The 72,089-nt window shown below is 30.5% G+C and overlaps 4 protein-coding genes and 1 pseudogene across 4 annotated transcripts; all 5 read left to right on the forward strand.

Moving 5' to 3' along the window:
* Positions 1-4,695: 4,695 nt before the first annotated feature.
* LOC130802234 (receptor-like protein kinase FERONIA) lies at positions 4,696-6,151 on the forward strand. The gene has a single exon (XM_057666165.1). The coding sequence runs from the start codon at positions 4,744-4,746 to the stop codon at positions 5,974-5,976; it is 1,233 nt and encodes a 410-aa protein (XP_057522148.1). The 5' UTR covers positions 4,696-4,743; the 3' UTR covers positions 5,977-6,151.
* A 4,933-nt stretch (positions 6,152-11,084) lies between these two features.
* Positions 11,085-12,337, forward strand: LOC130803303 (PR5-like receptor kinase; annotated as a pseudogene).
* A 7,768-nt stretch (positions 12,338-20,105) lies between these two features.
* Positions 20,106-22,197, forward strand: LOC130802235 (PR5-like receptor kinase). The gene is made up of 2 exons (XM_057666166.1): positions 20,106-20,151; positions 20,873-22,197. The coding sequence occupies exons 1-2, from the start codon at positions 20,130-20,132 to the stop codon at positions 21,988-21,990; spliced, it is 1,140 nt and encodes a 379-aa protein (XP_057522149.1). The 5' UTR covers positions 20,106-20,129; the 3' UTR covers positions 21,991-22,197.
* A 3,750-nt stretch (positions 22,198-25,947) lies between these two features.
* Positions 25,948-27,522, forward strand: LOC130802236 (E3 ubiquitin-protein ligase SGR9, amyloplastic). The gene has a single exon (XM_057666167.1). It carries the CDS (start codon positions 25,984-25,986, stop codon positions 26,812-26,814), a length of 831 nt encoding a protein of 276 aa, XP_057522150.1. The 5' UTR covers positions 25,948-25,983; the 3' UTR covers positions 26,815-27,522.
* Positions 27,523-56,092: 28,570 nt separating this feature from the next.
* LOC130803263 (transcription factor MYB1-like) lies at positions 56,093-64,945 on the forward strand. Its single transcript, XM_057667464.1, has 3 exons — positions 56,093-56,575; positions 57,090-57,219; positions 64,361-64,945. The coding sequence occupies exons 1-3, from the start codon at positions 56,398-56,400 to the stop codon at positions 64,773-64,775; spliced, it is 723 nt and encodes a 240-aa protein (XP_057523447.1). The 5' UTR covers positions 56,093-56,397; the 3' UTR covers positions 64,776-64,945.
* The last annotated feature ends 7,144 nt before the right edge of the window (positions 64,946-72,089 follow it).

The following is a 72,089-nucleotide window of genomic DNA, read 5'->3' on the forward strand; positions in this document are numbered from 1 at the left end:
CTCGACAAGTGTAAAAAAAGGTAAATGGGACAAGTAGGCTGAATCTGAGGGAGTATATAAAAAAAGTCATGATCATTATAACGGAGATCCAATACTAAAGTCTACCCTCTATCATGATCATTATAAGTGATAGTAGCCCTAAAATTTACAATCAAGGTTAGAATTTTTTGAGAGAAAAAAAAGAGAGAACAGAGCAAGATTAACAATTTATAAAAGTCTAGTTTTTTTCTACTTTGCCACATACATACATAACAAAATTCTTTTTTACTCTTCTCAAATGGAATTATAAAATTTTATGTCAAATTTTAATTAATAACTCTGATTAATTTATATAAAAAAACATATTCATATGTTAATATTGATAAATTCGTCTCGATATATATTTTTAAATATTATTTATTATAACTTTTAAAAATTTACAATTAAAGTTATTTAGCTTTTATATTTACATTAAAATCTTAAAAACAAAAATTATAAGAATAAAAGAAAATGTAGCGATAAAAGTAAGAATACTTTTGGGAGAGACTTGTATACTAAGTAGACAAATTGGACCAAGTCAATTGGTGAGTGGCAAAATGAGACATGAGACTTAGACTTCAGAGTGATATATGGAATTTAAAGGGTGACAATATTATTAAATGTCACAACTCACAAGTAGGGATGGCAATGGGTCGGACTCGGCTCGGATTATACATACTCCGACTCTGCTCCGGATTTTAGTCGAACTTTTTTTTTCAGTCCACCTCCACTCGGAGTCGGATTATGCATACTCCAAGTTTGCCCCGACTCGGACTCTCGGACCTCCAACGGAGTCGGATACGGAGTCGGATTATTATCAAACTTTATCGTTGTGATATTGTATTAATGATTTAAAGCATACGAAGTTAACAAATATATTTTTCAAATACAATTTAACAAAAACATATGTAGTTTGAATTCAAGTTTAACATGAGAAATATTCCTAATACTACAATTTAACAAAATTTTCTCGCATTTTGATTTGGCGTATTTTATTTCTCTTGATCTGATTTGTCGTATTTTGATTGATTGATCTAAATAAAAATACCAAGTAGTTTTTCAAAATCGAAAATTACAGTTAGTATGAGAGAGAGCTTGAATTAGTCACGTCCAGAGTTTTTAAAGGAAACAAAATATTGGGTTAAAAGTCAAATTCAAAGTCGGATTTCCTTCAGGGTCGGAGTCGGGTCGGAGTGTCGGATTTTTAGTAAGGTCCAACTCCGGTCCGTCTCTAACTCGAATTCGGATCGTGAAGTCGGAGTTGGAGTCGGATAACCTTTTACTCGGACTCGAATCGGATTACTTTCCTCGAATCGAGTCGGACTAAGGTCGAATTCGGACTGAATTGCCATCCCTACTCACAAGAGTCAAGATCAACCCTTAAAGTTGGGAAACTTTATCTTTATTTTAGATTATAATCTATTGGGGCACTCAAGTAAAATAAGAACAAATTTCATAAAGTTGTTGAATTTTCTTCTATGCTAAAAACCATTTTGATAAATTGATTGATCATAGGTTTTGTTTTTTATTGGAAGATGGCAAATAAGGAGTCCAAGGTTGGACCTGCCTAGGCTATGAACTAATTTATTTAAATAAAAATCTATTTGTTTTGAATTGTTTGAAGTATTATAACCTTTTTTTATTCTAATGTAATAATACCTCATATGGTTTTTCACATTTTTTATACATCATTTTAATTTTTAATGTGTCGAAAAGTGTTTGTTAAAAATGATAAAAAGTTAATGATCATAAAATATACATTGAGACGAATCAAACGAGATCACATACACTTATTAATATATTGAGAATAATAGCTACTCTTGTGAAAGACCGGCTCTCGGTGAAACAATCTCAAAACAAGAAGCTTACTTATTAAAAATTGTAAATTGAGTTATTCAACTCATGATTGAAGAACGTCTCACAATAAGACCGTGTCACACAACAATTTGTGTGAGAATAAAATATAAACTAGAATAATTGGTAAATAGTATGAAAAAAAATAAATAAATCATCTGATAAGAATAGAAAGGAGTAAAAAAAAAATGACAATTAAGTTGGATCCATGTATATATACAGATGAGCTTTGCACACCTTATACTAGTATAATGAGTCATCAAAAAACGACTAAATTTACTTAAAGGCTAATAAGCAAAAAACATACGTCCTCCATCTCTTTTGAGTGCCTATTTGATTATACACACTATTCAATGTATTATTTTAATTCATAATGTCTAAAATTATGGATAATAAAAATTATAAAAAATTGATATTAATAAAATTTACATTAAGACTAATCAAGTAAGATTCAACATGAAAATTTTTTATTAATATATTAAAAATAAAAATACAAGTTAAGGGTAATTTTTAATTTTTAATTTTTAATGTAAAACATATAGAGTTAGGAGTCATATAATATACCCCAAACCAATCCTTGATTTGGCCTATGTGCATGATTTTGTATTTACAAGACTAGGTTTTTACACAATGTAAATATCTATGGGGAAATAAATATTAAACTAAAAGAGAGTATTATTAGAGCATAAAATAAAAAAATATATAATTGTCCTCAATGGTAATAAATGGTTATAAAGTTATGGATGGAGAAAGACAAATTGAAAACTTAATCCTTTTATTTTGAGGGTAAAACATATCGAATATTTGTCCCCAAAATAAAATGATAATCTTTCATTACCCTCGTATCATATTATCATCTTTTTTATTTTCATAATTTGATTTTTCTTCTCTTCTTAAATATTTACACAGATGCGAGTTAAAAATTTAGCTTCAAACACTTTTTTAATGGTGACCCTTAGCTTGATGTTAACTTTATAAACAATAGATGTAATCTAAGTGTTATTGCAAAAGCTAAATTCTCCAAAAGGTTGCTTATCAATTAGTGAGAGAAGAATCGAACAATTAAAGTTTGGCTGAGGTAGAATGGCATAAACCCTACCGTATGTCATTAGGATCATTAGTATTCAAATTATTATATTGTTAACAATATTAGTTTTAGTATATAGTACTTCCTCCGTTTCATTATAGTTGCTATATTTGACTTTTTATATAATTTAATGTGTTATTTTGATCATTTATATGTTGAACTATACACATCTAAAAAATATAAAAAAATTAATATTCTGAAACTATGCGATTAAACGATTCAAACAAGATCTCACTTGATAATATTTTTTTTTACACATTAGCCGCAATACATAAAATAAACTTGAATGATGAATAGTGTCAAAAACCGTTATTTAACTAGTATTTCAGAACGGAGGAAGTATTATTGTAATTAGCATCAACATATTATTGATGTTAGTAACAATATTAAGAAAAAATAACCGTGAATAATATGAATTTTTACTGATTTTCCTGCAATAGTACGAACTTTTGATTAATCCTAAATAATACCAACTTTAATATGAATTTCCCTAGAGCATCTTTAACCTATTATTAACCTACAATTGTAGGTTAAGTTGCTCAAAAAAAAAAATACAAAAAATAAAATAAAAATTACCAAAAAAATGAAAAAAAAAAAAAGTAAAGAACATGAATTCCTAATCCTCACCGTACCTCTTCCCTATCCCTAGCCCAACCTCCAGCCCCCATCCCCCACAGGCCAGAACTACCACCGTTCTCCGCTCACTGTCACTCCCATTCTCCACCCACTTCCAGCCACCACCATCTTCATCAAAATCCACCTCCAAATCCAACTCCCCATCCTTTGCGCAGCCCCTATCCCCCTTTATTCTCAACCACCATCAAACCCTTCCCTTTACTCCACTACAACCAATCGGCCTCCCATAAACAGCGCCCTATGCAGCCTTCCTCACCTCCTTTCCCCTGACGCGACCTCCATAAACAACCACCATAACCACCCACCCTAAATGTGAACCACCACCATAACCAACCCAAATTCAAACAAACATAATCTTTAATCTACCTTTTCACTACCAAATTCGACCATCAAAATTGACCAACAAAATATTAATTATGTGTCTTTAATTACTAAATATATTATTATAAACTCCTAACTATTAAATATTAAAGTATCGTTTTTTGAATTTTTAGGATGAGGTCGGGGCACAAGCTCCTCTTGTCCATTATAGGGACGGCCCTGCTTTGTGACAAAAAAAAGTAATGACACTAGGGCTAAGTAACAAAAGGTGACTTGAGAGTGATCGATCAAATTGAATAGGCGTCATTACTAAATATCAAGAGTCAATATCAACGCTTAAATTTGACCAACTTTTTATTAATTTTCTATTTCATAATCTATAATGGCCCTCAAGTAAATAAGAACAATTTTCATTAAGTTATGTTGAATTTTCTTCTATGCTAAAAAACTATTTTGTTTAATTCATTGATCATAATGCTTTATAAAATCTTAGGTTAATTATTGGAAGATGGCAAACAACGGAATCTAATTCGTGACTGTTTAGGTTCTGACAAAATTAATTAATTTAAAATTTATTAATATTAAATTTTATAACATATCACAAATAAATATGAGTTATGACAGTTGAGTTAATTCCGCACACAAATATCTAAAATTCGACCCAAGGCTACTAAATTTAATTAAAGGTTAAGCATAAATATATTTCATCATTTAATACCGATTATCGGAAGAATCCTTGGTGCTATTCTAGTAGTCGCACTCATATCATCAATATATTTCATAATCATTTTTTGAAGAAAAAAGGAGAAACAAAAATTCTGAAAACAATGAGCAAAGAAGATACTAGCAAGCTTAAGTGGATTTCGCCGTTGGATGATTTTGGATCTAATGCAACTACCGCTAGTGTAATTTCTTCTCTGCCATCCGATCTTTGTCGACGTTTCTCATTTTCGCAAGTTAGGGTTGCTACGAACGATTTCGACGACGATTCGATCATAGGAACCAGTGGGTTCGGTAAAGTTTACAAGGGTTCAATAGATGATGGAGCCACTATTGTGGCCATAAAACGTCTTACAACAACATCGAAGCAAGGCGCTCGCGAGGTTGAAACAGAAATCGAGATGCTATCGAGACTACGTCACGTACATTTGGTGTCCTTAATCGGATATTGTGACGAACACGGTGAAATGATCATAGTTTACGAGTATATGCCACGTGGCACTCTTCGAGATCACTTGTTGTACAAGAATCCCGAGAGAAGCGAGAACCATACACCATTGTCGTGGATGCAACGACTTATGATTTGTCTTGGATCAGCTCGCGGTTTGCACTATCTTCACGCGGGTGCTAAACAATTGATTATTCATCGAGATGTCAAGTCTACGAATATTCGTCTTGATGATAAGTGGACGGCTAAAGTCTCAGACTTTGGCCTTTCAAAGGTACGACCCACTCCTGGTGATATGGGTCCTACCCATGTTAGTACCGCTGTTAAAGGAAGTGTTGGATATTTAGATCCAGAGTACTATCGACGTCAACAATTGACAGAGAAATCAGATGTATACTCCTTCGGAGTTTTGTTGTTCGAGGTTTTATGTGCTCGATTTGCGATGAACCCTAATCTACCCAAGCAACAAGTGAACTTAGCCGTGTGCGCTCGTTATAACTACAAAAATAAAACCCTCCACACAATTGTCGATCCAAATCTAACAGGGCAAATTGCACCCGAATGTCTAAGAAAATTTGGAGAAGTGGCAGAAATGTGTATACGAGAACATGGAAGTGATCGTCCTTCGATGGGGGACGTAGTTTGGGGCATTGAATTTGCCTTACAACTACAAGAAACCGCGGAGAATATTATGCAAAACAATTTAAGTGATGATCCTCAAGGAGAAATTTCAGATTCTACGATAAGTTTTAAACTTGATGGGGCAAATGCATTAGGTTCAATGTATATTGATGATGAACCGACCACATTAAATGATGATTTTTCTGATACTAAGATGGTTGAAATGGGCAAAAAAAAGTTATTGGATAGTAGAACTGCTACATTTAATTGATCTGAATCACCCATAATTGATATGAAGTCTGGTTTGATTTTTCCTGAGATTATCGACCCAAAAGCCAGATGACTCGTACAAATTGTTGTATGAGATGATTTCTCTATAAAATGTGTTTCATACGACATGAGAATATAAGATTTTTATTTCTCTCTAAAAGAAATAAGAAAATAAATTTTTTTTGTAAATTTTTTTTGAGGATAATAAATAAAACTGTTAATTTGTTAATTAGTATTATATTTTGAATATTTCAAGGTACGGTTGTGTTTTTAATATGAATAATCATATCATAAAAATATAAGATGCATAAGTGCCGTGTTAGTCCATTTAATTTTTTAGTTTTTTTTTAAGAAAATCTAATAATTTATTGATTAAAATATCATACGACATCTACAACAGAGTAACAATCGATCAAATACATAATAATTTTAATCAAACAAAATTTTACTCCCTCCTACTCTTCCTACTTGTCCCAATTACTTTTTGGTTACTATTCACTAATCACTCTTAATTTGTAATTTATTCTTAATTTATAACTTAAAATATAGTCAAACGGGATTTTATTTCATTCGTCTCAATACAATGATTATTAATATCAACTTTTTCTAATTTTTAATTATGCACAATTAAAGATATTAAAGGTTAAAATATTGCCTTGACAAGTGTAAAAAAAGTAAATGGGACAAGTAGGCTGAATATGAGGGAATATATAAAAAAAGTCATGATCATATAATGGAGATTCAATAATGAAGTCTTCCATCTATCATGATCATTATAAGGTTGATAGTATCCCCAAAATTTACAATGAAGGTTAGAATTTTTTGAGAGAAAAAAGAGAGAGAAGAGAGCAAGATTAGCAATTTATAAAAGTCTAGTTTTTTTCTACTTTGCCACATACATACATAACAAAATTCTTTTTTACTCTTCTCAAATGATTTATAAATTTTATGTCAAATTTTAATTAATAATTTTCATTAATTTATATAAAAAAACATATTCATATGTGAATATTAATAAATTCGTCTCGATATATATCTTTTAAATATTATTTATTATAACTTTTAAAAATTTACAATTGAAGTTGTTTAACTTTTATATTTACATTAAAATCTAAAAACAAAAATTACAAGAATAAAAGAAAATGTAGCGATAAAAGTAAGAATACTTTTGGGAGAGATTTGTATACTAAGTAGACAAATTGGACCAAGTCAATTGGTGAGTGGCAAAATGAGACTTGAGACTTGAGAGTCAAGATCAACCCTTAAAGTTGGGCAATTTTTTCTTTATTTTAGATTATTTGTATATTATTCTCTCTATAATTATAAAAAGTAATAATAGTACTAATATAATTATTTGTATATTATTCTCTCTATTTTATATTGTTGGATACTTTTCAAATATTCCATGTATAAAGAGATAAAAATGCTACTCATGATTTTTAATGGATATAAAAAAGTTAAAATATGGAGTATTAATGTGTGATCCTATTACATTTGTCACAATACATATGATTTTAACATATAATCCTTCCATTTTTTAATAAAGTTTCCACAAGGAATGTTCACAAGAATTAAGAAAAATAAAATCTTTAGTTTTTGAATATATTATTTTATTGAATAATAAATTTGATTGAAGAAAATTAGGACCATAAACATTTAAAAATTATTAAAAGAAAGTTAGTGGAAAAATATAAAGACCACAACTAATAAAGAGATGTTTTAATAAAATTAGTTAAAAATATGTGGGGACCATAAATAATATAAATATGTTAAAATTAAATTAATGGAAAATATGTGGGGAACATAGGCATTATTAAAATATTAAAATGAGAATTATTTAAAAATGTCCAATTTTGTAATACAAATAGAAAGATTCATTATGAAAATAACAAATAAAACATCCAAAAATAATAAATAAAAGTTATTTGATAAACGAAGGGAGTATTTCTTATAATTTAAATTTTTATAAGAAAAACTACTTAAAATGATCCATCATTTTACTGATTTCCTACCATTTTACAAATTTTTTGTAACACACAAGCCATCATCGTTGAGAACCTTCACCCACCTCCGTCATCACTAATAAGAGTGCTTCCACCAAGCGCGTGCCAAGGCTAGAGGGCTTCGCCTTCACCACCAATTGCAACCATTATCACACTCTCATTTTACATTATTTTTCCTTTTTTATAAAAGATATTCATAGATATTAAGACTTGAACATACCATTTTGAGCTGATTTTTGGTCAGTTCAGTTTTTTTGCAATTTGATTCTTCCAGCTCAGTTCACAGTTTGTATACAAACAAAATAGTCGATGACCATCTCATCATTATCATCGTATCTAGTGTATCTCGCTCATAGAAAACTATGATCAGGATTTGGGGAGGGAAGGAAGACGGCAACTCATACCCATAAAGAAGGATGCGGCAAAAGAGTCCCCCGACTCTAGATTGTTCCTTAGAATGATAGATTCCTGTAACAAGAAGAAATGATTGAAATTGAATCCGTCAGCTTAAATATTACTATACAAGCTTGGACTTTAAACATAAAATAGAAAATAAATAAAATAAAAATAACTAGGTAAAAAAGAGTATAAGAAAAAAATGTAAAATGCAAAAGCAAAAAACAGAACACCAACTGATAAGCGAAAGGATTTCAACAGTCTAAGACATAGATAAGACGTTTCCAATTACCCCTATCCTTAGTCAGGTCTCTAGAGAAGTGTAGATCCATGACTATCTCTGCTCTTTTAAGACTACAAAAGTTCTAAAGAATTCCTAGAAATTAATTATTATGAACTTCATATACTTGTATATTTCTACAAATTGAAGTATAGTAATTGGTGAAATTTATGAACGTGGGCGAGGGCCTCTCGACCCATTTTGACTTGTTTATAATTTTATTCTTATAAATTTTCATTAATATAGGCATGTCAGCAGATTGAGTAATGCATCATAACTTAATTACTTGGTTTTGTCAATAATATTTAAACAATTAATGATTATATATCTATAATAATATATCATAATATATTAGGTTTTGTGGAAGACGATTAATAATTCTCATTAATGAGAAAGGGTAAATATATATAGTACAAAAAAATCCCTTATTCAAGGGATATAATAATTACATAATATGTGTTCCTAAACTAATATCAAAACAACTAATTACGATTATTTAAGGAACGCAAAAACTTGTGATAGACGGTCTCATATTGAGACCTTTCATATATACCGGTCCAAAAGCCAAAAATTGGAAACTACAAAGTGATCTAAATTTCAAAAATTAAAGAATAAAAATTCAATTTTGACCTTAAAAATATCAATTTCTATTTAAAGTAAATCTTAAATAAATCAATTAAAATATAAAAAAATTGAATTTTGAACTAAAAGTGATCAATTTTTACATTAAATTGATCAAGTTCTACGTGCTACTTTATAACTTAAAGTAAAACTTTAAAGAGCTCAATTATATATAAAGTGATTCTTTAAATGATCAGTTACAACTTTTAAAAGATATCAATAAAAAAATTCAATTTTGATTAAAAGTGATCAATTTTTACATTAAAGTGATCAATTTCTTCTTACAAGTTTATATCTCTAAATGAGTCAATTTTTTTAAAGTCTTCAATTTCAATGTTAAAGTGATCAATTTAGACCTTGAAGTGATCAATTATATATAAAATGAGCAATTAAATAATTAGTTATAACTTATAAAAGAAATCAATTATAAACTTAAATAGATTAATTACTATTGGTCTATTGGAAAAAAATATAATTGAACTGATTGGACTATTGATCTCATATTGAGACGGTCACTCGCAAGATTAATTGTTTAAGAAATGTACAATATGTTGATTGTTGGCAAGAATACTTCATAGCCCATTATTAGCTTGTTCTATTTTCATTTAAATAAAGGGTTCATTTAAAGCTCAATCCATTTAACACTAAAATCCGGGCTCCAAAGAGCCCTCAGTCCATTGCACAACTCTAGTTATGTGGTAGAAATTGATAAAAAATGATTAATTAGACTTAATATAAATTGAAAAAATTAACATTAATAATTCAACCTTTCACCTTTCCGTTGTGAATAATTACACTTTTGGATTATTTTCTGATAATAACTTATTAATTAGATTTAATAAATATTTGCTTATATTTGAAGAAATAATGTACAGTGAATAAAAATGGTTAGTAACTTTGATTTCGATTAATATTATTTTAGTGTTGTTGTACTTGATGAGTAATGGTCACAACTACTTCTCATCGATCTACAACAATACCACAAACATCAATTACACAGTTACAACACCATCATTTACGGCGCCTGAGTTAGTCTACTTGACAATGAGGGTGATTGGGCCATATGTTTATACCACAAAAATCTTGGTTGCACATTGTAGGACGTGAACACGGTCTAACCAAATTCAAGATCATCTTCATCATTCTCGGTAAATTCATAATATCTTATCCATTTTTGCTCTACTTAAGAAGTTTTTGTTTTCCCTTTCAACTCTTGGGATACATACCCAAATTTAACATCATATCAGAATTTCTGCATGTTAAAGTGTCTATTATTATTTACATATAAGTCGCTCAACATCAAAAAAAGAGAAAGAGAATATGCAACTTTATAAACTTGAAGAATAATTTCAGCTACTATTACAAATTATAATAAAAAAAAATTTGGACGCGACGGTCTCATATTGAAACCGTCAATATGGGCCGTCCCAAAAGCTAAAAATTGAAAAATAAAAATGGCCTGTCTCCCAGAAATTAAAGACAAAAAAATTCAATTTTGACATTAAAGGTATAATTTTGAACTTAAATGTATCAATTTCAATATAAAATAAACCTCAAACGGATCAATTAAAATAAAAAAATTTAATTTTATATAAGTGATCAATTTTTGACGTTAAACTGATCAATTTCTACCTAAATATGATTTTGTTTACACAATTTCAAAACAGAGGTAATGAAATAGTTATTCTATATTCCAGCAAAACTATCAAACAACTTTACACAGTGCAGTGGCATGCTACCACATTTGTTAGTGTGGTTGTGAGTTTGATTCCAGCAAAAGTTATATACTCTTCATTTTTTTTCTAAGAGATGGGGTTACATGTGAAACCCCATGCTAATGAACTAGGTACCCCTATGCTTTTACTTCAATTTTTATTTGAACTGTCCAAACTCATTTTTTTCAGCTTGTAGTCTTACCAGTAAAGTTAGCTCCTGTGTGAATATTTTCTTTTCAGGAATCGAAATAGGCATATGCATGTTAATTTTACTAATCCTCTTGTACAAAAGAATGAACTTGCTGATCGAGAAAAGTAAAGAAATTGAGACATTGTTGAAACAACATGGATCCCTCGGTCCAAAGAGGCATACTTATGCAAATTTGAAGAGAATTACAAACTCCTTCAAAATCAAGCTAGGTGAAGGAGGCTATGGTATTGTATACAAAGAAAAACTACATTGTAAGGATCAAGTGGCAGTGAAAATTCTTAAGAGATCATCAAATCGAGATATGGATATGGTGGAATTCATCAATGAAGTTGCAAGTTTCAGAAACACCAATCATAAAAACAGTGTGAAACTCCTAGGCTTTTGTTACGAGGGTTCAAAATGCGCTCTTATATATGACTACATGCCTTGCGGATCTCTTGAAAAGTTCACAAATAGGGGAAAAGACGAAACCAATCAACAACTCTCATGGGAAAGTTTGTTTGAAATCGCAATTGGTATTGCAAGAGGGCTTGAATACTTGCACCAAGGGTGCAACACGAGAATTTTACACTTCGACATTAAGCCAAAACATTCTATTAGACGAGAATTATTGCCCCAAGATATCTGATTTTGGCCTGGCTAAGATATGCCCACAAAAGGACAGCATAATATCAATGTCAGAAGCCAGAGGAATTGCAGGGTACATTGCTCCTGATGTTTTCTTCAAGAGATTTGGTGGAGTTTCTCTTAAATCAGATTTTTATAGTTACGGAATGTTGGTTCTGGAAATGGTTGGGTGTCGAAAAAATGTTGATGCGAAAGTGGAACTTAGTAGTGAGCAGTATTTTCCGCATTGGATTTACAAGCAACTCGAGGAAGTTGAAGAGATCGATCAAATCGATATCACAAACAACAACGAGGGATCAATACTCAAAAGGAAGATGGTTGTAGTGAGTTTATGGTGCATACAAACCAACCCCTTGACCCGACCAAATATGACTCGAGTTGTAGAATTGCTCGAAGGAACACTGGACCTGCTACTGATTCCTCCGATTCCATCTCTAGCTTCTCTTTTGAGATCACACCAAAATTCTACGACTCTAGATGAAATATCTGTTATGAATGGTGTGACTTGAGTGTACATTTATGTGTGCATTCATGTGGTGACTTATGGGATGGAATCCTAGGAATGTCATGAATGGATGTATTAAGTGTAGTCTTAATGTTTGTGGTTTATGATGATGATTAAAGTATGGATTAATGAGGTAATGAAATGTGAGTTAATCATGGGAGTTATGGGACTTAATGAAGAAGTGCTAAGGTTTAATTCAAGATGCTCTACTATGCAAAGTTGAGCAAAACTGTCCGAAGCTCTCTGAAGTTCCACTCGACCAGCTCGCTCGACCGAGCAAGCTTTAAGGTGGGTCGAGCGAGCAGACAGAATGTAACAAGAAACTTCCTGTAGCCCGCTCGTCCAAGCCGCTCAACCGAGCGAGCCCCTATTTTGGTCGAGCGATGTCTCTGATGCTCCTAGGATGCTGTTTTTGACTCTTCAAGTACTTGGGGCAGTTTCATTATCATTTATTCATAGCGTTAATGTACTTAATGTTATTTAGTGTGATCTCTCATATAAATAGAGAGCTTTCATACTCACATCAAACACATCAAACACAACCCCTAAGCCAAACACATAGCCTTTGTTTTATCTCTTACTCAATTGTAATACTTCGTTTGTAAGAGTGTTTTACACTATTGAAATAATATAAACAATCAACTACGCACCACAGAGGACGTAGCCATCATTGGTTGAACCTCCTTAAATCATTGTGTCAATTTTGCAAGTTTTACATTATCAAACATTTGTTAGTTCATTGAAATTATTATCGTTCATCAAAGTTCTTAACATCGTATCGATTTTGGCAAATTATTACAATATCATTAGGGGGACTCTTTATATCCTCAATTTGATGTTCTAGTTAGACAAGTTAGCCATTATAGTGAGCTTTTCTGTCAGGTCGACCTTAAGATTTGAAAGGCTCGGAACAAAATACTAATTATGTGTCTTTAATTACTAAATATATTATTATAAACCCCTAACTATTAAATATTAAAATATCGTTTTTTAAATTTTTAGAATAGGGCCGGGGCACAGGCCCCTCTTGCCCATTATAGGGACGGCCCTGCTTTGTGACAAAAGAAAGTAATGACACTAGGGCTAAGTAACAAAAGGTGACTTGAGAGTGATCAATCAAATTGAATAGGCGTCATTACTAAATATCAAGAGTCAATATCAACGCTTACATTTGACCAACTTTTTATTAATTTTCTATTTCATAATCTATAATGGCCCTCAAGTAAATAAGAACAATTTCATTATGTTGAATTTTCTTCTATGCTAAAAAAACTGTTTTGTTTAATTCATTGATCATAATGCTTTATAAAAACTTAGGTTATTTATTGCAAGATGGCAAACAACGGAATATAATTCGTGACTGTTTAGATTCTGACAAAATTAATTAATTTAAAATTTATTAATATTAAATTTTATAACATATCACAAATAAATATGAGTTATGACAGTTGAGTTAATTCCGCACACAAATATCTAAAATTCGACCGAAGGCTACTAAATTTAATTAAAGGTTAAGCATAAATAAATAAGGTATTAAATAATAGTCATTTATGATCATATTGCTTCATATTAATTACTGTTCACAAATAGTTTTTGATAAAAATGATTTGAACATGTCATTACAAAGCTTCTTCTCTAAGCAAAATGCATTTATAGAAAATAAAATTGAATAAAAGTCTTTTCTCATTTATATCGGTCTAATCATAAACTTATTTTAAATTGAGCTAAATAGTCAATCAACTAAATTAGTTAATACATTCACTTTCGTACTCAAAACACTCACTTTAGTTGTTTAATATTTTAACACATTATTTTAAATGTTGAAACTAATATTTTAAATATTAAAATACTCATTTTTTAAAAATTAAATAGTCGCTTTTAATACCATCTAATCTGTGAGACCGTTTCATACAGGGTTGCTCTTGGGGGAGAGTGGCATCTTTACTATGTGGGCTTGATATCATTTTCAAAAGAAACAAGTTGAACTTTATAATTGGGCCAAAAAATAGGTGCAGGGAACTCACTTTAACCCAAAAGGTTTAGCTACCAAGTTTTGTATTCATGTTCATACATAAGTTACTCTAATAAATTAGCCTAATAAAAATGGTCTTACCATGAGATCATCGCATTTAAAAATTTATGTAGCTCCATGGGCTCTCCACCTCTCTAGTATACCACTCCCTTTATCTTATTTCAATCAATTTGCCACTTAATTTTTATGAACTTATAGTAGTTGTTAAGAACATAAATTTTTGAGTAAAACAAAATTCTAAAACAATAAATTTGATTTTGATTTTAAAACGCTAAAAGTTATAATGTTCTGAAAATTGTCGTAGGTCAGAGCATAACTTCTATTACTCTAGAAAAAACACACCTCAAAAATCATACTTTTAAATTTAAATTGATTGATAAAAATTATATGTCCATACTCGTTTAATTTTCATTCACCCTCAAATGCTCTCCACACTTATTTTCTACCTCTTTATGACAACTCTTGCAAATTCCATTACAATCCCATATGAACAAGACCACATTCTCATCAACTTTGGCCTACCAAAGGATTCTCCACAACTTATCGATAACCGTGTATGGCAGAGCGATCAAGACTTCATCCTCACTTCGCTATCTGCCACCAGTAACTCCACTAGTAAATCCACTGCAAAAGCAGTGGAGGTGGCTTCACCTCTTTATGACATGGCCCGAATATTTCGGGCGACGACAACATATTCCATACCTGTTACTACGTGGGGCCAAAAACTAGTCCGCCTGTACTTTCCACCCCTATCCATATCCTACGACATCATAGACACCAAATCGTCTTTTCTTTCGCTCACAATTAATGGGTTCAATATTTTGCGCAATTTTAGCGCGTTCGCTGTTACGACTAACGCGAACGCGCACGCCAACTCCACCGCGCCGGTAACAGACGGTCTTGTAAGAGAGATTTACATCTCTTTAGACGAAGGAGACGGGCAAAGGGCTATAAACCTAACTTTCTCACCAAGTAACCCGGATGGGTTCGGGTTCATAAACGGGTTGGAGATTATATCTGTTCTCGATGGGTTGTACTTGAACCGTTCCGGATCCAATATGGCTCCATATCTTACGGGTGGGTTTCAAGATTATTTGAACCCGTTTAATTTTTCGGATTCAATAGCTATGGAAAATATTATCCGGCTGAACGTTGGTGGGTCGATCGTGGATCAGAGTGATGTTTCCGGACTTAGACGGACTTGGTTCGGTAGAGACGAGGACTACATGAATTAAGTTCAACAATATTTTTCAAATTTCCTGAATTTAATTTTGGACAATTGTCTTCTAATTTTCTTTCTTTCACTGATAAACTTGAACTATCTGGTGGATAGATAATTTTGGGTCACCAGGAAATATAAATTATTTTGAATTCCCAAAAAGCATAGGAAGTAATTAATTTATTAGTGTCAAGTAAAAAAATAAATATTATTTTTTTCTTACAAATATCAATTACTTTTTTCGTTTCTTATCAAGTTTCCATAAGAAATGTAAATGAAAACAAGAAAAATATAATATTTTAGATAATAAATATATTATTTTATTAAATAAAAAATTTAATTTAATGAAAAAAAATAGGCACCATATATAAATATTAAAAAAATTGAAATAAAGTCATTGAAAAAGTTATAAGGATCATAACTAATTAAAAATTATTTTTATAAAGTTAATGAGAAATATGTAAGGATAATAAGAAATATACAAATGTTAAAATGAAATTAGTGGCTAGAAAATATGTGAGAATTATAAGGATTATTATTAAATATTAAAATAAGATTAAAAAAGTTATTTTTATTCAAAATTTATAATATAAAAATAAAAAATTCTTTAAGTAACGATAAAAATGCAATCTTCATAGCTCTATACTTATGTGATAATTTCCATTTTCAGTATTCAACCAAAAGAAAAAGAAAAAAACAATTTCAAAGAATTTTTTTAAGTTATTAATTTTTCAAGAAATTAAAAATTTTTAAGTATTTATTTGTTGACCAAACAAGCTCTTGGTAAATCTAATTGACCAATATGTCGATTGTAGCAGTGACATCTTTGACTTGTTTGCAGAGTTTGAATGTGTTTACTACATTAGACACTAATATGTATATATATACTTGTTTCTTCCCGTGTTTGCGAAGTTCAATGCGTTGGTTATATACTTTTCTCATATAATAATCGCAATATGTAAGATACTATAGAATAAAGAACAATGTAAAATTATTCTATAAAGCATAAAAAAAACGGAGGAAATATGCAATATAGAAGTATAATCACGTATCTTCTCACTATAGGCTACAAGTGTGCATCATGCAAAATACAAGTCTTCCGTATATTTGATGTATATAATCCCACTTTAAACGTTAGATGAATGAGATTCTAATTCATAACATGACCTTTTGAAGTCATATCAAGTACTCAATTTATCCAAAAATTTAATTAGATGATTAAGTAATCATTTAAAACTGCAAATATAATTTTAAATTCGGAATAATAGCACTATACTACTTTTATGTACTTATTTTTGAATTATATATATATATATATATATATATATATATATATATATATATATATATATATATATATATGTATATATATATATATATATATATATATATATATATATATATATATATGTATATATATATATATATATATATATATATATATATATATATATATATATATGTATATATATATATATATATATGTATATATATATATATATGTATATGTATATATATGTATATATACATATATATATATATATATATATATATATATGTATATATATATGTATATATACATATATATATATATGTATATATACATGTATATATATATGTATATATATATATATATATATATATATATATATATATATATATATATATATATATATGTATATATATATATATATATGTATATATATATATATATATATATATATATATATATATATATATATATATATATATATATATATATATATATATATATATATATATATGTATATGTATATATATATATATATATATATATATATATATATATATATATATATATATATGTATGTATGTATATATATATATATATATATATATATATATATATATATATGTATATGTATATATATGTATATGTATATGTATATATATGTATATGTATATGTATATATATATATATATATGTATATGTATATATATATATATATATATATATGTATATATATATATATATATATATATATATATATATATATATATATATATATATATATATATATATATATATATATATATATATATATATATATATATATATATATATATATATATTGATTATATTGAGTTGTACCTTAACTTGTGTTGAACACATGTAACTTTGCTATTGTATTTGGTTTCGTTCGTCTCTTTCTATGCAGTGCTCTTTTTATTTGAGCGTCGCTTTAACTGTATCCCTCTTGCCCTGTCTTCAGATGGGGTGTAGGTATGATTTGTCAGTCACGAACCCACAAACCCAGTCCTAAGCGGAATCTATCATATATGATGGTAAATTGATTAATTTTATTTTTATGTTGTACATGATCAGTAATGGTCTAAACTACATAGTGTTCAACAGCGATACCACAATCACAAACTTCAATTATACAGTTGCAACACCATCGCATACGGCGCCAGAGTTAGTGTACTTGACAATGAGGAGGATAGGACCATATGTTGGAGAATTGAAGAAAAACAAAAATTTGACATGGTTTTTCGAGGTCGATGTTGGATTTAATTATCTTGTGAGGCTCCATTTTTGCGAGTTAGATTTCAACATCAACGACACTGGCCAAAGAGTTTTCGACGTTAGTATCAACAATCAAATGGGTGCACATGATATTGATGTTTTTGCGCTAACTGGTGGCATTTTCATTCCAATGTATCGAGATTTCGTTACTCTCTTTGAAGGTAGTGGTACCAACAAAGCTAGTGTCGAAACCAGAGGTCATCTTTCAGTGACACTTACTCCCGACCCTACCGCAACGTAAGTTAATCATTGTTTTTTATGGGTAAGAAATCGAGAATCCGGCCCCTGCATGAGGAGGCTGGGAGTCAAGCAGTGATTTTCCCCTGGGTTAAAACTTGAACGCTTATCACAAGAATGAATGGAAAGACTTTCTACAATACATTTGCATATATTTTAACCAAGTCAAACTCACCGTCTTTGACGGTGTTTTTTTAGTCTTCTGACCCAAAAACTTACATTTTTAGCCAATATGGGTTTAATACCGCTATTTAAGATAGCAATTTTACGTGAAGTTTACTTTTCCAACTGTTTTTACCTGAAGCCCATTTCTCTATTTTTTTAAAAATAAAAAATTTCTTTACTAATAATTAATCATCAGGGTAAAAATCTTAAGCTAATGATTAAGGCCCCATGATATAATAAATAGGGTAAAAATCATTAGGGTAAAAAAATATATATATATTCAACTAATAATTAATCAGCTAATAATTATTTTCATTAATATAAGCAAGATATATTTCATAATAAATACAAATATATTTACTGTTGTAAATATATATTCTTGACATAATATTTAAAAGTTGATGTTGTTTCATATTTAGAAAATTAGGATAAGACTTTTTGTCACACTACAATAAATTTTTTATTTTTTTAATTGTTTTAAATAAATACACAACAATATAGTTAGAGTTTAGTTTTCAAATTTGCAATAATGGTCAACTGTTGCTATGTGTTTTAAGGTATGGCGATGCCATGCTCAATGGATTGGAGATTTTCAAGTTGAGTTCTTCAAATGGTTCTCTTGCTGCACCAAATCCTACTCTCCCTTTACAAAGTAATAATCTTATTATTTTCCGTTTACACTTTGTCAACCTTTCTAATAATAAGATTTGATTGTAATATGTTATGTGAGAAATTGTCTCTATCAGTTGCAAATATATAATAAACGGAGGAAGTAGAACTCCAGCCACAACCATATGTTATGTGAGACATTGTCTCTATCAGTTGCAAGTATATAATAAACGGAGGAAGTTAAATTCTAGCCAAGTTGCAAGTATATAATAAACGGAGGAAGTTGAATTCTAGCCACAACCATAAGCATAATAAGTTGGAGCTCCATTGACCACTGGTTTGATCACGCATTTACCTGCTTCAGGCATGTCATGTATAGGTTCAAGCCATGTTTGATCTAGTACTAATAATTGATAGAATATATAACGTACATATCTCGAGGCTTTAATATTAGTTTAAGCTTTTGGTTGTAACTTTAAGATATATTATATATTTTATCAGTTGATAAAATATTCAATAGAAGATCCCAAGATTTTAGCTATTGATTTGGGTTAAGTATCCTATCATTAGTTCAGATAAGTTCCAATTAGAGTTAATTATCTAGATTGAATTTACTACTATAATAAAAATATTAATTTTGAGATTAGATTTACTACTTGGAAAATATCTATTTGCTACTGTGTTGATCACTTTTGTGATTTCGAAAACTCTGACATCATCCTGGCCCTTCTATTTATTTTAAAAAATATATAACTGGATTGATTTATGTCTAAGTAGTGTAATGCTTTCGCGTCTTTTAAATTTGTTACATCATAATCTCCAATGTAATAGACATTTTGGCTATAATAAAATGCAAAGAACAGAGGAATGTTTAATGGTTATCATTTTCATCATTATTTCTTGCAAAAGTTTCACTAAACAAATCTTGGTTGCACATTGTAGGACGTGAACACGGTCTAACCAAAATCATGATCATCTTCATCATACTTGGTAAATTCATCATTTCCTATCCATCTTTGCTCTACTTAAGAAGTTTTAGATTTTCTTTTCAACTCTTGTTCGTAATTAGTAACTGTGAACAGCTTCGTGTTAAAAACACCTACTGCCTCCTTTTTTTGAACAAAGGAGACCTGGGATACAAACCCAAATCTAACATCATATCAGAGTTTGTGCATCTTAAAATGTCCATTATTATTCACATGTATATCATTGAATATCAGATAAAAAGAAATAGAATATGCGAATTTATAAACTAGAAGAATAATTTCAACTACACTATAAATTATCGTAAACGTTCTTCGAACTTATAAGTAGATTACAAAAATTCAATATTCTAAACAAAAATAAAAAAAAAAAGAACCCTAAAAAATTCTACCCAAATTAGAAACTAATTCAATTAAAATAAAAAAGTAAACTAATTTGTAGAGAATTTGGACAATTAAAATTAGCCTTGGTTATAACTTGAAATTCGGGCCTCCCATTTTGAATGTTTCGCTTTCATTTAATATTATTTTCTATATTCCAGCAAAACTATCAAACAACTTTACACAGTGCAGTGGCATGCCTACCACATTTGTTGGTGTAGGTTGTGACTTTGATTCCAGCAATGCTTATATACTCTTCATTTTTTATTTGAATTGTGCAGACTCATTTTTTTCAGCTTGTGGTCTTACCAGTAAAGCTAACTCCTATGTGAATATTTTCTTTTCAGGAATTGGAATAGGCATATGCATGTTAATTGCACTAATCCTCTTGTACAAAAAAATGAACTCGCTGATCGAGAAAAGTAAAGAAATTGAAACATTGTTGAAACAACATGGATCCCTCGGTCCAAAGAGGCATACTTATGCAGATTTGAAGAGAATTACAAACTCCTTCAAAATCAAGCTAGGTGAAGGAGGTTACGGTATTGTATACAAAGGAAAACTACATTGTGGGGATCAAGTGGCAGTGAAAATTCTCAAGAGATCATCGAATCGAAATATGGATATGGTGGAATTCATCAATGAAGTTGCAAGTATCGGAAACACCAATCATAAAAACATTGTGAAACTCCTAGGCTTTTGTTACGAGGGTTCAAAACGTGCTCTTATATATGACTACATGCCTTGCGGATCTCTTGAAAAGTTCACACATGGGGGCAGAGACGAAAACAATCAACAACTCTCATGGAAAAGTTTATTTGAAATCGCGATTGGGATTGCAAGAGGGCTAGAGTACTTGCACCAAGGGTGCAACACGAGAATGTTACACTTTGACATTAAGCCCCAAAACATTCTATTAGACGAGAATTATTGCCCCAAGATATCTGATTTTGGCCTGGCTAAGATATGCCCACAAAAGGACAGCATAATATCAATGTCAGAAGCCAGAGGAAGTGCAGGGTACATTGCTCCTGAGGTTTTCTTCAAGAGATTTGGCGGAGTTTCTCATAAATCAGATGTTTATAGTTACGGAATGTTGGTTTTGGAAATGGTTGGGTGTCGAAAAAATATTGATGCGAAAGTGGAACATAGTAGTGAGCAGTATTTTCCGCATTGGATTTACAAGCAACTCAAGGAAGTTGAAGAGATCGATCAAAACGACACCACAAACAACAACGAGGGATCAGTACTCAAAAGGAAGATGGTTGTAGTAAGTTTATGGTGCATACAAACCAACCCCTTGACCCGACCAAATATGACTCGAGTTGTAGAAATGCTCGAAGGAACACTCGACTTGCTGCAGATTCCTCCGATTCCATCTCTTGCTTCTCCTTTGAGATCACGCGAAATTTCTACCACTCTAGATGAAATCTCATTAGGTGGACATTTTGTATCCTCCATTTGATGTTCTAGTTAGACAATGTAGCCATTATAGTGAGCTTTTTAGCTTTGTGTAAATGATTGTCTCCAATAAGTGCAAAATAATTTACTAGTTAATTCGCTTATATTATGTTTGGAAATGATGATTATTGGTTTAATTTCATGTTTGGCAAATCAATGAATTCAATTTTGAATTTAAGTCATTTCTAGCATTGTATTAAAAGTAGATAAAGTTAAGAATTTGAGAATGATTTCACAATCTTTTCATTTTCAATCATTTTCAAATTCTTTCTTTATGATTTCACAATTGAAATCTACAATTTGAAATGAAATTATTATTTCCAAACACAACTTTAGGAAATCACCATCAATGATTTTATTCTTCTCCGCAATTTCTTGAAGTTGTAAAACAAACTCTCAAACAACATCCCCAACCGATGGTCGTTCGCTACCTTGATTGCGTACGCAATAAGCTCGGGAATAATCTCACCGAATTTGCTTAGACAATGACTGCAATTTGGCCTTTTAAATTCGGGTCTATGATAATATTTTTATAATTTTTATATGTACGTAGTTTAAGATATTAATAATGGCAAATCCTAATATTAAGAGGCGAACGTGTGTCTCAATTGAAGAACTCAATTTGCAATGGGTGTTTGAAACTTCTCAAAATATTGATTATAACGTAATTATCTCCAACCATAAAAGGTATTGCATTCCAATCTTTAAACATGGAACATGCCATTACAAGGCTTTTTCTCTAAGAAAAATGCATTTATAGAAATAAAAAATAGAATAAAAGTCTTTTCTTATTTATATCGATCTCATCGTAAACGGTCTTAAATTAGGCTAAATAGTCTTACTAAATTAGTTAACACATTCACTTTAGTACTCAAAATACTCACTTTAGTTGTTTAATACTTTAACACATCATATAAAATTTTATATGCTAAAACTAACATTTTTTGAATATTATAGCACTCATTTTTGTTCTTTAAAAGAGTCAGTCCATTTGGTAGATGGTAATAAATGATAGTAATGGAAATAAAAACTAGTGTAATTTTGATTGAAAAATCTCTTGGCTACCTTGATGGCCATGCTTGTCCAACTTCAATTATCTCATTTTCTTCATACAATTCATTCCAATGCATTACCATTGGGAGAGGTGATATTAGGTGGTAATGAAAATTTGTAAACAAAAGTATTTTTTTGTGATCAAAGTTTCATCACCATGGGAATGACATGAAAATTGAGATGAAATAAAACACTAAAAATCATTTCCATTATCACTATTTAGTATCACTAACCAAACGGATCGTTAATACCATATGATCGTGAGACAGTTTCATACTTGCTCTTGTAGCTTGGAGGAGAGTGGCATTATTATTGAGTGGGCTTTATATCATGGCAAAAACTTGGGAGAGACCGCCTCAATATGAGGCGGTACAATTGGGCTGCCCAAAAGCTAAAAATTAAAAAAAAAAATGGCGCAAAACCCCAAAATTAGAAAATAAATTTAATTTTGACTTTAAAGATATCAATTCTGACATTTAAGTGATCAATTTCAACTTAAAGTAAACCTTAAATAAATCAATTAAAATAAAAATATTCAATTTTTACCTAAAAGTGATCAATTTTGACATTAAAGTAATCAATTTCTACTTACAAGTTTATAACCTTAAATGGACAATTATTTTAAAGTCTTCAATTTCGATGTTAAAGTGATCAATTCAAACGTTGAAGTGATCAAAAAAGTGATCAATTAAATGATCAGTTATAACTTATAAAAGAAACCAATTATATTTATGACCTTCACGGTATCAATTATGACCTTAAATTGATCAATTATTGATCGCGTATTGTAAAAATTTATAATTAAACCGATTGAACTATTGGTCTCAATATAAGAGGATGGCTCCTAAAACCTTCTGTTTTATCATTTCATTTTCTGTTTATTAGGCTTGATATCACTTGTGTTTCTCTGGGCCAAAAAATCGGAGCATAGAACTCATTATAACCCAAAAGGTTTAGTTACGAAATTTTGTATTTATGTTCATATATGTAGAGTCTAATAGCTATATGGGCTCTCAACCTCTCTAGGGTACCAATCCTTCCCTCTAATATCAATCAATTTGTCACATACTAGCTATTGGAATATATATAATATTTTTTAAATGTATAAGAATATCATAAAACGTTAATTTTGATTTTGAAACGCTAAAAGTTGTAATGTTTTGAAAACAGTTACATCTACCATTAAACGCTACTTAAAATGTTGTTTAGCCGAGCAGTTACTATTCACAAATTTCTGTGTAGAGACGGTCTCACCATGAGACGTTCATCATACAAGGGTTGAATAACCCAACTAATACAAATATTAACATATGTGCTTCTTATTTTGTGGTCGTCTCATCGAGAAATGTTCTTTCACAAAAATAGCTCATTATTATTTTATCCTTATTATTAAACTGCTATTCGGACAACGCTCTAAATAAACATATGATAAATCAAAAATAATCCAAATTCACCATAATACCAATTTTTCTCACTTGTAAGAAATCCAAATGAATAAAATCAAAGTGAGTCACACCAACATTGCAATTATTTGTTGATGTTAGGAAAGCAGGAGACAAGAAGTTCATGCATATAAATCATTACTCTATTGATTTTACAATAATTTGTGAACAAATTAGTATGTAGATGAATGGAGAAGGTTAGCTAATTGGATAATGTGAACAAATCATATGTTCATATGCACGCATTTGCTAATTGCCAATTGCTACATTGTGATCCACAATCCTTGTTTAACAAATCCAAATGCATATTACAATGTATTGCATTCTGTGCACCATTTGGAGTTTGCTTATGCCCTTACTCACCTAACTTAGCTTTTTGTGCAATGTTTTTATGCACACCATTCTTTCATGCATCTTGTTGGATCATTGTCTTCATCAAGCTATGTCTAAATTATTTGCATTTTTGCATCATTCTCTACTTTATGTTATATGTATTAATCTCAATATTATTTCTATGTTCTATTGAAATTGCTTCAGTTGACTTTTTAACGTGAAAATTTTTTCAATTAACATTAATGATTAAAAGGGACGTAGAAAGTACGTACGTACGTGATTTTTTTATTATATGAGTTGAGAGGAAAGTGATTCAAAGATTGTATCAGTGAGAAGAAGGAAAAAAATGATTATTGCGAGAAAAAAGAGAGCGTTTTACTCTCTCTAATTTACCATTATCTTTCCATTTGATCTCTACAGCTTTTAAGAAAGGTGTGAGGATCATGAGGTCAATAAGAACCTCGTGTGTTTTTGTATAAGAGTTAATTGAGATGAAAGTATGGAGATCACGTAAATAGTGACCCATGTAAGATAAATTAACCGAAAATTATCAAAAAAACATTACTCAAGATTAAAAGTACATAGTTAATGAATTACACACAATAGAAAAGATAAGTTGTTACTAAAATGAAAGGAGTGTTATTTTACAATAACAACAATGATAAAATCTTAATCATAAAAGATTGAGTTTGACTATTTAAACCAATAGATCATTTCTAATGGTTATCCGCATCATTTTTTCTTCTTTAGTAATTTCGATTTTCAACCATCTAAACCTATAACTTTAAATTTTTCATATTCCTTTCCATACGCTTTAGATCATTTTCGACATATTTCACCCTTTTATAAGTACTATATTAAAACTTGTATTTACCTTACTAAATAAAATGACCCCACGAACGAATGCACTCCCACAAATATCATCAATAATATTGATCAATTATTCCATTTCCAAGAAATATATTCTAACAAAACCTCACCCCTACAGATGCTCTTAAATTGTCTTGTGGGGCCATTAAGTAACCAAAAGAGTCAAAGTTCCCAAATCTAAAGGCCCCAATCAATTCCATAATACCAATATATAAAGTTTCATACATCAATTCCTTCATTTCTACACAACATTATTCCTCACAACATAAAAAGTTAGATTACATTCCATTACGTAAACAATGATGAATGACCACCCATCTACAACCCAATCCATAATCATGGATGCCCTTTCTACACTTTCTTCATCACAACTTTCCACCCTTTCACACTCCCTTTCTTCCACTTTCCACCGCCATAACCACCACCTTGCTACCCTCCTAACTTCTCCACCCCTTTTCATACACACCTTAAACCATCTTTACTCCCTTTCCCTCCCTCAAAAATCCCTCCTTATTGCTCGCCACCTCCTCTCCTTCCTCCGCCTTCTTACACCCTTCTTTTCCTCCTCCTTCCCTTCCTCAACCTCGAATCGAGTTCGACTTTGCGATCTCGATTCGGTTCTCTTACTCTTATTCTTTTGTGAAGTTCGTCAACACCACCCAACAATATTAGACACACACCCTACACATTGGCAAACAACCTTACAGCATTATAAATTTGGCTCTGATACCATGTTATGTTTATCGACTCTTACAATCACTCCTTACCAAACTCTTGGAGCTTACATTGATTTGATAGTAAAATGCAGGAGATTTGTTAGGTCTAAAGGCTGTAGCAATGGTAGAAAAGAGGTGGCCACCGCGGTGGAAACTGTGGTGGCGCTACCCTCCATGGAGGTTCCTATTGGTGGATTGGAGTGTGTGATTTGTAAAGAGGAAATGAAACAAGGAAGGGATGTTTGTCAATTGCCTTGCCAACATTTGTTTCATTGGATGTGTGTATTGCCTTGGCTTAGTAAAAGAAACACTTGCCCTTGTTGTAGGTTTTTGCTGCCTACCGATGATGTGTATGGTGAGATTGAAAGGTGTTGGGATACTATTGTTAAAGTTGGGTTCCAACGGAGTTGTTAGGAATATAGGCTCGAATCTGCCTAGGTTATGACGCGTATTATTTGATTAAAAGTTCTATCAATATTGAATATGAATATTCGTCCCATCTTATACAAATATGTTGAATCAAGAGCCAATTCCGAAAACATTGATGATGACTTTGAATCTCGTAGCTCATGCCATGTCTTGCACAATTGATAGTGGTGTGGGGTGTGCCGTGGGATATGGAAGTTTATGTTTTGGATCACTTGATGAAGTGATCAAAGTGGGAGACTTTGTGTGTCTTAATGAAGGCAAGGGATGAAGATGGGGAGGCTTTGAAGATGGCTCAGGTGATCGAGCACGTATGGCTCGGTCGAGCCACAAAGCAGAATCAATCCAGTAGCTGTAGGGACTCGCTCGACAGGTCGAGCGACTCCCAGATCGTGAATCATAATGTGTTTCTGTTTTATGTTTGGTTTTGTGGGCCTTTTAAGGCTTTTGTCCTAGGTTTGTCTAATGTGTTTTAGGGCTACATAAGGAGTCTTGGAACATCATTAGAGTGTTGAGAGAGGCATATACAAGATTGAAAAGTTAGGATTTACATTATAAGAGTTCTTCATCCTTGTTTATGCATATTGTGTGAGATTGAGTTAAACTTTCAATCTTTGCTTTAAGAGGCTGTTCTTAAAGCTTGTAAGGTGAGTCATTAATGTATTGTTGAGTATATTAGTGATAAGATACTTGTTTTGAGAGGAAGGTATCCTTAGATACCTCATATATATTGTGTGTTTGCCATTGTTATTTGGTGTTCTGTTTTTCTTTTCTTTGCACTTGTTTTTGTTATTGTTTCTTCACCATTGTCATAGCCCATTCACAACAAAATATCTTGACATTTCGACCAACTTTATACTAGTAATCTGAATTCACTCTAGGTCAATAAGTAAGTGTAATTGATCAATCTTATACTATTATTCTAAATTCAGGCTTAATCAAAGAGAAAATACAATCTTATTTTAAGGGTTTTTAATAGGTATTGTAATTAATTTAGGAATCATAGTATAAAACTATTAAGTAGTTGGTGAATAATGTATGGCTATACGTCTATATTTGTTGTCTATAAAATAAGTACAATTTTAGAGTAGGATAGATTTTGTGCGGATAACAAATATGTGATGATGAGGAGTTTACTTATACAATATGGGTACATTTTGCTATCAACAATTAATATCTTATGATTTACCTTTACTATCTATATGGCAATAAGTAACAATTTTTCCTTCTTTTCATTTTTACCAAAAAATTTTAATATGTGTGGAACAAATTCTAAGCATGATTCTCTAATCTAAGTGTAGTTGCTAATCAGATAATTGTCCTTCTTAGACTCCTAAGAGACGTCTCTCAAATTCAATCTATTAAAACTTCTTAGCCTAATCAAATTAAAAATGGTCCTTATACACTAAAGTTACTAAAATATGCTATGATCTCCTCATCTTAAAATAATATATTACTCCCAATCTCCCAATATCGTATTTGATCACAGTTAGAATAAGTAACGCATTTTTCATATAATAATTATATTTGATTTTCATATAACTCTCTCTTTCACTCAGTTTAGCCAATAATAATAATAATAATAATAATAATAATAATAGCTAGTTTTGCTGCCGCTTATGTATAGCTTATTGTTTTGTTTTTGGAGTCATGTTTCTCTTGTATACACATGAAGAGTGTGGGTGGAAAAACCCTTTCCAGAATGCGTGCCCCACTCCCATGCTGATGCAAATTAAGAGTTATGGGTTCTCTTCTTCTTTCCATACTTTGTATGTTTTGTTCTGGATTATTGAAGCAATTTTCATTTTCCAAAAAAACATAAAAAATAAATAATAATAATAATAATAATAATAATAATCCATTGATTTATGAGAGATGGCCCCATCTATGTTATTGGGATTGTCTCTTAAAGAATCTCTTATTATCTTAGATAATACTCTATGTTGGGATTACTTCTTTAAAGAGTGGAGTAATTAGTAATCCCTCCTATTCGCTTTACTTGTCCTATTTGGTTTTTCAACATCATTTATTAATCACTCTTATTATGTGATTTATTCTTAATCTATAAGTGACAACATAGTTAAGTGGATTCTTATTTAATTCGTCTTGTTGTAAATTTTATTAATATCAACTTTTTAGAATTTAGACTCAAGCACAATTAGAGATATTTACGATTGAAAAGGTGCATTGACAAATGTGCCAAAACAAAATAGGACAAATAAAGAGAATAAGAGAGAGTATTAGTTTGGATGTTCTTTGTCGGTCCATAGAATTTGCAATATCTTTCTGATCTTCGTATTAACTTTTCTTATAAAATTTTTACAATTCAATCTTTGATTGTGAGTTATAACCTATATACCTTTTCCTTAATTTTCATCTAGACATTATTTTCTAATTCTATCCACGTATTAACTCAACTTTTTAATAAAGTAAAACATGAATTTATATTATAATAACTGTCTCTTTAATATGTCCATCAAATTTGCTACAATGTTATGTTTTTTTCATCCAGCAAATTAAAATACTAATTATTCCCTCAACGCGTGATAAAGTTTGATTGTAAATTCTACATGACATAAAAAATTGAGAAATAATATATATTCAGCTGAAAGACTAATAAATTTTAACAAACACCAACCATTAGACAAGATACAAATTGATAATGTTATCATATTCAGTATATTTCGCTCATATAAATTATAATAATGATTTTAAGAGAGTTAAATGACTGCAAATCATACCCTTATCGAAGAGATAAAGAGATTGGCGCTTGTTGTTGGTGAGTCCCTTGAGAACAACTTACAAATGAAAATAAATTAAAAGATCTAAAGCACACCATAAGCAAGTGAAATGAAAGGACCCTCATACTGATCAATTCATTATAAGTTGCAAATTTATATTTGGATTCATACAAAAAAAATATATGGGTGCGACTCGAAGTTTAGTATGAGCTTAACACAAATCTGATCTGAGTCCGGCTCTTTAACATTTCTAGTAGTTACTTGGAACTTTTTAAAAAACCAAAAAAAAAAAAGAGCTTTAAAAGAAAAATACTAATCAGTTTCAATAATCATATATATTATTTTTATACAAATTTTAAAATAAGACGGTCTCACGATAATACCGATAGAGTTGGTTCAATATAAATTTATTTTTTTATAGTAATCACGTGAATTTTTAAAGTGATCAATTATATACACTCATTTTATAATGAAACGGTCTTGTACTTGTTATTACTTTTATGGTTGCCACTTCTGGCCATTTTAAAAGTGTGCATAAAAAAGCATAAATTCGTGTTAGAGACGGTCAATTTGAAAGACTATATCTAATTAGGTCGGCTCATAAAAAAACATTTAGAGTAAGACTAACAATATGTATTAAGCTTTAATAGGTTGGATATAAATAACGTCTATCGGAGAATAACGGCTAAAAAAACTGTGCAAATTGATTGGCAATAATTGGGGAGCCCATTAAGATAAACGATAATCTGTCCATTGGGCATGAACTGATTGTTTTTCATTCTCGAACTTGTTGCTTCATTTATTTAAAGTAAGTGGGTTTGGAATAAAATTATTGTAAAGGACGAGTAGCCTAATAGAGTACTTGTAGTCGTGTCACTATCGACTCAAAGCCTATAAAGTATGAATCATTTATGATGAATTGATCCAAGAATTTGTACTGAGTTGCTAGGGACAATACGTACACCGATAGAGACACGTGTGTATGAGAAAGTATATATTTTATATATTTAGATTATTCTAGATTATTCTAAATTACCTTAATTAATGTATAGAATATTTAGTTTATTAGAATAGAAGTTAGTGTTCATGTATATATTGGAGAATGGTTTACTCCTTGAAGATATAAAAAACTATTCCTAAAATACTAATTTTCGCAACTGTTTAATCTTCATGGTATTAGAGCCATAGGGTTTAGATCCGGAAAGGACTCATCATCTACCGTATCTTACCTGTAATGGCTGATTTTTCAGAAGAACAAACACAGAAACAAGTAATATCCATAGAACAGATAGAACAAATGTTCCAGATGTTTCAGAAACTCAACAAAACAACCAACCAAACCGAAAATCCAACCATTGTTAAAATCTCAGAAAAACTTACATATCACATTATACAAAATGGTGTGAGTTAATGCATGTAGCCATTGGAGGTCGAGGGCGGCTCAGTCACATCACGGCCGCACCTCCACCACTGTCAGACCCCGATTATGCTCAATGGGAACAGAAGGATGCCATGGTCATAGCATGGATTATTGAAAACATAGATGGAGAAATTGTTAATCAATTCCTGGATTATACAACTACACAAAGCCTATGGCAAGGAATTGAAAGTCTCTTGGGATGTGGTAGAGACGAACTCCAGATCTTTGATCTAAGTTCAAAGGCAGCAACTTTAGGACAAGCCAATGACACCATTGAGGTTTACTACGGTAAACTCAATATATTATGGAAAAGAAATTGACCGGAGAATGCCAAATCCAATGGTATGCTCGAAGGACATAATAGAATTTAACAAGTATATACAAAGGCAAAGACTTTATCAATTTTTCACTGGGATTAATGATAATCTAGACAAAGAAAGAAGGGACATCCTCAATAATGACCCCTTACCAACTATGGAGGCAGCCTACGCCACAATCAGACGGGAAATAGCACGCCGGAGAATAATGAACGACGTCTCATCACTGGGAACGAGTCCCTCAGAGATCAGATCGGGTTTAGCCATGCGAAACAAGACCCTCTAGAGAAACAGAGAAGAAGATGATCGGAGAAAACTCCGATGTACTCATTGTGGTGGCTCAAGGCATACTAAGGAGGGATGTTTCAAGCTTGTGGGGTACCCCGATTGGTGGAACGATTTACAGAAGCGGAAAGCCGCCACCAAGGCACCGGCAAGGCCGACCGGCGGCCAGGCTTACCTGACTACTGCCGACCAACCATCATCATGTGTGGAATCAGGTAAATTGAGGGGCTGCGGCAAGGGGGAAGGAGAGGAAACAGTGACCACAAACCAAACAGACAACAGAAACAACAGCGAGAAACAGAGAAGGGAAGAGAGAGAAACAGCCGCAACACATAGGGAGGGAAGCACACCCCTTCTCACTCAATCTCTTATTTATAACCCCACAACCCTACCTCATACTCCCAAATCCCACATACAACCCATACCTTTAGGCCCAAATACAAAACCAATTAATATTTCTGGCCCACACCACATAATATCCACAAGCCTTCTTAGCCATAAACCCCACTCTCAATGGATATTTGATTGCGGGGCAACTGATACAATGACTTTTGATCCCCGCGATTTTTTATCAACCCATCCTACTAACCGAACCCATATCCAGACAGCTAATGGGGAATGTGTACCGGTTGACCAAGCTGGGCATGTCAATATTTCTCCTTCTCTTCATCTTAAAAATTGTTTGTTAATTCCCAGTCTGTCTCATAAATTATTGTCTGTTAGTCAGTTAACCAAGGAAATGAATTGTACTGTGCTCCTAACCTCTGAAAATTGTATTGTGCAGGATGCTCAGACAGGGACGATCATTGGGCATGGTACTGAACAATGGACTATACTATGTCGATGGGGTGATTCAAAATAGTAGTGCAATGCTTGCTCACGGATCTCCTGCTCACCAATTGTGGACTTGGCATCGTCGTTTAGGTCATCCGTCTCTAGGTTATCTAAAACGACTTTTTCCTTCTCTTCATAGTTGTACTACGTCCCTAGATTGTGAAACTTGTGTACTGGCTAAGAGCCATAAACATTTCTATTTTCCCAGTCATACTCATGCTCTCAAACCGTTTGATTTAGTACATTCTGATGTATGGGGGCCAGCTCCACATATTGACTCTCATTATTTTGCATAGTTTGTGTTATTTGTTGATGATTGTTCCCGTATGTGCTGGGTTTATTTCTTGAAACACAAATCTGAAGTTTTTGATATATTTGTTAAATTCTATAACATGATCCTTACTCAATTCCATGCAAAACCTAAGATCTTTCGCGCAGATAATGGGGGTGAATATATTTCTGTTGCTATGAAACAATTTTTTCTCGATCATGGTCTTGTCCACCAAACCTCTTGTCCAGAAACTCCCCAACAAAATGGGGTTGCTGAACGCAAAAACCGTACCCTACTTGAGATATCACGAGCTCTCATGTTTGAGGCTCGTGTGCCTGTCCGTTTTTGGCCCGAGGCTATTGCTACTGCCACCTATCTCATGAACCGTCTCCATACTAAAACCCTCCATTTCCAAACTCCTCTTGCCACCCTCCATACTTTTACCCTTGTTCCCTCTTCCCATTCCCTTCCTCCTCGCATATTTGGGTGTGTAGTGTATGTCCACCTTCCCTCTAGGGTACGAACCAAGTTTGAACCACGGGCATTCAAGTGTGTATTTCTTGGGTACGGCATTACTCAGAAGGGCTATCGATGTTATGATCCCCTCCATAACAAACTCTATACCACCATGGATTGTGACTTCTTTGAACAATCTTACTACTATACCCAGACTCGATCTCAGGGGGAGAGTGTGAGTGAGGATCTTAGCTGGTTAATTCATTCCTTGGTTGACAGTCGAGACCCCAAAGAACAAATAGGCTCTACCACTGATATTGCCACCAACATTGTCACTAATCCATCTCCTCAGACTACTCAAGTCCCTGAGCATCCAGTCGAACAAGAGGTAACACCAAGTTCTCCTCCTCCTTTCATTGATATATCTACTGATGATATTGTGCCAAGTAGTATTACTGTTCCCAGGAAATATGAATTGCCCCCACGGAGTGCAAGAGGAATGCCTCCCAAAAGATATGATCCTGAGTTTGAATCCCAGAAATCCCGATATCCCATTTGTAAACGGGATGATGAACAACTATCACAAACAGCTGTTGCCTTCAATACTTCTCTCTATTCCAGTACTATTCCAAAAAGCACTGAAGAAGCCCTCCGAGATCCAAAGTGGAAACAAGCTATGAATGAGGAGATCATGGCCCTCCAGAAAAACGAGACATGGGAGAAGTGTATGTTACTAAGTAACAAGAAGACTGTTGGATGTAAATGGGTTTTTTCGGTCAAGTATCATGCTGATGGAACCATTGAGAGGTATAAAGCGAGGCTTGTAGCGAAATGGTACACACAGACATACGGGATAGACTACTCGGAAACATTCTCACCTGTGGCTAAAATCGATACTATCCGAGTTCTCTTCTCTATAGCAGCAAACAAAGAATGGCCCCTATATCAGTTAGATGTGAAAAATGTCTTCTTGCATGGGGAGATTGAAGAAGAAGTTTATATGAAACCTCCACCAGGTTACTCAAATGAATATAACCACGGAGAAGGGTGTAAACTAAAAAAAGCGCTATACGGTTTGAAACAATCTCTAAGGGCGTGGTTTGGAAGATTCACTACAGCAATGAAGGGATTTGAATACAGACAGAGCAACTCAGACCACACTCTATTTCTCAGGAAGAGTGGAAACCAAATTACATGTCTCGTTATCTATGTTGATGATATGGTGATTACTGGGAACAAAGCTAAGGAAATTGATCGGCTCAGGAGCAAATTATTCCAAGAATTTGAGATGAAGGATTTGGGACAATTGAAATACTTTCTTGGAATAGAGGTTTTAAGGTCAAAGAAGGGGATATTCATTAATCAGAGAAAGTACACCCTAGATCTCCTGGCGGAAGCAGGCATGATAGACTGTAAACCGGCAGAGACTCCTATGGTAGCTAATCATGGTCTGCAAATTGTTGAAGGGGCAGAAATGGCACATCAAGATCGTTATAGAAGGATGGAAGGGAAAATGATCTATTTATCTCACACGAGACCAGATATCGCCTATGCAGTAGGAGTTGTAAGTAAGTTCATGCATCGACCTCAAGTGGAACACACGGCAGCAGTCCTGAGGATCTTGAGATGCTTAAAGGGAAGCAGTAATAAAGGTATTTTCTACTCAAAGAATGATAACCTTGATCTTATCGGTTTCACAGATACAGACTGGGCTGGTGATCGGGATGACAGAAAGTCTACTTCAGGATACTTCACCCTTGTAGGGGGTAATCTGGTCACTTGGAAGAGTAAGAAGTAGAAGGTAATTGCCTTATCCAGTGCTAAAGCAGAATTTAGAGGAATAGCAAAAGGGGACACAGAGATTCTATCACTAGTGGAAAAAACCTCATTTGCTGCGGTTTTTTTTGCCATTATTTGCTGCGGTTTTGGCCCCAAGCAATAGTGATAGCAGCAAATGGCCTACTTTAAATGCTGCGGTTAAAAACCGCAGCAAAAAAGGGCATTATTTGCTGCGGTCAACACAAAACCGCAGCAAATCAGGAGGAGTATTTGCTGCGGTCACAGGCAAAACCGCAGCAAATAATGCCCACTTATTTGCTGCGGTTTTGCCTCTGACCGCAGCAAATACTTGCTATTTTTCTTTTTCTTTTTTCGTTTTATACTAATAATATTTCAATAATAATGTACAATGTAATAACAATGATTAATCCAATAATAATCCAATGATAATCACAAATAATCACCAAAAATCTCTTTGTAATAATAAACTCTCGATCGTATATATACATTAAAGTCCTAAAAAATCTATATACTAATTACAATTTATCAAGGACAAAAATTAGCAAGATACGCGGCAATCTTGTCTTTTAATTCGCGCATCTCTCCAGGGTACAAAGGCTTTTGAGAAGCCTCTGTCAACAAGTCAAAAACACGAGGACGTTTTCCTAACTCATCCTCGACTCCCTCCATCATCTCATCAACACGATCCACATCCTCATCGACATTCTCTTCATCTGTCTCATACCCATCAACATGATCTACTACATCCTCATTGACATCGGCCACATTATTGACGTCCTCAACAACACTTTTCTCTTTGTAAACTCCCTCCTCACCATGCCAAACCCAAACATGATATTGAGGCCCAAACCCACGTCGAAGTATGTGCTCCCTAAGGATATCAACACTATCTACCTTTGATACATTGCCACAACTGACACATGGGCAATAAAAACCAACTCCCCCCGTCCTAACTTGATGTTCAACCGCAATACTACAAAATTCTAATACGCCATCAATAAATTCCGACGATTCAATGCTTCCATACATCCAAGAACGATCTTTTGTCATCCTAATTAGTGTGATTAATTGATTCATAACAAAATTAATACGTAACTTTTAAGCATATATACTTATTTCTAACAAACATATTTAATCCTAAAAAAATATACTCTTATTTATACCAAATCTATTTAACCCTAAATATACATACTTCATATTTTAATTTTATACTTCATACTTCAATATTAAGCACTACATTGTAAATAAAATCATATTCTAATTCTAATAGTTAAAGACATAACTATAACAACAAACCACATTTTTAACAAATTACACAAATATTTAACAAACTAATAACATAAACTTGAATAATGTAAAATTCACAAATAGTAAAATTTTGCTCAAATAGTATCCAGATTTGGCATACTAGCATACAAGCAAAAGCAAAACAGTACATATCATTTGCAAATAACAATTCAAACAAAAATTCACTAAATTACTAAATTACATATTAAACAATAAAGATATGAACTTGCAAATTAGTAAAATAAATATAATTACCTTGATTTCGTGAGTTATGTTATCTACAACGAAAAACAGAGAAACAAAATTAGTATACAAACGGTTGCCATAATTTTTGAGTTTTTTCATGAATATCTTGCAAAACTTAAATGCTTAACAAATTAAAAGGAGAAAAAATACCTTAATGTCGTGGGTTTTGAAGATGAACAAGACCAAAGATTAACTTTCGTAGGTTTATGAACCAAGAAGATGAAGAACTTTTAAGAAACTGTTAACACACAACAGTTTGCAGATGAAGATGAAGAACGACTTTGAAGAAGAAAGTTGTTACGTTTTTGAAGATGAAGAAGAGGTACGAAGCAGATGAAGATGAAGATGAAGATGAAGCGTTTTTTCAATGGGTTTGAGAGACGAAGCAAAGTGTATAGTGTACGTTGTAGTAATCGAGTTTTGTGAAAAAAGAAATGGCGGGTTTTAAATTAATACTACTGTACAACGGTATTATTTGCTGCGGGTGGATGAAGAACTGGAGCAATTATTGTCCAAGTGTAATATTTGCTGCTGGTGGATGAAGAACCGGAGCAATTGGAAGAATATTTGCTGCGGGCATGGAAAGAACCGCAGCAATTGAAGCTGCATATGAGTATTTGCTGCGGTCAAGGCCTCAAACCGCAGCAATTAATGGTTTTTTTTCTTATTCTTTTTCCTATTTATTGCTGCGTATATACAAAAACCGCAGCAAATGATAAGCAGCAAATACGTTTTTTTCCACTAGTATATAGATCAGAAAACTTTTTGGAGATCTAGATTGCCACCAGACACAGGCATGTCTTCTATATTGTGATAATAAAGCAGCAATAAGCATCTCCGAGAATCCGGTTCAACATGATCGAACGAAACATGTAGAGATTGACCGACATTTTATCAAGGAGAAACTGGAGAACAAGATCATCCGTCTTCCCTTTGTTAGATCGAAAGACCAATTAGCTGACATTCTCACAAAAGCCGTTTCATCAGAGGTCTTCAATAGTACTTTATGCAAGTTAGGCATCGGTGATCCCACAACCTAACTTGAGGGGGAGTGTGGGAAAGTATATATTTCATATATTTAGATTATTCTAGATTATTCTAAATTACCTTAATTAATGTATAGATTATTTAGTTCCCTAGAATAGAAGCTAATGTTCATGTATATATTGGAGAATGGTTTACTCCTTGAAGATACAGAAAACTATTCCTAAAACCCTAATTTCCGCAACTGTTTAATCTTCAATGTGACATGACCTACTTCCCTAAACTATAGGTCTTAATTTGAAAATCCTAATTAATAACCGTGATTTATAAATTACCATAGAAAAAGACATAATGATAAAATAAACAAAAAAAGAAAAAGATAAAATAAAACACTAAAAATTCCCCCAATAAAATTAGGCCACATGGTGGTAATTTATCATTTTATCAAATAACCGTAATTTCCCTGGACTTTCTCAGATCTTAATTATAAGTTAAAAAGTAAAAACTACAGAAATGAAAATAAATAAAGTTCTTTCATCATTAAATAACTTTCTCGGGTCTTAATTATAAGTTAAAAAGTAATAACCCCTGAGATAAAAACACCAATAACAACAAGGAATAAGGTTGTTTCATCATTAAATAACTTTAAGAGTTGTATATTTGTATATAAAAATTAACAAATTTTCTTTATTATTAATTTTTTTAATTTTAAAAGAAAAACTAGCATAAAAATTAAAAATAATGAAATATAATATAGTATTTCAAAGGAAAATATTATATTAAACTACATTAAAAATTCATTAGATTCTTTATTATATGCAGCAAGAGGCGGTTCTTAGGGGGTACGGGATGCACAATCAAAGGGGGACCTTATAATATAAAAAAAATGATATTAAAAAAACATATTAATAAGGTAGGAGTTGTTGGTAAGTGTTTTATTTAACATTTCAATGGTCATAGGATCAATTCTCTGCTTTTTTTTATCTATTTCAAAAGCAATCTTTTTAACTTCAAACAATTTCTCTTACATCATTTATAGGAGTAGTACTTAAAAATATAATTGTGTTGAGTTTTTTTTATTAGTTTGATCTCTATTTTATTTTAATTATGAAGGACCCAAGTTTAGAAATATATAAAAAATAAATTGGGCCTCAGAATACTTTGCTTCGCCCCTGTGTACAACTATATATATTATTCTCCTTAAATCAATAGTAAAAGTGTCGGGATTATTGTATTTAAAAAAAATTATTGGGATAAACTAAAATAAAAAATGAGATTAATTGAGGGAAAAAGTTATGCTTCATTTGTTTGGCATTGGATTAGAATTCTTTTTGGAAAAAAAGGTGGCGCAAACGTATTATATGGTAGTCAACAACAAATATGTCGCCCAAACTACAAACATGCATGGGCTACAAATCCATAACGAGTAATATGTCTCGCCATAGCTATGTATTTGTGCCACAACGTTATGTGATGCTCAAAAGTTCTGTTTATGGACATTAAATTTGTTGTCTGTCACGCCTAAATATTGCTGATGTGCCACAATAAATGCTCTGAGTCATAGATTATATGAATTACGGCCTAAAACTTTTATTGTGAAACTTTTGCTAAATTATGAGGCACATTTTTTTTCGTTTTTGTACGATTTGATATTAATTCTTTGGTCTTACTAGGTTAAAGTGTTGATGATTTGTTTTAATATCCAAAATATATTTTCATACAAATAATTATATGAATTATAGCTAGGGGTAAAATATTTTATATACTTTCTACAGGTTAATTTCACTATGAAAATCTTATATGAATTGCGATAAACAGAGATTTTAAAGTGTCAAATATCGTCTATCTAATAACGATCAACATCCGGATCACCATCAATGCCACTATTAAAACCTTTTTTCTTAGTTGGATTTTAGTCGAGGTAATAATAATAACCCATAAAAGATTAATATCACATGTATATATATAATATGTATATACATATTCATATAAGTTGATTATCAACCAATAATCGTTCATATATTTAGCAACATTTATCCTATTTACTTATATGTAACCTCATATGTGTAACCTACTACTCCATGAACTCTCATATATCAATGAGCATATATTTATTTTTGCAACTTTTATTCTATTTACTTATTTACTTATAATATGTATAACCTCATAAAAATTGATTATAATGAGTAGTAAATTTATTAATGTATATACAAGATTAAATGTTTGTAGCAAAGCACTAGGTTCACCTAAAATAAATGAATATATATTTTATCTTTATTATTTTTTATTTATATTTAGTGATTATTATTACACTACATTAAAGACAATTTCCTTCATGAACATTTTTTGCTTAATGCTTATATGGTTTTTTCTAGATAATGCTAAAAGACCTAAATTATAAAAATAATGTCAAAATTACTACTCCATAAGTGTTCCATCATATAAAGAGCACCTAGTTAGCACAATTTAACCTTTTATTTTATTTTATGAAGCAATTTAACTAAATAATGTGAAAATAATTGTTTGGACCATTTAGTCTATATGGTTTTTTATAGATAAAATTTAATCATTCGACTAAACTAGCTGTATATGCTATTATTAATTGATATCCTATTTCTATATTTACTCTTTCTCTCATCATTTATTTATATATAATCGACTAAGTTTTCAAAACATTAATTTAATATTAAATAAATACATCACGAGCATTGTAAAATAAAGGAAACGGTTGCACTAAGGATGACAATTCCGTTAAATTTTAACCTAAATTCAACTCGATCCATAAAAAATAATATGATTCGAATTTGAAGAAAAAAAATTCGACGTTAAAGCAATTAAGTCAGAGGACATAAAATTCGAAGTACGAGTCAGAGATAGTAGTGAAATTCTGCAACATAAGATCTTAAAGGCTCAAAGCATTTGAATTTAGGAGTAACTGACTCTCGAAAATCTGTAATTTTGTCATTCATGTAATAACTTAATTTGTTATAAGCCTCTTTAAATTATTGATTAAAATAAAAATAAATATGAAAAAAACCTAAACTGAATTCCACATATGAACTTATCATCAAAAGAAATACCCTTAAAAATATTGATTAAATGAAGCATTTTACTTTTTCCGTTTTGAAACACTAACTACATAACGGTTATTAATATTATTCATTGTTCAAGCTTATTTTATTTGTTGTGGCTAATGTGTAAGAAAAAATATTATCAAGTGGTAACTTATTTGAATCTGTTAAAATAATCAAGAAAAATCTAGAATTTTAATTAAATATAAAAATATCTAAACTAAAGAATTAAAAAAATAAAAGTATCTAAGATAATATAATGGAAGATCCTAAAAAAGTAATTAAAAAATAAAAATACCTAAGATATTTTAGTAAACTTGTAACCAAACTCAACACTATAAAATACCAATAGATGTAATCAATTTTTTGGCAATGAAGAACAATATACATTCTACATATTCACTCATCTTCCTCTCCAAATAAATTCATTCACTATTTTACCATCTAAATTTTCCTACAAAATCGTCTAATCACATATTTTCATAATATTAACTTTTTATAATTTTTCTGATATGTATAGTTCATTCAATATATAAATAATCAAAATAATATATTAAATTGCGTAATAAATCAAATATAACAAGTATAGTAGAACACAGTAAGTATTAAAATTTTAGTATCATTTGACATAACTTATTGGTTAAATATATCTCTAAAATGCTAGGCTAATGTCACTCTTGAAGATGGCATACATCTGATCAAATGGTATCATCAAAAGTAAGCCAAATGTATTTTCGTGGTTGGTACCATGAAATTGGTTTTGAATAATATAAGCTTTTTAACTTTTTTTCTATAATAATATTAACTATTGATTAATCATAAATAATACAAATTTAAGGTATATTTTCGCACATTTATTTTTACGAATTACCTTTAAAACAGGTCAATTGTACCACCTGTGCACCACACTACCCAAGCACTCCCCCACCCCGCCCTAGCCCAACCCTCTACTTTCAGCGCCGGCGACATCCTAGCAGCAGGTCCCCCATCCTCCTCTCCTTTTGGCCACATTCCCAGCTACTACCACACAAAATCTCTAAATCTTAAAAACTACCCACTACAGCCACCCCACCACCTGCTCCTCATCCTAAAGTCATCCTTGTGATCATAACAACCTCCAAACCCTAAATCCTAAAGCTACCCCCACAATTACCACATCGGCGAGCCACCATCTTGATGAACAATTTGAAATACTAAACGCATAAGTCAATACTCCCACCACTATAAACAAGTTTTAATCTTTTTACAATAATCAAAAAAAAACCAGAAAAAGATTAGATTTTTATACCAATACCAACAAAAAAACATGAAACAAAGAATGAAATAGATGTAGAATTAAAAGAATATACCATATCTTGACCAAGTTTAACAGTAGATTCTATGCAAGAATGTCTGTTCTTGAAGAACAAGATTTTTGGGAGGATGTTACTGTGATTGGTCAAGGAAACGTAGGTGGAGGGGAAGAGAGTCGGGGTTGTGTGAGGGTAAGGGGACCGTGCTGGGGTGGGGTTGAGGAGGCCGCCACCAAGGTTGGGTGGAGGCCTTGGAGGGCTAGGATGGGTGATCTAAGGTGGTAAGTTTGTTTTTTTTAATTTTCATTTTTTTTCTTTTTGGAATTGAACTACAATTTTAGGTTACCATTACTTACCAACAAGTCAAAGGATGCTAGTGAAAATTTTCTTTTGATATTAGTATATTTATAGTTAATCAATAGTTAATATTATTATAGAAAAAAGATAAAAAATTGTATTATTCAAAGCAATTTTTTTTTATAATTTTGCATTTTATTTATTTTCACACAAAAACGGATTAAAATATTGTATTTCTTAGTTTATCTTTTTAAGTAAATACGAATTACGATGAGTTGTTTTACAAGGTTGATGGAATTAATGTAGATTATTTTAATTTTTATTATAGTCAATTTGTTGTTTTTCAATAAAACATGTGTAAACATTTCTGATTTTTGTTGTTGAAATTACATTTTTTATTCATTGTGGAAACGAGCCTATTTCTATTATTTTGCTTAGAGTTCAAGATATCTCAAGATTGTTTGGTGAATATTTGTTAATTGTTAGCAAATATTGAACTTGTTTCATCATGCACCAGCTATATAAGAGTAAAGTGTTTGGTGTTTTATGGCTTTTAAGCTACTAAATAAATTAGGTAAGTATAAAGATATTTGTAAAATTTAGTATTTTTTATTAGCTATTTATTATAAAGAATATAAATGAACGATCCAAAAGATAATGCAAAAAACTAATATTTGTAGCAGCTTTCTTATTGTAGCTAAAAATCACATTGTCAGCTATTTCAAAAGTCATGTATTAAATAAAGTAAGTTTTAATTATTTCACCAGCCAATTAAAAGTTAATCATATTTGGTTTAGCAAAGGTCACAGTAGAACCACGTAGCTACTACTCCCTTTGTTTTTTTTTTTTTGTCTTTTTATTTACTTTTTCACAGTTTTTAATGTAAATTTTAAATTTTAATATCTCTAAATACACATAATAAAAAATTATAAAAAATACATAATAAAAAAATATACATTAAGACGAATATGACGAGATCTTACATGTATATACTTTATCTTCTAAATATGTATTAAAAACATTAATTAAATTTCTCTCTCCTTAAAACGACATATTTCAAATGAAAGAACATTAAAAAATAAAGGGAGTATATTTTTCACCAATTAGTATTCTAGATGATCATATAATATAATAATAAGAGTTTAAAAGTAATAACTACTTTATTTTGGACACTTCTAGAGTTTCATTCAAAATAAACTCTTTTTGTATTGGTTTTTAGTTTAAACAAATTCTACAATTCTCTTAGAACGGTCCAGGCGGAATTAAATTAAATGGATTTTAGACTATTAGGGATGACTGATCTTAGAACGGTCCACCTTTATGTAACAAAAAAAGAAAATTCTAGTATTACTAATTTTCAAATGCAAAACCATATAGCATGATCTTTTAGATGATTGATGTGTACAGTGTACTCTCATTGTCTCATATATATTTTATTATATTTTATATTTTGATATATTTATCGAATTTGCTATATTTCTATTTGTCGTCATGGTCCACATATTTTTTCATTAATATTCATTCACATATTTAATTTATTTTTTATCTTATTATACATTTTTCTCGCTTTTATATCTCGTTCAGGACTCGGGAGAGAAAGAGTAGAAATACTCCTCGGTCTCTCTACGATAATAGAAAAGAAAAAATTGATTTTAAGGAATAAGATATTTAGGAATAAATAAAGAGAAAAAATATATTATATAGATAAATAAAAATATTACATAAAATATAGTGATGAAATAAAAAAAATAATGGAATATTGTCTAAATTTTCCTTAATTCATTATATAGAATAAATAATGGAATATATACTTAATAAAGAGAAAAAAATATATTAATTTTCATAATTTTCTAAATATTTTCTAAATTTTCATAATTTTTCGTATAGTCAAAATAAAATTATTTAATATTAAAATACACATTAAATTACATACAAAAAGAAATATAACAAGTATTGAATAATGAAGAAAGTATCCAAATAATAAAACTGAGACAAATTTAATGTGGCCAAATACTTCCTCCGTTTCATTCTATTTGCTGCAATTGACCTTTTTACGTAATCTAATGCGTTCTTTTCTTAATTTATATGTTGAATTAGACATATCTAAAAATTATATATACAAAGTAACTATTAAGTTAAAAGTATATAATTAGACGATTCAAACAAAATTTTACTTAACTATAATTTTTTACATATTAGTCGTAATATATAAAATAATCTCCTGTCAACTAAAATATAGCAATTAGCAAGAATTTGACAACAGAAAAGATGAATAAGTTAACAGTAACACCCAAAGGGTAAATTTTGTATGACAGATAAGCACAACCCAATGCCTAGCCTTGCCCTAGTATATTATTGGCAATCATTAATTATATGTTGTACTTATGTACTAGGATGCGACACGATGAACGTTTATGTTAGCTTCTAATTATATTGGATGGCTATGCTATCCTACGTTAATCTATAATAATGAAGTATTTCTATTACTGACTCCGTTTTGAAATACTTGCTATATTTCAGTTATGAGTACTATTTATTGTTTAAGTTTAATTTATATATTGTGACTAATGTATAAGTAAAAATATAGTCCATTGAGATCTTATTTGAATCGTCTAATCTCATACTTTTATAATATGAGCTTTTTATAATTTTTTGATGTGTAGAATTCAATATATAAATGGACAAAATAACACACTGGATTGCATAAAAAGTCAAATGTAGTAAGTATAATGGAACGGAGTAAGTATAATACTTTCATTATGTTTTTGTAATTTTATACCATATGATTTAAATATAAATTTTTTTAAGTTATATGGTGTAAATTTTAAAAATTAGAGAAAGTATAAAGGTTTTGAGTTCACCCTTATAAATACTTCCTTCGTTCTATATCTCTTGCATCATATCAACTTTTACACTATTTATTACCCTATAGTAATTTACATATTTTGGCTATTATATGAGAAAAAATATAGTCATGTGGAATTTATTTTATTCTTTTTGTCGCATATTTTTATAATATCAAATTTTTATAATTTTTAGTTATATATAACTCTGGATATAAACAATCCGACAAACACATTGGATTGCACAAAAATATTTTTGTTAAAGTACTACCTTCATCTCACTATATGATTTGTTGCTGCAAGTTATAAAATACATGCATTTGATAGTGATATTTTCCACACAATATGTTATGATGAATAAGGTTGTTAAAAGAAAAGAAAAAGGAGAAGTATACATGTGACTATGTGAGAACGCATCACATGTAAGTTGGCAGTGGAAATAATTAGGGATGAAATTCCAAAGAAAATCCAACTTTACATGGCAATATTGGTCAGTATTAGATTTATGATAGAGACACATGACCGACTTCACTAGAGTATAGACATGACCGACTACACTAGAGTATAGGTCTTAATTACAAAATTCTAATTAATAACCGTTATTATAAATTACCATAAAAAAAGACATAATTATAAAATAAACAAAATAAGAAAAAGATAAAACAAAATATTAAAAATTTCCTCAATAAAATTAGGCCACATGGTGGTAATTTATCATTTTATCAAATAACCGTAATTTCCCTGGACTTTCTCAGATCTTAATTATAAGTTAAAAAGTAAAAACTACAGAAATGAAAATAAATAAAGTTCTTTCATCATTAAATAACTTTCTCGGGTCTTAATTATAAGTTAAAAAGTAATAACCCCTGAGATAAAAACACCAATAACAACAAGGAATAAGGTTGTTTCATCATTAAATAACTTTAAGAGTTGTATATTTGTATATAAAAATTAACAAATTTTCTTTATTATTAATTTTTTTAATTTTAAAAGAAAAACTAGCATAAAAATTAAAAATAATGAAATATAATATAGTATTTCAAAGGAAAATATTATATTAAACTACATTAAAAATTCATTAGATTCTTTATTATATGCAGCAAGAGGCGGTTCTTAGGGGGAACGGGATGCACAATCAAAGGGGGATCTTATAATATAAAAAAAAATGATATTAAAATAACATATTAATAAGGTAGGAGTTGTTGGTAAGTGTTTTATTTAACATTTCAATGGTCATAGGATCAATTCTCTGCTTTTTTTTATCTATTTCAAAAGCAATCTTTTTAACTTCAAACAATTTCTCTTACATCATTTATAGGAGTAGTACTTAAAAATATAATTGTGTTGAGTTTTTTTTATTAGTTTGATCTCTATTTTATTTTAATTATGAAGGACCCAAGTTTAGAAATATATAAAAAATAAATTGGGCCTCAGAATACTTTGCTTCGCCCCTGTGTACAACTATATATATTATTCTCCTTAAATCAATAGTAAAAGTGTCGGGATTATTCTATTTAAAAAAAAATTATTGGGATAAACTAAAATAAAAAATGAGATTAATTGAGGGAAAAAGTTATGCTTCATTTGTTTGGCATTGGATTAGAAATCTTTTTGGAAAAAAAGGTGGCGCAAACGTATGATATGGTAGTCAACAACAAATATGTCGCCCAAACTACAAACATGCATGGGCTACAAATCTATAACGAGTAATATGTCTCGCCATAGCTATGTATTTGTGCCACAACGTTATGTGATGCTCAAAAGTTCTGTTTATGGACGTTAAATTTGTTGTTTGTCACGCCTAAATATTGCTGATGTGCCACAATAAATGCTCTCAGTCATAGATTATATGAATTACGGCCTAAAACTTTTATTGTGAAACTTTTGCTAAATTATGAGGCACATTTTTTTTCGTTTTTGTACGATTTGATATTAATTCTTTGGTCTTACTAGGTTAAAGTGTTGATGATTTGTTTTAATATCCAAAATATATTTTCATACAAATAATTATATGAATTATAGCTAGGGGTAAAATATTTTATATACTTTCTACAGGTTAATTTCACTATGAAAATCTTATATGAATTGCGATAAACAGAGATTTTAAAGTGTCAAATATCGTCTATCTAATAACGATCAACATCCGGATCACCATCAATGCCACTATTAAAACCTTTTTTCTTAGTTGGATTTTAGTCGAGGTAATAATAATAACCCATAAAAGATTAATATCACATGTATATATATAATATGTATATACATATTCATATAAGTTGATTATCAACCAATAATCGTTCATATATTTAGCAACATTTATCCTATTTACTTATATGTAACCTCATATGTGTAACCTACTACTCCATGAACTCTCATATATCAATGAGCATATATTTATTTTTGCAACTTTTATTCTATTTACTTATTTACTTATAATATGTATAACCTCATAAAAATTGATTATAATGAGTAGTAAATTTATTAATGTATATACAAGATTAAATGTTTGTAGCAAAGCACTAGGTTCACCTAAAATAAATGAATATATATTTTATCTTTATTATTTTTTATTTATATTTAGTGATTATTATTACACTACATTAAAGACAATTTCCTTCATGAACATTTTTTGCTTAATGCTTATATGGTTTTTTCTAGATAATGCTAAAAGACCTAAATTATAAAAATAATGTCAAAATTACTACTCCATAAGTGTTCCATCATATAAAGAGCACCTAGTTAGCACAATTTAACCTTTTATTTTATTTTATGAAGCAATTTAACTAAATAATGTGAAAATAATTGTTTGGACCATTTAGTCTATATGGTTTTTTATAGATAAAATTTAATCATTCGACTAAACTAGCTGTATATGCTATTATTAATTGATATCCTATTTCTATATTTACTCTTTCTCTCATCATTTATTTATATATAATCGACTAAGTTTTCAAAACATTAATTTAATATTAAATAAATACATCACGAGCATTGTAAAATAAAGGAAACGGTTGCACTAAGGATGACAATTCCGTTAAATTTTAACCTAAATTCAACTCGATCCATAAAAAATAATATGATTCGAATTTGAAGAAAAAAAATTCGACGTTAAAGCAATTAAGTCAGAGGACATAAAATTCGAAGTACGAGTCAGAGATAGTAGTGAAATTCTGCAACATAAGATCTTAAAGGCTCAAAGCATTTGAATTTAGGAGTAACTGACTCTCGAAAATCTGTAATTTTGTCATTCATGTAATAACTTAATTTGTTATAAGCCTCTTTAAATTATTGATTAAAATAAAAATAAATATGAAAAAAACCTAAACTGAATTCCACATATGAACTTATCATCAAAAGAAATACCCTTAAAAATATTGATTAAATGAAGCATTTTACTTTTTCCGTTTTGAAACACTAACTACATAACGGTTATTAATATTATTCATTGTTCAAGCTTATTTTATTTGTTGTGGCTAATGTGTAAGAAAAAATATTATCAAGTGGTAACTTATTTGAATCTGTTAAAATAATCAAGAAAAATCTAGAATTTTAATTAAATATAAAAATATCTAAACTAAAGAATTAAAAAAATAAAAGTATCTAAGATAATATAATGGAAGATCCTAAAAAAGTAATTAAAAAATAAAAATACCTAAGATATTTTAGTAAACTTGTAACCAAACTCAACACTATAAAATACCAATAGATGTAATCAATTTTTTGGCAATGAAGAACAATATACATTCTACATATTCACTCATCTTCCTCTCCAAATAAATTCATTCACTATTTTACCATCTAAATTTTCCTACAAAATCGTCTAATCACATATTTTCATAATATTAACTTTTTATAATTTTTCTGATATGTATAGTTCATTCAATATATAAATAATCAAAATAATATATTAAATTGCGTAATAAATCAAATATAACAAGTATAGTAGAACACAGTAAGTATTAAAATTTTAGTATCATTTGACATAACTTATTGGTTAAATATATCTCTAAAATGCTAGGCTAATGTCACTCTTGAAGATGGCATACATCTGATCAAATGGTATCATCAAAAGTAAGCCAAATGTATTTTCGTGGTTGGTACCATGAAATTGGTTTTGAATAATATAAGCTTTTTAACTTTTTTTCTATAATAATATTAACTATTGATTAATCATAAATAATACAAATTTAAGGTATATTTTCGCACATTTATTTTTACGAATTACCTTTAAAACAGGTCAATTGTACCACCTGTGCACCACACTACCCAAGCACTCCCCCACCCCGCCCTAGCCCAACCCTCTACTTTCAGCGCCGGCGACATCCTAGCAGCAGGTCCCCCATCCTCCTCTCCTTTTGGCCACATTCCCAGCTACTACCACACAAAATCTCTAAATCTTAAAAACTACCCACTACAGCCACCCCACCACCTGCTCCTCATCCTAAAGTCATCCTTGTGATCATAACAACCTCCAAACCCTAAATCCTAAAGCTACCCCCACAATTACCACATCGGCGAGCCACCATCTTGATGAACAATTTGAAATACTAAACGCATAAGTCAATACTCCCACCACTATAAACAAGTTTTAATCTTTTTACAATAATCAAAAAAAAACCAGAAAAAGATTAGATTTTTATACCAATACCAACAAAAAAACATGAAACAAAGAATGAAATAGATGTAGAATTAAAAGAATATACCATATCTTGACCAAGTTTAACAGTAGATTCTATGCAAGAATGTCTGTTCTTGAAGAACAAGATTTTTGGGAGGATGTTACTGTGATTGGTCAAGGAAACGTAGGTGGAGGGGAAGAGAGTCGGGGTTGTGTGAGGGTAAGGGGACCGTGCTGGGGTGGGGTTGAGGAGGCCGCCACCAAGGTTGGGTGGAGGCCTTGGAGGGCTAGGATGGGTGATCTAAGGTGGTAAGTTTGTTTTTTTTAATTTTCATTTTTTTTCTTTTTGGAATTGAACTACAATTTTAGGTTACCATTACTTACCAACAAGTCAAAGGATGCTAGTGAAAATTTTCTTTTGATATTAGTATATTTATAGTTAATCAATAGTTAATATTATTATAGAAAAAAGATAAAAAATTGTATTATTCAAAGCAATTTTTTTTTATAATTTTGCATTTTATTTATTTTCACACAAAAACGGATTAAAATATTGTATTTCTTAGTTTATCTTTTTAAGTAAATACGAATTACGATGAGTTGTTTTACAAGGTTGATGGAATTAATGTAGATTATTTTAATTTTTATTATAGTCAATTTGTTGTTTTTCAATAAAACATGTGTAAACATTTCTGATTTTTGTTGTTGAAATTACATTTTTTATTCATTGTGGAAACGAGCCTATTTCTATTATTTTGCTTAGAGTTCAAGATATCTCAAGATTGTTTGGTGAATATTTGTTAATTGTTAGCAAATATTGAACTTGTTTCATCATGCACCAGCTATATAAGAGTAAAGTGTTTGGTGTTTTATGGCTTTTAAGCTACTAAATAAATTAGGTAAGTATAAAGATATTTGTAAAATTTAGTATTTTTTATTAGCTATTTATTATAAAGAATATAAATGAACGATCCAAAAGATAATGCAAAAAACTAATATTTGTAGCAGCTTTCTTATTGTAGCTAAAAATCACATTGTCAGCTATTTCAAAAGTCATGTATTAAATAAAGTAAGTTTTAATTATTTCACCAGCCAATTAAAAGTTAATCATATTTGGTTTAGCAAAGGTCACAGTAGAACCACGTAGCTACTACTCCCTTTGTTTTTTTTTTTTTGTCTTTTTATTTACTTTTTCACAGTTTTTAATGTAAATTTTAAATTTTAATATCTCTAAATACACATAATAAAAAATTATAAAAAATACATAATAAAAAAATATACATTAAGACGAATATGACGAGATCTTACATGTATATACTTTATCTTCTAAATATGTATTAAAAACATTAATTAAATTTCTCTCTCCTTAAAACGACATATTTCAAATGAAAGAACATTAAAAAATAAAGGGAGTATATTTTTCACCAATTAGTATTCTAGATGATCATATAATATAATAATAAGAGTTTAAAAGTAATAACTACTTTATTTTGGACACTTCTAGAGTTTCATTCAAAATAAACTCTTTTTGTATTGGTTTTTAGTTTAAACAAATTCTACAATTCTCTTAGAACGGTCCAGGCGGAATTAAATTAAATGGATTTTAGACTATTAGGGATGACTGATCTTAGAACGGTCCACCTTTATGTAACAAAAAAAGAAAATTCTAGTATTACTAATTTTCAAATGCAAAACCATATAGCATGATCTTTTAGATGATTGATGTGTACAGTGTACTCTCATTGTCTCATATATATTTTATTATATTTTATATTTTGATATATTTATCGAATTTGCTATATTTCTATTTGTCGTCATGGTCCACATATTTTTTCATTAATATTCATTCACATATTTAATTTATTTTTTATCTTATTATACATTTTTCTCGCTTTTATATCTCGTTCAGGACTCGGGAGAGAAAGAGTAGAAATACTCCTCGGTCTCTCTACGATAATAGAAAAGAAAAAATTGATTTTAAGGAATAAGATATTTAGGAATAAATAAAGAGAAAAAATATATTATATAGATAAATAAAAATATTACATAAAATATAGTGATGAAATAAAAAAAATAATGGAATATTGTCTAAATTTTCCTTAATTCATTATATAGAATAAATAATGGAATATATACTTAATAAAGAGAAAAAAATATATTAATTTTCATAATTTTCTAAATATTTTCTAAATTTTCATAATTTTTCGTATAGTCAAAATAAAATTATTTAATATTAAAATACACATTAAATTACATACAAAAAGAAATATAACAAGTATTGAATAATGAAGAAAGTATCCAAATAATAAAACTGAGACAAATTTAATGTGGCCAAATACTTCCTCCGTTTCATTCTATTTGCTGCAATTGACCTTTTTACGTAATCTAATGCGTTCTTTTCTTAATTTATATGTTGAATTAGACATATCTAAAAATTATATATACAAAGTAACTATTAAGTTAAAAGTATATAATTAGACGATTCAAACAAAATTTTACTTAACTATAATTTTTTACATATTAGTCGTAATATATAAAATAATCTCCTGTCAACTAAAATATAGCAATTAGCAAGAATTTGACAACAGAAAAGATGAATAAGTTAACAGTAACACCCAAAGGGTAAATTTTGTATGACAGATAAGCACAACCCAATGCCTAGCCTTGCCCTAGTATATTATTGGCAATCATTAATTATATGTTGTACTTATGTACTAGGATGCGACACGATGAACGTTTATGTTAGCTTCTAATTATATTGGATGGCTATGCTATCCTACGTTAATCTATAATAATGAAGTATTTCTATTACTGACTCCGTTTTGAAATACTTGCTATATTTCAGTTATGAGTACTATTTATTGTTTAAGTTTAATTTATATATTGTGACTAATGTATAAGTAAAAATATAGTCCATTGAGATCTTATTTGAATCGTCTAATCTCATACTTTTATAATATGAGCTTTTTATAATTTTTTGATGTGTAGAATTCAATATATAAATGGACAAAATAACACACTGGATTGCATAAAAAGTCAAATGTAGTAAGTATAATGGAACGGAGTAAGTATAATACTTTCATTATGTTTTTGTAATTTTATACCATATGATTTAAATATAAATTTTTTTAAGTTATATGGTGTAAATTTTAAAAATTAGAGAAAGTATAAAGGTTTTGAGTTCACCCTTATAAATACTTCCTTCGTTCTATATCTCTTGCATCATATCAACTTTTACACTATTTATTACCCTATAGTAATTTACATATTTTGGCTATTATATGAGAAAAAATATAGTCATGTGGAATTTATTTTATTCTTTTTGTCGCATATTTTTATAATATCAAATTTTTATAATTTTTAGTTATATATAACTCTGGATATAAACAATCCGACAAACACATTGGATTGCACAAAAATATTTTTGTTAAAGTACTACCTTCATCTCACTATATGATTTGTTGCTGCAAGTTATAAAATACATGCATTTGATAGTGATATTTTCCACACAATATGTTATGATGAATAAGGTTGTTAAAAGAAAAGAAAAAGGAGAAGTATACATGTGACTATGTGAGAACGCATCACATGTAAGTTGGCAGTGGAAATAATTAGGGATGAAATTCCAAAGAAAATCCAACTTTACATGGCAATATTGGTCAGTATTAGATTTATGATAGAGACACATGACCGACTTCACTAGAGTATAGACATGACCGACTACACTAGAGTATAGGTCTTAATTACAAAATTCTAATTAATAACCGTTATTATAAATTACCATAAAAAAAGACATAATTATAAAATAAACAAAATAAGAAAAAGATAAAACAAAATATTAAAAATTTCCTCAATAAAATTAGGCCACATGGTGGTAATTTATCATTTTATCAAATAACCGTAATTTCCCTGGACTTTCTCAGATCTTAATTATAAGTTAAAAAGTAAAAACTACAGAAATGAAAATAAATAAAGTTCTTTCATCATTAAATAACTTTCTCGGGTCTTAATTATAAGTTAAAAAGTAATAACCCCTGAGATAAAAACACCAATAACAACAAGGAATAAGGTTGTTTCATCATTAAATAACTTTAAGAGTTGTATATTTGTATATAAAAATTAACAAATTTTCTTTATTATTAATTTTTTTAATTTTAAAAGAAAAACTAGCATAAAAATTAAAAATAATGAAATATAATATAGTATTTCAAAGGAAAATATTATATTAAACTACATTAAAAATTCATTAGATTCTTTATTATATGCAGCAAGAGGCGGTTCTTAGGGGGAACGGGATGCACAATCAAAGGGGGATCTTATAATATAAAAAAAAATGATATTAAAATAACATATTAATAAGGTAGGAGTTGTTGGTAAGTGTTTTATTTAACATTTCAATGGTCATAGGATCAATTCTCTGCTTTTTTTTATCTATTTCAAAAGCAATCTTTTTAACTTCAAACAATTTCTCTTACATCATTTATAGGAGTAGTACTTAAAAATATAATTGTGTTGAGTTTTTTTTATTAGTTTGATCTCTATTTTATTTTAATTATGAAGGACCCAAGTTTAGAAATATATAAAAAATAAATTGGGCCTCAGAATACTTTGCTTCGCCCCTGTGTACAACTATATATATTATTCTCCTTAAATCAATAGTAAAAGTGTCGGGATTATTCTATTTAAAAAAAAATTATTGGGATAAACTAAAATAAAAAATGAGATTAATTGAGGGAAAAAGTTATGCTTCATTTGTTTGGCATTGGATTAGAAATCTTTTTGGAAAAAAAGGTGGCGCAAACGTATGATATGGTAGTCAACAACAAATATGTCGCCCAAACTACAAACATGCATGGGCTACAAATCTATAACGAGTAATATGTCTCGCCATAGCTATGTATTTGTGCCACAACGTTATGTGATGCTCAAAAGTTCTGTTTATGGACGTTAAATTTGTTGTTTGTCACGCCTAAATATTGCTGATGTGCCACAATAAATGCTCTCAGTCATAGATTATATGAATTACGGCCTAAAACTTTTATTGTGAAACTTTTGCTAAATTATGAGGCACATTTTTTTTCGTTTTTGTACGATTTGATATTAATTCTTTGGTCTTACTAGGTTAAAGTGTTGATGATTTGTTTTAATATCCAAAATATATTTTCATACAAATAATTATATGAATTATAGCTAGGGGTAAAATATTTTATATACTTTCTACAGGTTAATTTCACTATGAAAATCTTATATGAATTGCGATAAACAGAGATTTTAAAGTGTCAAATATCGTCTATCTAATAACGATCAACATCCGGATCACCATCAATGCCACTATTAAAACCTTTTTTCTTAGTTGGATTTTAGTCGAGGTAATAATAATAACCCATAAAAGATTAATATCACATGTATATATATAATATGTATATACATATTCATATAAGTTGATTATCAACCAATAATCGTTCATATATTTAGCAACATTCATCCTATTTACTTATATGTAACCTCATATGTGTAACCTACTACTCCATGAACTCTCATATATCAATGAGCATATATTTATTTTTGCAACTTTTATTCTATTTACTTATTTACTTATATGTATAACCTCATAAAAATTAATTATAATGAGTAGTAAATATATTAATGTATATACAAAATTAAATGTTTGTAGCAAAGCACTAGGATCACGTAAAATAAATGAATATACATTTTATCTTTATTATTTTTTATTTATATTTAGTGATTATTATGACACTATATTAAAGAAAATTTCCTTCATGAATATTTTTTGCTTAATGCTTATATGGTTTTTTCTAGATAATGCTAAAAGACCCAACTTTTTTTAAAAATAATGCAAAAAAAAAATTACTACTCCATATTATCCCTAACCATTATTGGGAGGCAACGACAAAGCCAAGTGTTCCATCATATAAAGAGCACCTAGCCAGCATGATTTAATCTTTTATTTTATTTTATGAAGCAATTTAATCTAAATAACATGAAAATAATTGTTTGGACCATTTAGTCTATATGGTTTTTTATAGATGAAATTTAATCATTCGACTTGACTAGCTGTATATGCTATTAATTGATATCCTATTTCTATATTTACTCTTTCTCCCATCATTTATTTATATATCATCGACTAAGTTTTCAAAAAATTAATTTAATATTAAATAAATACATCGCGAGCATTGCAAAATAAAGGGAACGGTTGGGCTATGATGACAGCTCCGTCAAAATTTAACCTAAATTCAACTCGATCCATAAAAAATAATATGACTCGAATTCGAAGAAAAGAAGTCCGATGTCGAAGCAATTAAGTCAGAGGACATAAAATTCAAGTACGAGTCGGAGATAGTAGTGAAAAAAAAATTCGACTTTTATTCGAAGTAAAGTCAATGAATACATATTTCTATCCGAGTCTGACGACCCATTATCATCCCTATCTATTGAACATGAGAGTAAATTCTAAACCAATTCAAGATTTCTAATTTCTCTCTAAGAAAATCTCATCATATAACTCATATAAATTAAAAAAGTTTATTGACAAAATTTCAAGAGTAAGCGATCCAAGTTAAGGTCCACTTAAAAGATTTGATATAAGAATATGTGGCATTTGAGAATGCACGATAACTCATAATTATCAACTCATGTTTTTCCAATGTAAATGTATATGTCTTATTCTGCTATGACCAAGATAGTCATATATATATTATTTTAGTACTCCTACAACTTACTAAAAAGATTACTAGCTCGCTCTATAAATTATATACGCCGACAAGCTTTTCCTCTGGCTGGTCGGAAAAATGATACAACCGTTCGTGTCGACACTAAACACGATAAATTATTCCCATGATGTAACTGCGTCTAATCATGCAGGCGAAGTTAAAAAAGGTTTGCGGTCGGAGGAAGAAGATGAATTGCTTCGTAAGTGTATTCAGAAATATGGTGAAGGTAACTGGAAACGTGTTCCTAAGAGGGCAGGTAACTATATATAGAGTTTTTACGTACAATATCTAGACTTAAAAAAATTTATACAAAGCTAATATTATCGATCAATGCACATAATATATAGTCCATAACCAATCAAAGTAAGACTAGTATACTATAATTTTTACTAGTATTATATGGATCATTAAATAAATTATAAGTATGTAAGACATATTCAAAATTTTTGCATATATGACAATATCTTGACTTAAAATTTTTTGCGTCTAATTTTGATTTTTTTATTATTCTGAATTTTTTATATAAGTTTTTAAAAAAAATTTCTCTAGTTTTACATTAACTTTTAGTGTACTTTATTAGTAAATTACCTGTTATAGTAGGTCATCCGATTACCTGAGTTTATTCTAGGAAAATATCCCTAAAAATTGGGATTATTTATGGTTAATCAGTAAATAGAATTATTATATGAAAATCATAAAAAAAATTGTATTATTCTAGGTAAAATTTTCCTTTATGTTATGATGTCGATAAGTATTTGTACAATTTTCAGGATTAAAAAGGTGTCGAAAAAGTTGTAGATGGCGATGGTTAAACTATTTGAAACCTAACATTAAACGAGGGGAGTTTAGTGAAGATGAGGTTGGGCTAATCACAAAATTGCACAATTTTCTTGGAAACAGGCAAGTAATAAGTTGCAAATTCAAAAAATATATATATATATATATATATATATATATATATATATATATATATATATATATATATATATATATATATATATATATATATATATAAAATGAAAAGGATTTTAAAATGAGAAGGGTGAGAAGGATTTTTTGTTTTATTTTGTTTGGTTACTATATATATAAAAAATGATACTATATTATAAATTAAGAACATTTTAAAAATTATTTCATAGTCACCTTTCTGTGTAACATAATTACTTTTACAATTATAAATTTTTAGCTCAATCGTGACCATAGATTTTTTTTATTTTAGTGAAATTAAGGATGTAAAGTCCTTCTTACCCTTCTCATTTTCAACTCCTTCTCAATGGATCCCTCCCCTATATATATATAAGGGTGTGCAAAAAAACCCGATCCGAAATATCCGATCCGGATTATCTGGTATCCGGTTTTAAAAACAGGATAATTTACCCGGTTTTTGTAAAGCGGATAATCCGGATCGGGTACCCGGTTGATCGGATCCGGGTCACATATTTATGGAAACCGAGTACCCGGTATCCGTTTTTTTTTATTACTTTTTCATAAATAAAATAATGATGGTATCTATTAAGCTAATTTTGGGTTGAATCTTTATATAATTTTTCTCCCGTAGATAAATTTTTTTTGTATAATTGTTCTTACTTAAACCAATGTGTAACAATATTATTTTTTAATTTTCTTAATTTTTCTTTTATGACTAATTAACCTAAATATTTTTAAAGAGTTAGTATTTGAATTTTATATAAAAAAAATATTGTAAATAAAAATAGTGATAAAAACGCATAGTTGAACGAAAAAAAGACAAAAAAAATTTTAAAAAAAACATTCTAAAAAAATCGGGTATCTAGTTTCCGACCCGATTTAAACCAGGTCGGAACCGTATCACCATTTTAGGTATCCGAAAAAGCGGGTACCCGGATTTCTGGATCCGGATCGACCCGGTACCCGGTTTTGAACACTCCTCTCTCTCTCTCTCTATATATATATATATATATGGTGAGATCTGATACAAAGAGTTAATAAAATAAAAAATAAAAAATATTATACATCTTTGATTTAAATATAATAAAAAATATTCAGAATGGAAAACTTAAAGTTTTAGGATCACTATGTTATAAAAAAGATATTAAGAGAATTGTCTATCAGTAACCTTTTTATACACTTTGACAAAAAACATTTTATATTAAATTATATCTTATTTGATTCTATATATAAACTATATTAAATTATACATTAATGGATGTAATAAATTACCATTATTCCAATTACACTATTACATATAAATGTATTGTTTGAAAAATTATACTAGAAAATATATGATGTACTGTGTAAAAAATTATATATCGTCTGATAAATTATTGGAGTTACACTGTAATATATATGATATACTGTTTAAAAAAGTATACTGTGAAATGTATGATGTACTATGTAGAAAATTATACTACATAATAAATTACATTTACTCCAATTATACCGCAATTTAGGAAATTACTGAAAGTACATAATTGCCTTTTTTTTCAGAAATTGTTCTTTAAACTGAAATTATATAAAATTTATTTAAAAGATCATTAAAATCAATCATTTACATTGTTAGACTACCATAATTTCAATCTGATAGTAATACTTTTACAGTTTTTTTTGTCAAATGATTTTCTATTAACACAAAACAAAAAACTTTACAAACAAGATATAAACCCAGAAATCCAGGGTTCTCCCTACCAATTGCATTAGAGTGAAAGTGGGGCCTACCTTCTAGGAAGAGTTTGTGCACCTCACTTTTCATGTGTACGGGAGAAGCCGGGATATCTCAAAAAAGCCACACATGACGTTACAAGAATTTGGCTTAAATAGCTACGACAACAGGAACAAGCATAGCAACAAGTTAAGCAAACAAGAAAAAAGGCTCAACTACAAGTTCCTCAACCAGAGTGCAGTGGCCAAATTTGGAGATAGAGAGGCGAATCTGATTTTGGAATCAGCTTTGATGGTGTCTACTACCCTCCCTACTGTCATTACCTTCTTCTAGCATACCACATCGTTTCTTACTTTCCAGATAGCATATACAAGGTTGCAGAAAATTGCAGCTATAAGTCGCGATTTTGCTTTGGGTAAACGACGTTTTCGAAGTATGTCTTTCATGTTCCCAATGTTCCATTTTACGCCCATCCAATTTATAAGTGCTTTCGTGCATTGAACGTTGAAGTTGCTCTTGAAGAAGAGGTGTTCAATCGTTTCGGTTTGTGTTTCACAAATGGGGCACAAATCATCATCCACCACACCCATACTTTTAAGCCGTTGTTTTGTTTTGAGTCTTTCATGGTAGGCGAGCCAAACCACAAAGCGGCTTCTGGGAATGACAGCTCGGTTCCACGCTGCAGTAGCCCAATATACTTTATCTGTGGTCCCCGTTAGATCTTTGTAGACAACATTGATGGAGTATTTCGGGTTTTCCATCCAGTCCCTCAGAGTTTCCTTCACCCCACATAGCTTTTTGATCACCTAACTTGCAGTGATGGGTGCATTAAAGAGATCCCATCTGCTACCTTTCATATACACCTCATTTACCCATTTTACCCAAAGGGAGTCCTGCATTGTGTTGATTTACCAGGCTATTTTGCCTACAGCTGCTAAGTTCCAAAGTTGCAGATTTTGAATTCTGAGCCCACCTTCCTTTTTAGGCCTGCAAACCTTCTCCCAGTTCACATTCCCTGGAGCTCTGTTGTTTGTTTCCTCGTGCTAAAGGTATGAGTGACACACAACATTGATCTTGTTTATGACTCTCTTGGGTTGAATAACGGTTTAGCTCCAGTAGTTAGATATGCTCATGAGAACCGAGTTGTCCAGCTGAAGTCTGGTTGTATAGGAGAGGTTCTTGGCAATCCATGAACGAATTCGACTAGTCATCTTATCCACGAGGTATTCACAATCTGCAGCTGTATACCGTTTGGAGGTGAGAGGCATACCTAGGTATTTTACAGGTAGGCTCACAAAAGTAAAGTCTAGGGTGCTAGCTGCATGCATCCTGAAGTTATCACTGACCCCTCCGAGGTAGATACCCGATTTAAAGTAATTGGTTTCTAGGCCCGAACTTGAGGACAAGTGTGGCACCCCTTGGAAGAGGGTCTAAATTGATTGCATATCCTCTTTACAAAATAACATCAAGTTATCCGCAAACACAAGGTGGTTTAGATTCAGTTTGGAGCATCTGGGGTGGAACTTGAATTCCTCAGTTTCACCTGCTGCTTTCAGAATCCTCGAAAGGTACTCCATGCCTATGACAAATAGTAGGGGAGACATGGGTTTACCTTGCCTAACTCCACGTTTAGCCTTGAAGGGTTCCAGGGGGTTACCATTCATGATTAAGGAGTATTGGGAGGAGGAAACACAAGTCATAACTCTCTTTACAAACCGGGTATGGAAGTTGAGAGCAATCATCATATCCTTTAGGAAGTCCCAGTTTAGCGTATCATAAGCTTTCCGAATTTCCATTTTAATGAGGCAACTAGGCATGCAGCTTCGTCTTCCATAGTGCTTTACCACGTCTTGGCACAGGAGGATATTGTTAAAAATGTTGCGACCTTCCACAAAAGCGCCTTGATTAGGGCTGATGATGGCCCCTAGGACTAGTTTGAGTCTACAACATTTGAGCTTGGTGATGCATTTGTAGATGACATTACAGCAAGAGATAGGTCGGTAGTCCCCTGGGCCTTTTGGACACTATGTCTTTGGGATTAGAGTGATTGCCATCACATTCCAAACTTTTGGGAGGACCCTAGAATCAAAGAACTCCTGGATTGCTTTGGTTACGTCCGTACCTACCACTGGTCAAAAAGCTTTGTAGAAGCCACTATTGAACCCATCTATGCCGGGGGCTTTATCCTCATGGATGCTCCATAGTACCTTTTTGATTTCCGCCTCAGAGAATGACAAGGTCAGAAGCTTTTGTTGGGCTGTTGTGAGGACTGGACCCTTGTGTACAATATTCATGTTGATAGGACGTCTATTTTCAATATCGTTGCATAAGAGATATGTGTAGTATTTTTGAAAAATATCTTGGATCCTAGCTTGGTCACTGATGATCTCCGAACCCATGTGAAGCACATTGATGGTGTTTGCTCTATGTATGTGCTTGATGGACTGATGAAAGAACTTGGTGTTTTCATCTCCCATGGTAAGCCAGGCAATTTTGGCCTTTTGCCGTAGTGCTGAATCTCAATCCTCCTTTGCCTTCTGAATAAGATCTACCATTTTGCATTCAAGGTTAATAAGATGAACATTAGTTGGGTTAGCATGTACCTCCTCTTGGGCTTTTAGAAGGTTGTTCTTTGCTAGGATCACTGTTGTCTGCTCATGCTTCTTAAATTTCTATCATATAGCCTAGACAAGTTTGAGTTTCTGAATGATTTCGTGACTCTTGAGGCCCTGGATTGGGGTGTTCTATAGGTCTTGGATTACCCCCAAGAAATCCTCTCGTTTCCCCCAATGGTTGAAGAACTTGAAAGGACGGGTCTTTCTATGCTTCTTGAAGAAGCGAACTGACATCGGTGTATGATCAAAGTCCCCCTCTGGGAGGAAAACAGCTTCAAATGTGGGGAAGGTAGTTTCCCAAGAGTGATTGCCCATAACTCGATCAATTTTGCTTAAGAGTCTCGCAGAACCCTCTTGCTTATTGGTCCAGGTGAAGAATCTCCCACTGTTCTTCAAATCATGTATCTCACAAGTCTCTATACACCTCTGTAATGGATCCAGTTCACTGCTGCGTGGTCTTTGACCTATTCTTTCATTTATATTGGCAATGTATTTGAAGTCACCCATGAGGAGCCACGAGCCTACAATGTTGTTCTTAATGCTCTCAAGCTGAGTGAAGAGGTATTCTCTCCCTTTCTTACCGCTAGCACCATAGACAAAGGAGGAAGAGAATTTATCACCATTTAAAGGGTTCACATCCACATGAATTATCTGACTGCTGCAATGTCTGATATCCACACTTATCTCATCACTTTTCCAAGCAACTATGATGCGTCCTCCTTTATGTCAATCCAGATTATGTGTGAAGCACCAAGAGTGGCATAGTCTTTGATAAAGGGCACCTAGTCTTTGCAGCTTTACCTTGGTTTCGAGGAGGCTAAACAAGCTGATGTTGTGGTTAGAGATGACTCTCGCCACTTCTGTCTGTTTGCTTACCTTGTTTAGCCTCCTCACATTTCAAGTTAGTATGCTATTCATTGTCATCGATGGGGTAAGCTCCCAGCGCTTTGATTGGAAGTTTCTATGAACTAGTTTCCTCCCCAATTACATCCTCTGATTTAGACACAAGGGCATCAAAGGGGTTAAGTGTTGTTACCCAGTGGTGTTGATTTTCTCTAAGACTCCTCACTCTGGGGGGGGATCTGCTAATCCTTGGATTGCTTGGTATCGTAGCCCCCTCTTGTTCCTTGATAACAGGCTTTTGTTTCACTACATACTGTTTTCTAACCACCATCTGGTATCCATCTTTGTCTTTTCACGGTCTAGTGTCATTTTTCGGGGCCTTCTGGGTCCCTTTGTCACTCTTACACTCTTGTTCATTGTGACCCTTTTTTTACATTTGTTGCAGAGAATAGGTTTCCATTCATAGACTACTTGTTGAGTAACCAACTCATCCTTCACATTGGTGAAGTGAATTTCCTTTGGGAAGTCATCATTGGTATTCATTTCAACTAAGACCCGGGCGAACCTTAGCCTAGCTTTCCGACGTGTGGCATTGTCCACTTTGATAACGTTTCCCACAATACCCGCTATTTTTCTAAGACTCCTTTTACTCCTATACTCCATTTTAAGCTTGGGTAGTTGGATTCAAATGGGCATGGATGATAGGCTAGTCTTGTCTGTTGACATTTCTGGAGTCCATGGTTTGATCACAAAGGGTTTATTATCGAACAAGAAGCCATTCGACTTATAAGCCTTATCTCTAGACTCAATTGGTTTCATCCTAACCATATAGACTCCTTTGTCCACTATACCTATTGTGTCTATGTCTAAGTCTTTAATTTCCAGATTCTGCGCACATAACCATCTATAACGTGTAAAGGTGGATTTGCCCCGACCACAAAACACACAACAGCTATCTCCCAATAATGAATTTCATCCTCAACATCAGATAAATCAATTTTAACAACATTGGGTTTTAAAGGTGTGATACCTTCGGTTCTTGTTGTAGGGATGTCAAGAATATTGAATTGAATGTCCATTTGGTAACAAATAAATTAATGCAAAAAAGCAGTCAATTGTAATCAATCTGTATGCAATCAGACTATCTCAGCTACCAAATATAGTGCAATAAAAATCAATCAACTAAAAATATTGTCTAATTTTTGGTAATGCAATTATTCCTTTTTAAAAATGTATTAAACTTCATTTGCAGAAATTACAATATGAATAGTCTAAAATTTAATATTTTTATTAGTCTAAAATTTTATTATAATATTAACGTATTTAAAAATTCGAGCATTACACGGGCTTTTATCTTAGTTTGAATATAAAATCATATACTAGACTTCAATTTTACATTAATCATATAAGTAATTTAAAATTGGTTGTGTACAATTTTATTAAAAAAATATCAATAATAATAATAATAATAATAATAATAATAATAATAATAATAATAATAATAATGCTTGTGTACACAATAAAAACATTTTCCCGGTATGTTTAATAATTAATTTGGTCATCCTCACTCTTCACTTCATTAGTAGATGCTTCTAAATTTATGTTCTTTCACTATTCATTTATTTTTCTCAAATTTGTTATCCGTCGGTTCCTAGTTCTATTATATTTATAACTAATTGTAATATTTTTCCTCGAAATATGTATGTCACAGTCCTGCAAGAAATTTATCACAGAGTTAATATTAATTAATATATAATATATAAACTATATATATTCTTGTAAGAGACCATCTGTACATGATGTTTATATGCTAATACTTTTTAAGTTTGTATTAATTGGGATATTTAACCCATATTTAAAATGCGTCTCATGTTAAGACTGTCTTATACAAAAATTTGCGAAATTCTATTCACATTATAATATTACTTCATTAGTTACTATGCAGATGGTCCTTGATAGCAGATAGACTTCCAGGAAGAACAATAAATGACATAAAAAATTACTGCAATACTCATCTCTACAAGAAGAACTTATCTTCTAATGAAGCACTTCCCACCAAAACAAACCATGGTTTCATTGTTAGTGATTGCACAAAGGACTCTAATGGGCTTGGCCCAAACAATGAAGGCCCGAATAAGAGCCCATTGATGGATGATTTGATGGAAGAAGAACTAAAACATGCAGAATGGTTGAAGAATATACTAGCAGAATTGAAAAAAGATGAAAATGAAATCGATTTTCAACTTTTTAGTGAGCCTCTTATTGGGCCGATTTTGGGGCAGGTAGAGCCCAACATAGATGATGGAATGGACCAGTGGTTGTCAATATTAGGAGATACTAATTTTCTCATCTCTTCGTGAAACGACTTTAAAATAAAAATTTACATTATAAGTACAAATTATTGTATAAGACAATCTTCTGATAAGATGTATATCATATATAGGTTGAATACTCAAACTAATGAGTATATAGACTCATGTTGTATCAATTGGCCTATTCAATCCGCTTATAATACGCGTCTACATTAAAACCGTCTCATAAATAATTTTTTTTATTAGTTTTTTATTTGTAATGCATCGATGGAGGAATATCTTTTAGATTTAAATGGGAACATATGGGCATAATGGATGTGATATAATGTTTATGCCACAATTCAATCATTATAGGAGTAGAAATAGTACGTCAAAATTATATTTGTACTATCATGGATAAATAATGCAATTGGTGATACTGAGTGCTCATGTATTACTTTATTTCAAAAAATATTTATACTATAATGATATAAAACTCTATATAATGCACAAAATTCATAGTACGAAGATATATATAAATATAATTTTTCAAACACGTAATAATAAATATACTATATACTAACAATAAAGTAATAAATAATAATTGTTAAAATACGGTGATATTTTTATATGTGTAATAAATTTAAATAGTTTGTAAATGAGCAAAATAAATAATAGGTTGATTAATTTTATTTGCCACTTATCAATCAATAAGATCTTTCATCTAGCATGGCTCCAAAAGAATAACTCGTGTGATTTTTTATTATTAAATTGTATAATGATTAGTTGACATAGTTTCTATAACTAAATCAGTATAAATCTTAATAAATTATTGATCATGTATATATATTGAATTATATATAACTAAAATTATAAAAGTAAATATCATGAAAATATGCTATTAAACGATTTAAAGAAGATCCTATTTAACTATATTTTTTTTTATATTAACCGCAATATATAAAATAAACTTGAGTAACGAATAGTGTTAATAACCCTAATGAAACAAGTATGATGAAATAGTAGTTTAGTTATTTGACCAAATAACAAATCAATAGTTAACCAATAATGTTTTAAGAAAGGTCATAGTATAACCACCTAACCAATACATTTTCCGCCAATTAGTATTAGTGCAAAAGTTTCTCACTACGAGTTAGATTTTGTACTTTATTTACAAGGACTAGGATGTGACCACAGTGGACGTTTATGTTTGCTTTATAGTACTTCAGTATTTGATGGCTATGAGACATCTTACCTTAACGGTGTTCTATTGAATTTTGGCAATTTTATTAAATAATGCTTATTTGTAGGGAATTTTTTGGCAATTAATTAATGAATTATTTTTAAGTTGTATTTTATTCTTAATCTTTATTAATAAATATATATTATAGTAATATAGGATCTTATTTGATTTTTTTCAATACAAATATAGCCTCTGAATTTTAATAGTTGTTGCAGTTTCTGTAGTTTTACTATTCATCAACTAATCTTATTTGGTCTATATTTCTCCTTGTATAATGTAAATTGTAAAACATAGTCAAGTGTAGGGGTGTGCAAAATGAGACCGGACCGGCGGTCTGAACCGGAATCAGTTGAGACCGGACCTAAATCGGACCGGACCTGTTGCATCCAGTCCAGGCTCCAGGTCTTACTTATTCATCATTCCGGGGTTTCCAGTCCGGTTCGGTCTAAACCCGGAAAAATCCGGGTTAGATCGGATGAAACCGGATGTACTTAAAAGTTATTTGAAGGGGAATAATATTTACGATTTTTATGTATATACTTATTTAAAGGGCTTTAAATATTTTATTTCTAGCACAAAATAATTTTTTAATTCAAATATTTTAATTTCATAATAATTAATTTGCTAAATTATTTTAAAAGCTTCTATTTTTTTAATTTATTTTTGGTATCAAAAATTATTTCCGGTCTAACTAGTCTAAACCCAGACCGGACCGGGAGGAAACCGGGTTAGACCGGAAACCGGGACCGAACAGGATGGAACCGATCTGGTCTCCGGTCTTAGCATATTCGAAATTCCGGTCTTCCAGTCCAATCGGATCCAGCCGGTCCGGTTCGAGTTTGGACCGGTGAACACTCCTAGTCAAGTGGGATCTTATTTGATTCGTCTTGATGCATATTTTCAAGATATTAAGTTTTTAGAATTTTTTATCATATAAAATTAAAGATATTAAAGATTAAAATCGTACATTGGATATCGTGAAAAATAAAAGTGTAACAACCATTAAAAACCAGGAAACATATTAATATCAAATTTTTACTATTTTTAATCATACACAATTAGAAATATTGATGATAGAATTATTGCATTTGCAAATGTACCCAACCAATGGAATTGTTAAAGTGAATAGAAAGGAGTATTATTTTTCTTGATTTATTTCATTCCATTATTTAATTATATACTACTACCTATGTTCTATAATATTCGCTACATTCCAAAAGTAATACTATTCATTTTCAATCTTGTTTTGATAATTTCAACTCATGCATAAAAAATAATATAGTCATATGAGATTTTATTTTATTTTTCTTAAAACCTAATTTTAATATGTAATTTTTTATAATTTTTTATTTACTCTAAATAAAAATATTTAATATTAAAATATATATTAAATTACATATAAGAAAAATATAGCAAATAATGACTAACGGAGAAAATATTAATTGTTCTGTTCTTAGAGTTTGGCCTTATAAATGTTTTTTTGTGAGATATTCTTTTAAGAAAGTGTGAGACACATGTATGTTGACATCCATGGAAATAACCAAGTAGGGATGAAATTCCAAGAAAATCCAACTTTACTGGACGGTATCGATTCTAGGTAGGGATGGCAACGGGTCGAATTTAGATCGGGTCCAGGTGGACTCGGATCTAGATCCGTTTTCAAGAATAGGATCCAGATTCGGATTCGGATCTGCGGGTCCAGTTTTGCAAGACTCAAATTCAAATCCGTGGATACTGCGGATTCAATACCGGATCCGGTCCAAAACGAGTCTGACTTGTTTTTGCTTTTTTTTTTTTTGTATTTTAAAATTGTGTTGAGATTGCAAATTTGCAATAAAGCTATATTTATAGACTAATCATAATAAATTATTATCATTAGTCTATAAATATAGCTTTATTGCAAATTAGAATTAGAAAATTAGAATTAGAATTAGAATTAGAAAATATAGCAAGTGCACTTGATTCGCGAGTGCCTGGGCTTACAGGGGGAGTACTGGGGTATGAGGGGGAAAATTAAAATTAGAAAATTATATATATTAAATAAAATTAATAAATAAAAAAATAAAACGGGTCCTCCAAATCCGCGGGTCCGGGTCTGGGTATTTTTCTTAGATCCGGATTCGAGCCCGTGATATTTAAACGGACTCGGATCCGACCCAGATCCGCCAGGTCCAATTTTTAAGGATCCAGATCCGTGAAAAACAGATACGGATCCGCGAATTCGGATCGGGTCCAATACCCATTGCCATCCCTAAGATTTCTAGGCACATTATTAAGAATAGAGACACATGTGACAATTGACATGACCTACTTTAAACTCTTTCCTTTTCCTTGATGAAATTCTCATTTATTATTTTGGGTATTTTATAAAGAATTCTTCTATTTATATTATAAATTTAAACAAAAATGACTTTGTTTATCTTCATTTTAATATATTTTAATAAGTTCATGGTCCTCGCTTATCTTTCATTAATTTCAATTTAACATTTTTATATTACTTATGATCCACACATGTTTTTCACTAACTTTATCAAAATATTTTTTTATTAGTTTTGGTCTCTATATTTTTTCCACTAACTTTTAATATTTTGTATGCTAATGTTTCCCACTTTTCTTCCATTAAATTTATTATTAAATAAAATAATCTATTTACTATATAAAAAATTCTATTTTTCTTAATCCACACGAACATTCTTTATGGAAACTTCATTAAAAAACGAATAGAGTAATAAAGCTATATATAAACTATTTTTTTTAGAAAAAAAAAAAAAGCTACATACAAACTACAAATTTCTGTGAATTGAGAATGACTTATCAGGGATTTCGATGATAACCCCATTAGTTGATCACTAAATAAGAGAGAAAATAATAATTACTTACGTGTTATTTTACTTGTATCTAAATATTTTTTACTTATTAAATGTGTTTGTCGAACTTTATATATCATCATCAGCATCATCATCATATTCAGTGTATTCCGCTCATAGGAACCTATGAGTAGGGTCTGGGGAGAGATGGAAGATGACAACCTATACCAATAAAGAAGGATGTCAAAATTTTTATCTATGAAGAGTTATATATAATTTAAAATTATAGAAATTTTTTTTAATATTATAAAATTATGCGATGAGACAAATGAAATTAGATCTCACATGATTATGTTTCTTTTCTCGTATAATAATTGTAATATGTCAAATATCATAGAATGAACAATATAAAACCAAGTTTAATTGCAAGTAAAAAATGGAGAAAGTACCAAAAGTGGGGATATCATATTCAAAAATTTAAAATACGAAAAAATTTTAAAAGAAACTAAAATAAAAAAGAAATTAGACTAATTGAGTGGAACAAAGTTTCAATGGAATACAACTCTTTTTAGGGTGACAAAAAAAATATGGCACAAATGTACTACTTTTTCGTTTTATTTTACCTGCTACACATAAATTTTACATAATAATTAAAAATTTAGTATATTTGTGTTAAAAGTGACATTACAAACTTGAAAGAGATATGTGTTAAGTTAATTAATTAAGTATGGGGTGATGAAAAAATTAAAGACATTATAGACGTTTACATGATTAATTTTGACCAAAAATAATAATATAACAAGTAATTTATAATAAAAATATAGCAAGTTTAGTGAAATGAATAAAGTTTATTATTATTACTTCTTTAGTTTTTTTTATTTGTCCACTTTAAGTTTGTCCACTTTAAGAGAGAAATTTCAATTCGATTTTTGAAGTATATACTGAAAATAAAATATATTCATATGAGATCTTGTTAGATTCGTCTTGATGTAAAATTTTTTAATATATAATTTTTATAATTTTTTATGATGCGTACTTAGAGATATTAAGCCTTAAAATTTACTTAAAAAAATGCATACAAACAATAAAATGCACAAATAAACAACAAAAACAAAAAATGTCGCCTAAAATACAAACATGCATGTTCTACAACCAACACATCTACTTCATATGAGTACACGTGTGTCCCCTTGCCATACAATTGTGGTGTGACCCATAGACTACATGATTGACAACCTCAATCCAATGGGCGAAATTTGCTAAGTTGTGAGGCATACTTTTTTTCCTTTTTTTGCATTTGATTTTAATTCTTAAATCCTTACTAAAAATTTTGAAAAATTCCACGTGATAATCTTGACATTTCGGATTTTCCAAGTGTAATCAAAACTTTTAAAAAATATACGTGGTAACTCTAAGGTTTACCAAATTGTTCCACCCTAATTTTTTTTGCACATAAAACGTTAGCAAACGTTAATTCGAAGCTTTAAGGCTGCTGTACGTTTATATATGCGACTCACTATTCGAAATGCCATTAATTTCGACCTTTTTCCCCAAAACATAAACCCTAACTCCACCATCTTTCATCTAAATCATATTTTTTCCCGCAAATTCAAAGATGGTATAGTTAAGGTTTATGTTTTAAGGGAAAACATTGAGATTGATGACATTTGAAATGGTGAGTCGCATAAGTAGGCGTACAACAACCTTAAAGCTTCAAAATTAACGTTTGCTAACGTTTTATGTGCGAAAAAGGTCACGGTGGAACAATTTGGTAAACCTCAGGATTACCGTGTGAATTTTTTAAAAGTTTTGGTAACCACGTGAAAATACCCAGAATCTCAGAATTACCTCGTGTAATTTTCCAAAATTTTTTTGTCTCTTATATGGGTTAATTTTACTAAGAAAATTTGGTATGAATGGCGATAAAAAGAGACTCTAGAATGTTAATTGTCGTCCATCTATTGTCGATCAACAGGCACCAACCAAATCAGCACCTATACTACTAGTAAAACCCTTTTTCTTACTACTTTAAGTTTGGATAATAATAATAATAATAATAATAATAATAATAATAATAATAATAATAATAATAATAATAATAATAATAATAATAATAATAATAATAATACATAGAAGATGAATATAACCTATAAAATATGTAATATACATATTTATATAAGTTGATCATCACCCAAGATTCATTCATATATTGTGTAACTTTTATCTATTTACTTATATGTATAACCTTATATGTGTAACCTTTCAACTTGGTGAGCTCCTTTCAGAATAACAATGAGCATATATTTGTTTTTTTTCTAAAACTTTTATCCTACATTATTTATAAGAAAAATTACTTAAAATAATCCAATCTTTTCATGATTTCTCTACAATAAACACACCTATTGATTAACCATGAATAATCTCAACTTTAGAGAGTATATTCTTAAAGTAAATCCGGTAACTAGATGACTTGCAAAAGTCAGATGACATAAAATTCAAGTCCGAACTGTAGGTAGAGGTGAAAAAAAGTATGGCTTTTATTCAAAGCAATTAAGTTTGAGTTTGCATATTCTGTTTTGAGTCCAACTCTTTGTCGTTCCTAAGTATTGCACATGAGAGTATATTCTTAGTCAATACAAGATTTCTAATACATTAAAGAATACTCTGTATGTCTCTCTAAGAAAGTATTATATTACCCAAAAACTTTTATATATATAGTCATATGGTACTTTCTCTCATAAAGATGATTACAGTAAAAATGAAAATTTATAAGACTTCAACAATAAGTGGTCCAAGTAAAGGTCCACTAAAAGATTTAATACAAGAATTTGTGGCATGTGAGAATGTACGTTAACTCTTGATTATCAATGACTAATGTTATTCCAAGGTACATATATTATATATACGTCGACCTATACAGTAGTACTCCTATAAGTTACTATAAAGATTACTAGCTCAATAAATCATATAGGAAGACAAGCTAAGCCTCCTCTGGCTGGCCGGAAAATGCTACAAACGTTTGTATCGACACTGAACACGATGAATTATTCCTTTAATGTAACTGCATCTAGTCTTGCAGACACTACTACATTAACGAGCAATGGCGACGCTCTATTCGGTTAGACTTAAACCGTAGCAATAGATACTCTATTGCGACAGTTAGGACCCTATTGCTACGGTTAGTTTAAAACCGTCGCAATAGACTACTTATTGCTATGGGACGGATACCTATTACTACGGTTGTGTATTAACCGTCGCAATAGACCTTCAATTGATGAAATTATATTAAGGAGGGCAGTGTTTGCCGGAAAATGAAAAATAAAAATTTCACTT

This window comes from Amaranthus tricolor, chromosome 16 (genome assembly GCF_026212465.1).
Source record: "Amaranthus tricolor cultivar Red isolate AtriRed21 chromosome 16, ASM2621246v1, whole genome shotgun sequence".
Taxonomy (NCBI): domain Eukaryota; kingdom Viridiplantae; phylum Streptophyta; class Magnoliopsida; order Caryophyllales; family Amaranthaceae; genus Amaranthus; species Amaranthus tricolor.

Bases quoted from the DNA above. Each gene is read 5' to 3' on its own strand.
- LOC130803263 (XM_057667464.1), top strand. From the start codon at position 56,398: ATGATACAACCGTTCGTGTCGACACTAAACACGATAAATTATTCCCAT. The intron at 56,576-57,089 runs GTAACTATATAT...TACAATTTTCAG, and splicing joins ACGTGTTCCTAAGAGGGCAG to GATTAAAAAGGTGTCGAAAA. The intron at 57,220-64,360 runs GCAAGTAATAAG...GTTACTATGCAG, and splicing joins CACAATTTTCTTGGAAACAG to ATGGTCCTTGATAGCAGATA.
- LOC130802235 (XM_057666166.1), top strand. From the start codon at position 20,130: ATGATCATCTTCATCATACTTG. The intron at 20,152-20,872 runs GTAAATTCATCA...TTTTCTTTTCAG, and splicing joins GATCATCTTCATCATACTTG to GAATTGGAATAGGCATATGC.
- LOC130802236 (XM_057666167.1), top strand. From the start codon at position 25,984: ATGATGAATGACCACCCATCTACAACCCAATCCATAATCATGGATGCC.
- LOC130802234 (XM_057666165.1), top strand. From the start codon at position 4,744: ATGAGCAAAGAAGATACTAGCAAGCTTAAGTGGATTTCGCCGTTGGAT.